This window comes from Dunckerocampus dactyliophorus, chromosome 3 (assembly GCF_027744805.1).
Source record: "Dunckerocampus dactyliophorus isolate RoL2022-P2 chromosome 3, RoL_Ddac_1.1, whole genome shotgun sequence".
Taxonomy (NCBI): Eukaryota; Metazoa; Chordata; class Actinopteri; order Syngnathiformes; family Syngnathidae; genus Dunckerocampus; species Dunckerocampus dactyliophorus.
In genome coordinates this window covers 26,633,704-26,705,792 of record NC_072821.1, presented here as the reverse complement: position 1 = coordinate 26,705,792, position 72,089 = coordinate 26,633,704, and positions in this window count along the sequence as shown.

Below are 72,089 nucleotides of genomic sequence, written 5' to 3'. Positions count from 1 at the left end.
CTTGAAAGACCTGCTGATGCCAAATGAATTACTTTTTTCATTTTGCCTGTAACTGCCCAACAATACATCTCAGCAGCACTAAACCACATTCCCCATGCAGGGGGTAAGAAACTACACCACATATGTGAGATTTGAGGTTATAGCACCTTCTGTTGGCTTGCAGTGACTAAATCTAACAGTTGTTGCTTAAAAACGCGTTTCAGACCGAATAGAGTGCATTTATGAACATAGGCCAATACTGCCCAACAATGAACCACATATGCACCAAACCACCTAAAAAGTGCTTGAAAGACCTGCTGAGGCCAAATGAATTACTTTTTTCATTTTGCCTGTAACTGCCCAACAATACATCTCAGCAGCACCAAACCACATTCTCCATGCAGGGGGTAAGAAACTACACCACATATGTGAGATTTGAGGTTATAGCACCTTCTGTTGGCTTGCAGTGACTAAATCTAACAGTTGTTGCTTAAAAACGCGTTTCAGACCGAATAGAGTGCATTTATGAACATAGGCCAATACTGCCCAACAATGAACCACATATGCACCAAACCACCTAAAAAGTGCTTGAAAGACCTGCTGAGGCCAAATGAATTACTTTTTTCATTTTGCCTGTAACTGCCCAACAATACATCTCAGCAGCACCAAACCACATTCTCCATGCAGGGGGTAAGAAACTACACCACATATGTGAGATTTGAGGTTATAGCACCTTCTGTTGGCTTGCAGTGACTAAATCTAACAGTTGTTGCTTAAAAACGCGTTTCAGACCGAATAGAGTGCATTTATGAACATAGGCCAATACTGCCCAACAATGAACCACATATGCACCAAACCACCTAAAAAGTGCTTGAAACACCTGCTGAGGCCAAATGAATTACTTTTTTCATTTTGCCTGTAACTGCCCAACAATACATCTCAGCAGTACCAAACCACATTCCCCATGCAGGGGGTAAGAATCTACACCACATATGTGAGATTTGAGGTTATAGCACCTTCTGTTGGCTTGCAGTGACTAAATCTAACAGTTGTTGCTTAAAAACATGTTTCAGACCGAATAGAGTGCATTTATGAACATAGGCCAATACTGCCCAACAATGAACCACATATGCACCAAACCACCTAAAAAGTGCTTGAAAGACCTGCTGAGGCCAAATGAATTACTTTTTTCATTTTGCCTGTAACTGCCCAACAATACATCTCAGCAGCACCAAACCACATTCCCCATGCAGGGGGTAAGAAACTACACCACATATGTGAGATTTGAGGTTATAGCACCTTCTGTTGGCTTGCAGTGACTAAATCTAACAGTTGTTGCTTAAAAACGTGTTTCAGACCGAATAGAGTGCATTTATGAACATAGGCCAATACTGCCCAACAATGAACCACATATGCACCAAACCACCTAAAAAGTGCTTGAAAGACCTGCTGATGCCAAATGAATTACTTTTTTCATTTTGCCTGTAACTGCCCAACAATACATCTCAGCAGCACCAAACCACATTCCCCATGCAGGGGGTAAGAAACTACACCACATTGTGAGATTTGAGGTTATAGCACCTTCTGTTGGCTTGCAGTGACTAAATCTAACAGTTGTTGCTTAAAAACGTGTTTCAGACCGAATAGAGTGCATTTATGAACATAGGCCAATACTGCCCAACAATGAACCACATATGCACCAAACCACCTAAAAAGTGCTTGAAAGACCTGCTGAGGCCAAATGAATTACTTTTTTCATTTTGCCTGTAACTGCCCAACAATACATCTCAGCAGCACCAAACCACATTCCCCATGCAGGGGGTAAGAAACTACACCACATATGTGAGATTTGAGGTTATAGCACCTTCTGTTGGCTTGCAGTGACTAAATCTAACAGTTGTTGCTTAAAAACGTGTTTCAGACCGAATAGAGTGCATTTATGAACATAGGCCAATACTGCCCAACAATGAACCACATATGCACCAAACCACCTAAAAAGTGCTTGAAAGACCTGCTGATGCCAAATGAATTACTTTTTTCATTTTGCCTGTAACTGCCCAACAATACATCTCAGCAGCACCAAACCACATTCTCCATGCAGGGGGTAAGAAACTACACCACATATGTGAGATTTGAGGTTATAGCACCTTCTGTTGGCTTGCAGTGACTAAAGCTAACAGTTGTTGCTTAAAAACGCGTTTCAGACCGAATAGAGTGCATTTATGAACATAGGCCAATACTGCCCAACAATGAACCACAAATGCACCAAACCACCTAAAAAGTGCTTGAAACACCTGCTGAGGCCAAATGAATTACTTTTTTCATTTTGCCTGTAACTGCCCAACAATACATCTTAGCAGCACCAAACCACATTCCCCATGCAGGGGGTAAGAAACTACACCACATATGTGAGATTTGAGGTTATAGCACCTTCTGTTGGCTTGCAGTGACTAAATCTAACAGTTGTTGCTTAAAAACGCGTTTCAGACCGAATAGAGTGCATTTATGAACATAGGCCAATACTGCCCAACAATGAACCACATATGCACCAAACCACCTAAAAAGTGCTTGAAAGACCTGCTGAGGCCAAATGAATTACTTTTTTCATTTTGCCTGTAACTGCCCAACAATACATCTCAGCAGCACCAAACCACATTCTCCATGCAGGGGGTAAGAAACTACACCACATATGTGAGATTTGAGGTTATAGCACCTTCTGTTGGCTTGCAGTGACTAAAGCTAACAGTTGTTGCTTAAAAACGCGTTTCAGACCGAATAGAGTGCATTTATGAACATAGGCCAATACTGCCCAACAATGAACCACATATGCACCAAACCACCTAAAAAGTGCTTGAAACACCTGCTGAGGCCAAATGAATTACTTTTTTCATTTTGCCTGTAACTGCCCAACAATACATCTTAGCAGCACCAAACCACATTCCCCATGCAGGGGGTAAGAAGCTACACCACATATGTGAGATTTGAGGTTATAGCACCTTCTGTTGGCTTGCAGTGACTAAATCTAACAGTTGTTGCTTAAAAACGCGTTTCAGACCGAATAGAGTGCATTTATGAACATAGGCCAATACTGCCCAACAATGAACCACATATGCACCAAACCACCTAAAAAGTGCTTGAAACACCTGCTGAGGCCAAATGAATTACTTTTTTCATTTTGCCTGTAACTGCCCAACAATACATCTTAGCAGCACCAAACCACATTCCCCATGCAGGGGGTAAGAAACTACACCACATATGTGAGATTTGAGGTTATAGCACCTTCTGTTGGCTTGCAGTGACTAAATCTAACAGTTGTTGCTTAAAAACGCGTTTCAGACCGAATAGAGTGCATTTATGAACATAGGCCAATACTGCCCAACAATGAACCACATATGCACCAAACCACCTAAAAAGTGCTTGAAACACCAGCTGAGGCCAAATGAATTACTTTTTTCATTTTGCCTGTAACTGCCCAACAATACATCTCAGCAGCACCAAACCACATTCTCCATGCAGGGGGTAAGAAACTACACCACATATGTGAGATTTGAGGTTATAGCACCTTCTGTTGGCTTGCAGTGACTAAATCTAACAGTTGTTGCTTAAAAACGCGTTTCAGACCGAATAGAGTGTATTTATGAACATAGGCCAATACTGCCCAACAATGAACCACATATGCACCAAACCACCTAAAAAGTGCTTGAAAGACCTGCTGAGGCCAAATGAATTACTTTTTTCATTTTGCCTATAACTGCCCAACAATACATCTCAGCAGTACCAAACCACATTCCCCATGCAGGGGGTAAGAAACTACACCACATATGTGAGATTTGAGGTTATAGCACCTTCTGTTGGCTTGCAGTGACTAAATCTAACAGTTGTTGCTTAAAAACGTGTTTCAGACCGAATAGAGTGCATTTATGAACATAGGCCAATACTGCCCAACAATGAACCACATATGCACCAAACCACCTAAAAAGTGCTTGAAAGACCTGCTGAGGCCAAATGAATTACTTTTTTCATTTTGCCTGTAACTGCCCAACAATACATCTCAGCAGCACCAAACCACATTCTCCATGCAGGGGGTAAGAAACTACACCACATATGTGAGATTTGAGGTTATAGCACCTTCTGTTGGCTTGCAGTGACTAAAGCTAACAGTTGTTGCTTAAAAACGCGTTTCAGACCGAATAGAGTGCATTTATGAACATAGGCCAATACTGCCCAACAATGAACCACAAATGCACCAAACCACCTAAAAAGTGCTTGAAACACCTGCTGAGGCCAAATGAATTACTTTTTTCATTTTGCCTGTAACTGCCCAACAATACATCTTAGCAGCACCAAACCACATTCCCCATGCAGGGGGTAAGAAACTACACCACATATGTGAAATTTGAGGTTATAGCACCTTCTGTTGGCTTGCAGTGACTAAATCTAACAGTTGTTGCTTAAAAACGCGTTTCAGACCGAATAGAGTGCATTTATGAACATAGGCCAATACTGCCCAACAATGAACCACATATGCACCAAACCACCTAAAAAGTGCTTGAAACACCTGCTGAGGCCAAATGAATTACTTTTTTCATTTTGCCTGTAACTGCCCAACAATACATCTCAGCAGCACCAAACCACATTCTCCATGCAGGGGGTAAGAAACTACACCACATATGTGAGATTTGAGGTTATAGCACCTTCTGTTGGCTTGCAGTGACTAAATCTAACAGTTGTTGCTTAAAAACGTGTTTCAGACCGAATAGAGTGCATTTATGAACATAGGCCAATACTGCCCAACAATGAACCACATATGCACCAAACCACCTAAAAAGTGCTTGAAAGACCTGCTGAGGCCAAATGAATTACTTTTTTCATTTTGCCTATAACTGCCCAACAATACATCTCAGCAGTACCAAACCACATTCCCCATGCAGGGGGTAAGAAACTACACCACATATGTGAGATTTGAGGTTATAGCACCTTCTGTTGGCTTGCAGTGACTAAATCTAACAGTTGTTGCTTAAAAACGTGTTTCAGACCGAATAGAGTGCATTTATGAACATAGGCCAATACTGCCCAACAATGAACCACATATGCACCAAACCACCTAAAAAGTGCTTGAAAGACCTGCTGAGGCCAAATGAATTACTTTTTTCATTTTGCCTATAACTGCCCAACAATACATCTCAGCAGTACCAAACCACATTCCCCATGCAGGGGGTAAGAAACTACACCACATATGTGAGATTTGAGGTTATAGCACCTTCTGTTGGCTTGCAGTGACTAAATCTAACAGTTGTTGCTTAAAAACGCGTTTCAGACCGAATAGAGTGCATTTATGAACATAGGCCAATACTGCCCAACAATGAACCACATATGCACCAAACCACCTAAAAAGTGCTTGAAACACCTGCTGAGGCCAAATGAATTACTTTTTTCATTTTGCCTGTAACTGCCCAACAATACATCTCAGCAGCACCAAACCACATTCTCCATGCAGGGGGTAAGAAACTACACCACATATGTGAGATTTGAGGTTATAGCACCTTCTGTTGGCTTGCAGTGACTAAATCTAACAGTTGTTGCTTAAAAACGTGTTTCAGACCGAATAGAGTGCATTTATGAACATAGGCCAATACTGCCCAACAATGAACCACATATGCACCAAACCACCTAAAAAGTGCTTGAAAGACCTGCTGAGGCCAAATGAATTACTTTTTTCATTTTGCCTATAACTGCCCAACAATACATCTCAGCAGTACCAAACCACATTCCCCATGCAGGGGGTAAGAAACTACACCACATATGTGAGATTTGAGGTTATAGCACCTTCTGTTGGCTTGCAGTGACTAAATCTAACAGTTGTTGCTTAAAAACGTGTTTCAGACCGAATAGAGTGCATTTATGAACATAGGCCAATACTGCCCAACAATGAACCACATATGCACCAAACCACCTAAAAAGTGCTTGAAAGACCTGCTGAGGCCAAATGAATTACTTTTTTCATTTTGCCTGTAACTGCCCAACAATACATCTCAGCAGCACCAAACCACATTCTCCATGCAGGGGGTAAGAAACTACACCACATATGTGAGATTTGAGGTTATAGCACCTTCTGTTGGCTTGCAGTGACTAAAGCTAACAGTTGTTGCTTAAAAACGCGTTTCAGACCGAATAGAGTGCATTTATGAACATAGGCCAATACTGCCCAACAATGAACCACAAATGCACCAAACCACCTAAAAAGTGCTTGAAACACCTGCTGAGGCCAAATGAATTACTTTTTTCATTTTGCCTGTAACTGCCCAACAATACATCTTAGCAGCACCAAACCACATTCCCCATGCAGGGGGTAAGAAACTACACCACATATGTGAAATTTGAGGTTATAGCACCTTCTGTTGGCTTGCAGTGACTAAATCTAACAGTTGTTGCTTAAAAACGTGTTTCAGACCGAATAGAGTGCATTTATGAACATAGGCCAATACTGCCCAACAATGAACCACATATGCACCAAACCACCTAAAAAGTGCTTGAAAGACCTGCTGAGGCCAAATGAATTACTTTTTTCATTTTGCCTGTAACTGCCCAACAATACATCTCAGCAGCACCAAACCACATTCCCCATGCAGGGGGTAAGAAACTACACCACATATGTGAGATTTGAGGTTATAGCACCTTCTGTTGGCTTGCAGTGACTAAATCTAACAGTTGTTGCTTAAAAACGTGTTTCAGACCGAATAGAGTGCATTTATGAACATAGGCCAATACTGCCCAACAATGAACCACATATGCACCAAACCACCTAAAAAGTGCTTGAAAGACCTGCTGATGCCAAATGAATTACTTTTTTCATTTTGCCTGTAACTGCCCAACAATACATCTCAGCAGCACTAAACCACATTCCCCATGCAGGGGGTAAGAAACTACACCACATATGTGAGATTTGAGGTTATAGCACCTTCTGTTGGCTTGCAGTGACTAAATCTAACAGTTGTTGCTTAAAAACGCGTTTCAGACCGAATAGAGTGCATTTATGAACATAGGCCAATACTGCCCAACAATGAACCACATATGCACCAAACCACCTAAAAAGTGCTTGAAAGACCTGCTGAGGCCAAATGAATTACTTTTTTCATTTTGCCTGTAACTGCCCAACAATACATCTCAGCAGCACCAAACCACATTCTCCATGCAGGGGGTAAGAAACTACACCACATATGTGAGATTTGAGGTTATAGCACCTTCTGTTGGCTTGCAGTGACTAAATCTAACAGTTGTTGCTTAAAAACGCGTTTCAGACCGAATAGAGTGCATTTATGAACATAGGCCAATACTGCCCAACAATGAACCACATATGCACCAAACCACCTAAAAAGTGCTTGAAAGACCTGCTGAGGCCAAATGAATTACTTTTTTCATTTTGCCTGTAACTGCCCAACAATACATCTCAGCAGCACCAAACCACATTCTCCATGCAGGGGGTAAGAAACTACACCACATATGTGAGATTTGAGGTTATAGCACCTTCTGTTGGCTTGCAGTGACTAAATCTAACAGTTGTTGCTTAAAAACGCGTTTCAGACCGAATAGAGTGCATTTATGAACATAGGCCAATACTGCCCAACAATGAACCACATATGCACCAAACCACCTAAAAAGTGCTTGAAACACCTGCTGAGGCCAAATGAATTACTTTTTTCATTTTGCCTGTAACTGCCCAACAATACATCTCAGCAGTACCAAACCACATTCCCCATGCAGGGGGTAAGAATCTACACCACATATGTGAGATTTGAGGTTATAGCACCTTCTGTTGGCTTGCAGTGACTAAATCTAACAGTTGTTGCTTAAAAACGTGTTTCAGACCGAATAGAGTGCATTTATGAACATAGGCCAATACTGCCCAACAATGAACCACATATGCACCAAACCACCTAAAAAGTGCTTGAAAGACCTGCTGAGGCCAAATGAATTACTTTTTTCATTTTGCCTGTAACTGCCCAACAATACATCTCAGCAGCACCAAACCACATTCCCCATGCAGGGGGTAAGAAACTACACCACATATGTGAGATTTGAGGTTATAGCACCTTCTGTTGGCTTGCAGTGACTAAATCTAACAGTTGTTGCTTAAAAACGTGTTTCAGACCGAATAGAGTGCATTTATGAACATAGGCCAATACTGCCCAACAATGAACCACATATGCACCAAACCACCTAAAAAGTGCTTGAAAGACCTGCTGATGCCAAATGAATTACTTTTTTCATTTTGCCTGTAACTGCCCAACAATACATCTCAGCAGCACCAAACCACATTCCCCATGCAGGGGGTAAGAAACTACACCACATTGTGAGATTTGAGGTTATAGCACCTTCTGTTGGCTTGCAGTGACTAAATCTAACAGTTGTTGCTTAAAAACGTGTTTCAGACCGAATAGAGTGCATTTATGAACATAGGCCAATACTGCCCAACAATGAACCACATATGCACCAAACCACCTAAAAAGTGCTTGAAAGACCTGCTGAGGCCAAATGAATTACTTTTTTCATTTTGCCTGTAACTGCCCAACAATACATCTCAGCAGCACCAAACCACATTCCCCATGCAGGGGGTAAGAAACTACACCACATATGTGAGATTTGAGGTTATAGCACCTTCTGTTGGCTTGCAGTGACTAAATCTAACAGTTGTTGCTTAAAAACGTGTTTCAGACCGAATAGAGTGCATTTATGAACATAGGCCAATACTGCCCAACAATGAACCACATATGCACCAAACCACCTAAAAAGTGCTTGAAAGACCTGCTGATGCCAAATGAATTACTTTTTTCATTTTGCCTGTAACTGCCCAACAATACATCTCAGCAGCACCAAACCACATTCTCCATGCAGGGGGTAAGAAACTACACCACATATGTGAGATTTGAGGTTATAGCACCTTCTGTTGGCTTGCAGTGACTAAAGCTAACAGTTGTTGCTTAAAAACGCGTTTCAGACCGAATAGAGTGCATTTATGAACATAGGCCAATACTGCCCAACAATGAACCACAAATGCACCAAACCACCTAAAAAGTGCTTGAAACACCTGCTGAGGCCAAATGAATTACTTTTTTCATTTTGCCTGTAACTGCCCAACAATACATCTTAGCAGCACCAAACCACATTCCCCATGCAGGGGGTAAGAAACTACACCACATATGTGAGATTTGAGGTTATAGCACCTTCTGTTGGCTTGCAGTGACTAAATCTAACAGTTGTTGCTTAAAAACGCGTTTCAGACCGAATAGAGTGCATTTATGAACATAGGCCAATACTGCCCAACAATGAACCACATATGCACCAAACCACCTAAAAAGTGCTTGAAAGACCTGCTGAGGCCAAATGAATTACTTTTTTCATTTTGCCTGTAACTGCCCAACAATACATCTCAGCAGCACCAAACCACATTCTCCATGCAGGGGGTAAGAAACTACACCACATATGTGAGATTTGAGGTTATAGCACCTTCTGTTGGCTTGCAGTGACTAAAGCTAACAGTTGTTGCTTAAAAACGCGTTTCAGACCGAATAGAGTGCATTTATGAACATAGGCCAATACTGCCCAACAATGAACCACATATGCACCAAACCACCTAAAAAGTGCTTGAAACACCTGCTGAGGCCAAATGAATTACTTTTTTCATTTTGCCTGTAACTGCCCAACAATACATCTTAGCAGCACCAAACCACATTCCCCATGCAGGGGGTAAGAAGCTACACCACATATGTGAGATTTGAGGTTATAGCACCTTCTGTTGGCTTGCAGTGACTAAATCTAACAGTTGTTGCTTAAAAACGCGTTTCAGACCGAATAGAGTGCATTTATGAACATAGGCCAATACTGCCCAACAATGAACCACATATGCACCAAACCACCTAAAAAGTGCTTGAAACACCTGCTGAGGCCAAATGAATTACTTTTTTCATTTTGCCTGTAACTGCCCAACAATACATCTTAGCAGCACCAAACCACATTCCCCATGCAGGGGGTAAGAAACTACACCACATATGTGAGATTTGAGGTTATAGCACCTTCTGTTGGCTTGCAGTGACTAAATCTAACAGTTGTTGCTTAAAAACGCGTTTCAGACCGAATAGAGTGCATTTATGAACATAGGCCAATACTGCCCAACAATGAACCACATATGCACCAAACCACCTAAAAAGTGCTTGAAACACCTGCTGAGGCCAAATGAATTACTTTTTTCATTTTGCCTGTAACTGCCCAACAATACATCTCAGCAGCACCAAACCACATTCTCCATGCAGGGGGTAAGAAACTACACCACATATGTGAGATTTGAGGTTATAGCACCTTCTGTTGGCTTGCAGTGACTAAATCTAACAGTTGTTGCTTAAAAACGCGTTTCAGACCGAATAGAGTGTATTTATGAACATAGGCCAATACTGCCCAACAATGAACCACATATGCACCAAACCACCTAAAAAGTGCTTGAAAGACCTGCTGAGGCCAAATGAATTACTTTTTTCATTTTGCCTATAACTGCCCAACAATACATCTCAGCAGTACCAAACCACATTCCCCATGCAGGGGGTAAGAAACTACACCACATATGTGAGATTTGAGGTTATAGCACCTTCTGTTGGCTTGCAGTGACTAAATCTAACAGTTGTTGCTTAAAAACGTGTTTCAGACCGAATAGAGTGCATTTATGAACATAGGCCAATACTGCCCAACAATGAACCACATATGCACCAAACCACCTAAAAAGTGCTTGAAAGACCTGCTGAGGCCAAATGAATTACTTTTTTCATTTTGCCTGTAACTGCCCAACAATACATCTCAGCAGCACCAAACCACATTCTCCATGCAGGGGGTAAGAAACTACACCACATATGTGAGATTTGAGGTTATAGCACCTTCTGTTGGCTTGCAGTGACTAAAGCTAACAGTTGTTGCTTAAAAACGCGTTTCAGACCGAATAGAGTGCATTTATGAACATAGGCCAATACTGCCCAACAATGAACCACAAATGCACCAAACCACCTAAAAAGTGCTTGAAACACCTGCTGAGGCCAAATGAATTACTTTTTTCATTTTGCCTGTAACTGCCCAACAATACATCTCAGCAGCACCAAACCACATTCCCCATGCAGGGGGTAAGAAACTACACCACATATGTGAAATTTGAGGTTATAGCACCTTCTGTTGGCTTGCAGTGACTAAATCTAACAGTTGTTGCTTAAAAACGCGTTTCAGACCGAATAGAGTGCATTTATGAACATAGGCCAATACTGCCCAACAATGAACCACATATGCACCAAACCACCTAAAAAGTGCTTGAAACACCTGCTGAGGCCAAATGAATTACTTTTTTCATTTTGCCTGTAACTGCCCAACAATACATCTCAGCAGCACCAAACCACATTCTCCATGCAGGGGGTAAGAAACTACACCACATATGTGAGATTTGAGGTTATAGCACCTTCTGTTGGCTTGCAGTGACTAAATCTAACAGTTGTTGCTTAAAAACGTGTTTCAGACCGAATAGAGTGCATTTATGAACATAGGCCAATACTGCCCAACAATGAACCACATATGCACCAAACCACCTAAAAAGTGCTTGAAAGACCTGCTGAGGCCAAATGAATTACTTTTTTCATTTTGCCTATAACTGCCCAACAATACATCTCAGCAGTACCAAACCACATTCCCCATGCAGGGGGTAAGAAACTACACCACATATGTGAGATTTGAGGTTATAGCACCTTCTGTTGGCTTGCAGTGACTAAATCTAACAGTTGTTGCTTAAAAACGTGTTTCAGACCGAATAGAGTGCATTTATGAACATAGGCCAATACTGCCCAACAATGAACCACATATGCACCAAACCACCTAAAAAGTGCTTGAAAGACCTGCTGAGGCCAAATGAATTACTTTTTTCATTTTGCCTGTAACTGCCCAACAATACATCTCAGCAGCACCAAACCACATTCTCCATGCAGGGGGTAAGAAACTACACCACATATGTGAGATTTGAGGTTATAGCACCTTCTGTTGGCTTGCAGTGACTAAAGCTAACAGTTGTTGCTTAAAAACGCGTTTCAGACCGAATAGAGTGCATTTATGAACATAGGCCAATACTGCCCAACAATGAACCACAAATGCACCAAACCACCTAAAAAGTGCTTGAAACACCTGCTGAGGCCAAATGAATTACTTTTTTCATTTTGCCTGTAACTGCCCAACAATACATCTTAGCAGCACCAAACCACATTCCCCATGCAGGGGGTAAGAAACTACACCACATATGTGAAATTTGAGGTTATAGCACCTTCTGTTGGCTTGCAGTGACTAAATCTAACAGTTGTTGCTTAAAAACGCGTTTCAGACCGAATAGAGTGCATTTATGAACATAGGCCAATACTGCCCAACAATGAACCACATATGCACCAAACCACCTAAAAAGTGCTTGAAACACCTGCTGAGGCCAAATGAATTACTTTTTTCATTTTGCCTGTAACTGCCCAACAATACATCTCAGCAGCACCAAACCACATTCTCCATGCAGGGGGTAAGAAACTACACCACATATGTGAGATTTGAGGTTATAGCACCTTCTGTTGGCTTGCAGTGACTAAATCTAACAGTTGTTGCTTAAAAACGTGTTTCAGACCGAATAGAGTGCATTTATGAACATAGGCCAATACTGCCCAACAATGAACCACATATGCACCAAACCACCTAAAAAGTGCTTGAAAGACCTGCTGAGGCCAAATGAATTACTTTTTTCATTTTGCCTGTAACTGCCCAACAATACATCTCAGCAGCACCAAACCACATTCCCCATGCAGGGGGTAAGAAACTACACCACATATGTGAGATTTGAGGTTATAGCACCTTCTGTTGGCTTGCAGTGACTAAATCTAACAGTTGTTGCTTAAAAACGTGTTTCAGACCGAATAGAGTGCATTTATGAACATAGGCCAATACTGCCCAACAATGAACCACATATGCACCAAACCACCTAAAAAGTGCTTGAAAGACCTGCTGATGCCAAATGAATTACTTTTTTCATTTTGCCTGTAACTGCCCAACAATACATCTCAGCAGCACCAAACCACATTCCCCATGCAGGGGGTAAGAAACTACACCACATATGTGAGATTTGAGGTTATAGCACCTTCTGTTGGCTTGCAGTGACTAAATCTAACAGTTGTTGCTTAAAAACGCGTTTCAGACCGAATAGAGTGCATTTATGAACATAGGCCAATACTGCCCAACAATGAACCACATATGCACCAAACCACCTAAAAAGTGCTTGAAAGACCTGCTGAGGCCAAATGAATTACTTTTTTCATTTTGCCTGTAACTGCCCAACAATACATCTCAGCAGCACCAAACCACATTCTCCATGCAGGGGGTAAGAAACTACACCACATATGTGAGATTTGAGGTTATAGCACCTTCTGTTGGCTTGCAGTGACTAAATCTAACAGTTGTTGCTTAAAAACGCGTTTCAGACCGAATAGAGTGCATTTATGAACATAGGCCAATACTGCCCAACAATGAACCACATATGCACCAAACCACCTAAAAAGTGCTTGAAAGACCTGCTGAGGCCAAATGAATTACTTTTTTCATTTTGCCTGTAACTGCCCAACAATACATCTCAGCAGCACCAAACCACATTCTCCATGCAGGGGGTAAGAAACTACACCACATATGTGAGATTTGAGGTTATAGCACCTTCTGTTGGCTTGCAGTGACTAAATCTAACAGTTGTTGCTTAAAAACGCGTTTCAGACCGAATAGAGTGCATTTATGAACATAGGCCAATACTGCCCAACAATGAACCACATATGCACCAAACCACCTAAAAAGTGCTTGAAACACCTGCTGAGGCCAAATGAATTACTTTTTTCATTTTGCCTGTAACTGCCCAACAATACATCTCAGCAGTACCAAACCACATTCCCCATGCAGGGGGTAAGAATCTACACCACATATGTGAGATTTGAGGTTATAGCACCTTCTGTTGGCTTGCAGTGACTAAATCTAACAGTTGTTGCTTAAAAACGTGTTTCAGACCGAATAGAGTGCATTTATGAACATAGGCCAATACTGCCCAACAATGAACCACATATGCACCAAACCACCTAAAAAGTGCTTGAAAGACCTGCTGAGGCCAAATGAATTACTTTTTTCATTTTGCCTGTAACTGCCCAACAATACATCTCAGCAGCACCAAACCACATTCCCCATGCAGGGGGTAAGAAACTACACCACATATGTGAGATTTGAGGTTATAGCACCTTCTGTTGGCTTGCAGTGACTAAATCTAACAGTTGTTGCTTAAAAACGTGTTTCAGACCGAATAGAGTGCATTTATGAACATAGGCCAATACTGCCCAACAATGAACCACATATGCACCAAACCACCTAAAAAGTGCTTGAAAGACCTGCTGATGCCAAATGAATTACTTTTTTCATTTTGCCTGTAACTGCCCAACAATACATCTCAGCAGCACCAAACCACATTCCCCATGCAGGGGGTAAGAAACTACACCACATTGTGAGATTTGAGGTTATAGCACCTTCTGTTGGCTTGCAGTGACTAAATCTAACAGTTGTTGCTTAAAAACGTGTTTCAGACCGAATAGAGTGCATTTATGAACATAGGCCAATACTGCCCAACAATGAACCACATATGCACCAAACCACCTAAAAAGTGCTTGAAAGACCTGCTGAGGCCAAATGAATTACTTTTTTCATTTTGCCTGTAACTGCCCAACAATACATCTCAGCAGCACCAAACCACATTCCCCATGCAGGGGGTAAGAAACTACACCACATATGTGAGATTTGAGGTTATAGCACCTTCTGTTGGCTTGCAGTGACTAAATCTAACAGTTGTTGCTTAAAAACGTGTTTCAGACCGAATAGAGTGCATTTATGAACATAGGCCAATACTGCCCAACAATGAACCACATATGCACCAAACCACCTAAAAAGTGCTTGAAAGACCTGCTGATGCCAAATGAATTACTTTTTTCATTTTGCCTGTAACTGCCCAACAATACATCTCAGCAGCACCAAACCACATTCCCCATGCAGGGGGTAAGAAACTACACCACATTGTGAGATTTGAGGTTATAGCACCTTCTGTTGGCTTGCAGTGACTAAATCTAACAGTTGTTGCTTAAAAACGTGTTTCAGACCGAATAGAGTGCATTTATGAACATAGGCCAATACTGCCCAACAATGAACCACATATGCACCAAACCACCTAAAAAGTGCTTGAAAGACCTGCTGAGGCCAAATGAATTACTTTTTTCATTTTGCCTGTAACTGCCCAACAATACATCTCAGCAGCACCAAACCACATTCCCCATGCAGGGGGTAAGAAACTACACCACATATGTGACATTTGAGGTTATAGCACCTTCTGTTGGCTTGCAGTGACTAAATCTAACAGTTGTTGCTTAAAAACGTGTTTCAGACCGAATAGAGTGCATTTATGAACATAGGCCAATACTGCCCAACAATGAACCACATATGCACCAAACCACCTAAAAAGTGCTTGAAAGACCTGCTGATGCCAAATGAATTACTTTTTTCATTTTGCCTGTAACTGCCCAACAATACATCTCAGCAGCACCAAACCACATTCTCCATGCAGGGGGTAAGAAACTACACCACATATGTGAGATTTGAGGTTATAGCACCTTCTGTTGGCTTGCAGTGACTAAAGCTAACAGTTGTTGCTTAAAAACGCGTTTCAGACCGAATAGAGTGCATTTATGAACATAGGCCAATACTGCCCAACAATGAACCACAAATGCACCAAACCACCTAAAAAGTGCTTGAAACACCTGCTGAGGCCAAATGAATTACTTTTTTCATTTTGCCTGTAACTGCCCAACAATACATCTTAGCAGCACCAAACCACATTCCCCATGCAGGGGGTAAGAAACTACACCACATATGTGAGATTTGAGGTTATAGCACCTTCTGTTGGCTTGCAGTGACTAAATCTAACAGTTGTTGCTTAAAAACGCGTTTCAGACCGAATAGAGTGCATTTATGAACATAGGCCAATACTGCCCAACAATGAACCACATATGCACCAAACCACCTAAAAAGTGCTTGAAAGACCTGCTGAGGCCAAATGAATTACTTTTTTCATTTTGCCTGTAACTGCCCAACAATACATCTCAGCAGCACCAAACCACATTCTCCATGCAGGGGGTAAGAAACTACACCACATATGTGAGATTTGAGGTTATAGCACCTTCTGTTGGCTTGCAGTGACTAAATCTAACAGTTGTTGCTTAAAAACGCGTTTCAGACCGAATAGAGTGCATTTATGAACATAGGCCAATACTGCCCAACAATGAACCACATATGCACCAAACCACCTAAAAAGTGCTTGAAACACCTGCTGAGGCCAAATGAATTACTTTTTTCATTTTGCCTGTAACTGCCCAACAATACATCTCAGCAGTACCAAACCACATTCCCCATGCAGGGGGTAAGAATCTACACCACATATGTGAGATTTGAGGTTATAGCACCTTCTGTTGGCTTGCAGTGACTAAATCTAACAGTTGTTGCTTAAAAACGTGTTTCAGACCGAATAGAGTGCATTTATGAACATAGGCCAATACTGCCCAACAATGAACCACATATGCACCAAACCACCTAAAAAGTGCTTGAAAGACCTGCTGAGGCCAAATGAATTACTTTTTTCATTTTGCCTGTAACTGCCCAACAATACATCTCAGCAGCACCAAACCACATTCCCCATGCAGGGGGTAAAAAACTACACCACATATGTGAGATTTGAGGTTATAGCACCTTCTGTTGGCTTGCAGTGACTAAATCTAACAGTTGTTGCTTAAAAACGTGTTTCAGACCGAATAGAGTGCATTTATGAACATAGGCCAATACTGCCCAACAATGAACCACATATGCACCAAACCACCTAAAAAGTGCTTGAAAGACCTGCTGATGCCAAATGAATTACTTTTTTCATTTTGCCTGTAACTGCCCAACAATACATCTCAGCAGCACCAAACCACATTCCCCATGCAGGGGGTAAGAAACTACACCACATTGTGAGATTTGAGGTTATAGCACCTTCTGTTGGCTTGCAGTGACTAAATCTAACAGTTGTTGCTTAAAAACGTGTTTCAGACCGAATAGAGTGCATTTATGAACATAGGCCAATACTGCCCAACAATGAACCACATATGCACCAAACCACCTAAAAAGTGCTTGAAAGACCTGCTGAGGCCAAATGAATTACTTTTTTCATTTTGCCTGTAACTGCCCAACAATACATCTCAGCAGCACCAAACCACATTCCCCATGCAGGGGGTAAGAAACTACACCACATATGTGACATTTGAGGTTATAGCACCTTCTGTTGGCTTGCAGTGACTAAATCTAACAGTTGTTGCTTAAAAACGTGTTTCAGACCGAATAGAGTGCATTTATGAACATAGGCCAATACTGCCCAACAATGAACCACATATGCACCAAACCACCTAAAAAGTGCTTGAAAGACCTGCTGATGCCAAATGAATTACTTTTTTCATTTTGCCTGTAACTGCCCAACAATACATCTCAGCAGCACCAAACCACATTCTCCATGCAGGGGGTAAGAAACTACACCACATATGTGAGATTTGAGGTTATAGCACCTTCTGTTGGCTTGCAGTGACTAAAGCTAACAGTTGTTGCTTAAAAACGCGTTTCAGACCGAATAGAGTGCATTTATGAACATAGGCCAATACTGCCCAACAATGAACCACAAATGCACCAAACCACCTAAAAAGTGCTTGAAACACCTGCTGAGGCCAAATGAATTACTTTTTTCATTTTGCCTGTAACTGCCCAACAATACATCTTAGCAGCACCAAACCACATTCCCCATGCAGGGGGTAAGAAACTACACCACATATGTGAGATTTGAGGTTATAGCACCTTCTGTTGGCTTGCAGTGACTAAATCTAACAGTTGTTGCTTAAAAACGCGTTTCAGACCGAATAGAGTGCATTTATGAACATAGGCCAATACTGCCCAACAATGAACCACATATGCACCAAACCACCTAAAAAGTGCTTGAAAGACCTGCTGAGGCCAAATGAATTACTTTTTTCATTTTGCCTGTAACTGCCCAACAATACATCTCAGCAGCACCAAACCACATTCTCCATGCAGGGGGTAAGAAACTACACCACATATGTGAGATTTGAGGTTATAGCACCTTCTGTTGGCTTGCAGTGACTAAAGCTAACAGTTGTTGCTTAAAAACGCGTTTCAGACCGAATAGAGTGCATTTATGAACATAGGCCAATACTGCCCAACAATGAACCACATATGCACCAAACCACCTAAAAAGTGCTTGAAACACCTGCTGAGGCCAAATGAATTACTTTTTTCATTTTGCCTGTAACTGCCCAACAATACATCTTAGCAGCACCAAACCACATTCCCCATGCAGGGGGTAAGAAGCTACACCACATATGTGAGATTTGAGGTTATAGCACCTTCTGTTGGCTTGCAGTGACTAAATCTAACAGTTGTTGCTTAAAAACGCGTTTCAGACCGAATAGAGTGCATTTATGAACATAGGCCAATACTGCCCAACAATGAACCACATATGCACCAAACCACCTAAAAAGTGCTTGAAACACCTGCTGAGGCCAAATGAATTACTTTTTTCATTTTGCCTGTAACTGCCCAACAATACATCTTAGCAGCACCAAACCACATTCCCCATGCAGGGGGTAAGAAACTACACCACATATGTGAGATTTGAGGTTATAGCACCTTCTGTTGGCTTGCAGTGACTAAATCTAACAGTTGTTGCTTAAAAACGCGTTTCAGACCGAATAGAGTGCATTTATGAACATAGGCCAATACTGCCCAACAATGAACCACATATGCACCAAACCACCTAAAAAGTGCTTGAAACACCTGCTGAGGCCAAATGAATTACTTTTTTCATTTTGCCTGTAACTGCCCAACAATACATCTCAGCAGCACCAAACCACATTCTCCATGCAGGGGGTAAGAAACTACACCACATATGTGAGATTTGAGGTTATAGCACCTTCTGTTGGCTTGCAGTGACTAAATCTAACAGTTGTTGCTTAAAAACGCGTTTCAGACCGAATAGAGTGTATTTATGAACATAGGCCAATACTGCCCAACAATGAACCACATATGCACCAAACCACCTAAAAAGTGCTTGAAAGACCTGCTGAGGCCAAATGAATTACTTTTTTCATTTTGCCTATAACTGCCCAACAATACATCTCAGCAGTACCAAACCACATTCCCCATGCAGGGGGTAAGAAACTACACCACATATGTGAGATTTGAGGTTATAGCACCTTCTGTTGGCTTGCAGTGACTAAATCTAACAGTTGTTGCTTAAAAACGTGTTTCAGACCGAATAGAGTGCATTTATGAACATAGGCCAATACTGCCCAACAATGAACCACATATGCACCAAACCACCTAAAAAGTGCTTGAAAGACCTGCTGAGGCCAAATGAATTACTTTTTTCATTTTGCCTGTAACTGCCCAACAATACATCTCAGCAGCACCAAACCACATTCTCCATGCAGGGGGTAAGAAACTACACCACATATGTGAGATTTGAGGTTATAGCACCTTCTGTTGGCTTGCAGTGACTAAAGCTAACAGTTGTTGCTTAAAAACGCGTTTCAGACCGAATAGAGTGCATTTATGAACATAGGCCAATACTGCCCAACAATGAACCACAAATGCACCAAACCACCTAAAAAGTGCTTGAAACACCTGCTGAGGCCAAATGAATTACTTTTTTCATTTTGCCTGTAACTGCCCAACAATACATCTTAGCAGCACCAAACCACATTCCCCATGCAGGGGGTAAGAAACTACACCACATATGTGAAATTTGAGGTTATAGCACCTTCTGTTGGCTTGCAGTGACTAAATCTAACAGTTGTTGCTTAAAAACGCGTTTCAGACCGAATAGAGTGCATTTATGAACATAGGCCAATACTGCCCAACAATGAACCACATATGCACCAAACCACCTAAAAAGTGCTTGAAACACCTGCTGAGGCCAAATGAATTACTTTTTTCATTTTGCCTGTAACTGCCCAACAATACATCTCAGCAGCACCAAACCACATTCTCCATGCAGGGGGTAAGAAACTACACCACATATGTGAGATTTGAGGTTATAGCACCTTCTGTTGGCTTGCAGTGACTAAATCTAACAGTTGTTGCTTAAAAACGTGTTTCAGACCGAATAGAGTGCATTTATGAACATAGGCCAATACTGCCCAACAATGAACCACATATGCACCAAACCACCTAAAAAGTGCTTGAAAGACCTGCTGAGGCCAAATGAATTACTTTTTTCATTTTGCCTGTAACTGCCCAACAATACATCTCAGCAGCACCAAACCACATTCTCCATGCAGGGGGTAAGAAACTACACCACATATGTGAGATTTGAGGTTATAGCACCTTCTGTTGGCTTGCAGTGACTAAAGCTAACAGTTGTTGCTTAAAAACGCGTTTCAGACCGAATAGAGTGCATTTATGAACATAGGCCAATACTGCCCAACAATGAACCACAAATGCACCAAACCACCTAAAAAGTGCTTGAAACACCTGCTGAGGCCAAATGAATTACTTTTTTCATTTTGCCTGTAACTGCCCAACAATACATCTTAGCAGCACCAAACCACATTCCCCATGCAGGGGGTAAGAAACTACACCACATATGTGAAATTTGAGGTTATAGCACCTTCTGTTGGCTTGCAGTGACTAAATCTAACAGTTGTTGCTTAAAAACGCGTTTCAGACCGAATAGAGTGCATTTATGAACATAGGCCAATACTGCCCAACAATGAACCACATATGCACCAAACCACCTAAAAAGTGCTTGAAACACCTGCTGAGGCCAAATGAATTACTTTTTTCATTTTGCCTGTAACTGCCCAACAATACATCTCAGCAGCACCAAACCACATTCTCCATGCAGGGGGTAAGAAACTACACCACATATGTGAGATTTGAGGTTATAGCACCTTCTGTTGGCTTGCAGTGACTAAATCTAACAGTTGTTGCTTAAAAACGTGTTTCAGACCGAATAGAGTGCATTTATGAACATAGGCCAATACTGCCCAACAATGAACCACATATGCACCAAACCACCTAAAAAGTGCTTGAAAGACCTGCTGAGGCCAAATGAATTACTTTTTTCATTTTGCCTGTAACTGCCCAACAATACATCTCAGCAGCACCAAACCACATTCCCCATGCAGGGGGTAAGAAACTACACCACATATGTGAGATTTGAGGTTATAGCACCTTCTGTTGGCTTGCAGTGACTAAATCTAACAGTTGTTGCTTAAAAACGCGTTTCAGACCGAATAGAGTGCATTTATGAACATAGGCCAATACTGCCCAACAATGAACCACATATGCACCAAACCACCTAAAAAGTGCTTGAAACACCTGCTGAGGCCAAATGAATTACTTTTTTCATTTTGCCTGTAACTGCCCAACAATACATCTCAGCAGCACCAAACCACATTCTCCATGCAGGGGGTAAGAAACTACACCACATATGTGAGATTTGAGGTTATAGCACCTTCTGTTGGCTTGCAGTGACTAAATCTAACAGTTGTTGCTTAAAAACGTGTTTCAGACCGAATAGAGTGCATTTATGAACATAGGCCAATACTGCCCAACAATGAACCACATATGCACCAAACCACCTAAAAAGTGCTTGAAAGACCTGCTGAGGCCAAATGAATTACTTTTTTCATTTTGCCTGTAACTGCCCAACAATACATCTCAGCAGCACCAAACCACATTCCCCATGCAGGGGGTAAGAAACTACACCACATATGTGAGATTTGAGGTTATAGCACCTTCTGTTGGCTTGCAGTGACTAAATCTAACAGTTGTTGCTTAAAAACGTGTTTCAGACCGAATAGAGTGCATTTATGAACATAGGCCAATACTGCCCAACAATGAACCACATATGCACCAAACCACCTAAAAAGTGCTTGAAAGACCTGCTGAGGCCAAATGAATTACTTTTTTCATTTTGCCTATAACTGCCCAACAATACATCTCAGCAGTACCAAACCACATTCCCCATGCAGGGGGTAAGAAACTACACCACATATGTGAGATTTGAGGTTATAGCACCTTCTGTTGGCTTGCAGTGACTAAATCTAACAGTTGTTGCTTAAAAACGTGTTTCAGACCGAATAGAGTGCATTTATGAACATAGGCCAATACTGCCCAACAATGAACCACATATGCACCAAACCACCTAAAAAGTGCTTGAAAGACCTGCTGAGGCCAAATGAATTACTTTTTTCATTTTGCCTGTAACTGCCCAACAATACATCTCAGCAGCACCAAACCACATTCTCCATGCAGGGGGTAAGAAACTACACCACATATGTGAGATTTGAGGTTATAGCACCTTCTGTTGGCTTGCAGTGACTAAAGCTAACAGTTGTTGCTTAAAAACGCGTTTCAGACCGAATAGAGTGCATTTATGAACATAGGCCAATACTGCCCAACAATGAACCACAAATGCACCAAACCACCTAAAAAGTGCTTGAAACACCTGCTGAGGCCAAATGAATTACTTTTTTCATTTTGCCTGTAACTGCCCAACAATACATCTTAGCAGCACCAAACCACATTCCCCATGCAGGGGGTAAGAAACTACACCACATATGTGAAATTTGAGGTTATAGCACATTCTGTTGGCTTGCAGTGACTAAATCTAACAGTTGTTGCTTAAAAACGCGTTTCAGACCGAATAGAGTGCATTTATGAACATAGGCCAATACTGCCCAACAATGAACCACATATGCACCAAACCACCTAAAAAGTGCTTGAAACACCTGCTGAGGCCAAATGAATTACTTTTTTCATTTTGCCTGTAACTGCCCAACAATACATCTCAGCAGCACCAAACCACATTCTCCATGCAGGGGGTAAGAAACTACACCACATATGTGAGATTTGAGGTTATAGCACCTTCTGTTGGCTTGCAGTGACTAAATCTAACAGTTGTTGCTTAAAAACGTGTTTCAGACCGAATAGAGTGCATTTATGAACATAGGCCAATACTGCCCAACAATGAACCACATATGCACCAAACCACCTAAAAAGTGCTTGAAAGACCTGCTGAGGCCAAATGAATTACTTTTTTCATTTTGCCTGTAACTGCCCAACAATACATCTCAGCAGCACCAAACCACATTCCCCATGCAGGGGGTAAGAAACTACACCACATATGTGAGATTTGAGGTTATAGCACCTTCTGTTGGCTTGCAGTGACTAAATCTAACAGTTGTTGCTTAAAAACGTGTTTCAGACCGAATAGAGTGCATTTATGAACATAGGCCAATACTGCCCAACAATGAACCACATATGCACCAAACCACCTAAAAAGTGCTTGAAAGACCTGCTGATGCCAAATGAATTACTTTTTTCATTTTGCCTGTAACTGCCCAACAATACATCTCAGCAGCACTAAACCACATTCCCCATGCAGGGGGTAAGAAACTACACCACATATGTGAGATTTGAGGTTATAGCACCTTCTGTTGGCTTGCAGTGACTAAATCTAACAGTTGTTGCTTAAAAACGCGTTTCAGACCGAATAGAGTGCATTTATGAACATAGGCCAATACTGCCCAACAATGAACCACATATGCACCAAACCACCTAAAAAGTGCTTGAAAGACCTGCTGAGGCCAAATGAATTACTTTTTTCATTTTGCCTGTAACTGCCCAACAATACATCTCAGCAGCACCAAACCACATTCTCCATGCAGGGGGTAAGAAACTACACCACATATGTGAGATTTGAGGTTATAGCACCTTCTGTTGGCTTGCAGTGACTAAATCTAACAGTTGTTGCTTAAAAACGCGTTTCAGACCGAATAGAGTGCATTTATGAACATAGGCCAATACTGCCCAACAATGAACCACATATGCACCAAACCACCTAAAAAGTGCTTGAAAGACCTGCTGAGGCCAAATGAATTACTTTTTTCATTTTGCCTGTAACTGCCCAACAATACATCTCAGCAGCACCAAACCACATTCTCCATGCAGGGGGTAAGAAACTACACCACATATGTGAGATTTGAGGTTATAGCACCTTCTGTTGGCTTGCAGTGACTAAATCTAACAGTTGTTGCTTAAAAACGCGTTTCAGACCGAATAGAGTGCATTTATGAACATAGGCCAATACTGCCCAACAATGAACCACATATGCACCAAACCACCTAAAAAGTGCTTGAAACACCTGCTGAGGCCAAATGAATTACTTTTTTCATTTTGCCTGTAACTGCCCAACAATACATCTCAGCAGTACCAAACCACATTCCCCATGCAGGGGGTAAGAATCTACACCACATATGTGAGATTTGAGGTTATAGCACCTTCTGTTGGCTTGCAGTGACTAAATCTAACAGTTGTTGCTTAAAAACGTGTTTCAGACCGAATAGAGTGCATTTATGAACATAGGCCAATACTGCCCAACAATGAACCACATATGCACCAAACCACCTAAAAAGTGCTTGAAAGACCTGCTGAGGCCAAATGAATTACTTTTTTCATTTTGCCTGTAACTGCCCAACAATACATCTCAGCAGCACCAAACCACATTCCCCATGCAGGGGGTAAGAAACTACACCACATATGTGAGATTTGAGGTTATAGCACCTTCTGTTGGCTTGCAGTGACTAAATCTAACAGTTGTTGCTTAAAAACGTGTTTCAGACCGAATAGAGTGCATTTATGAACATAGGCCAATACTGCCCAACAATGAACCACATATGCACCAAACCACCTAAAAAGTGCTTGAAAGACCTGCTGATGCCAAATGAATTACTTTTTTCATTTTGCCTGTAACTGCCCAACAATACATCTCAGCAGCACCAAACCACATTCCCCATGCAGGGGGTAAGAAACTACACCACATTGTGAGATTTGAGGTTATAGCACCTTCTGTTGGCTTGCAGTGACTAAATCTAACAGTTGTTGCTTAAAAACGTGTTTCAGACCGAATAGAGTGCATTTATGAACATAGGCCAATACTGCCCAACAATGAACCACATATGCACCAAACCACCTAAAAAGTGCTTGAAAGACCTGCTGAGGCCAAATGAATTACTTTTTTCATTTTGCCTGTAACTGCCCAACAATACATCTCAGCAGCACCAAACCACATTCCCCATGCAGGGGGTAAGAAACTACACCACATATGTGAGATTTGAGGTTATAGCACCTTCTGTTGGCTTGCAGTGACTAAATCTAACAGTTGTTGCTTAAAAACGTGTTTCAGACCGAATAGAGTGCATTTATGAACATAGGCCAATACTGCCCAACAATGAACCACATATGCACCAAACCACCTAAAAAGTGCTTGAAAGACCTGCTGATGCCAAATGAATTACTTTTTTCATTTTGCCTGTAACTGCCCAACAATACATCTCAGCAGCACCAAACCACATTCCCCATGCAGGGGGTAAGAAACTACACCACATTGTGAGATTTGAGGTTATAGCACCTTCTGTTGGCTTGCAGTGACTAAATCTAACAGTTGTTGCTTAAAAACGTGTTTCAGACCGAATAGAGTGCATTTATGAACATAGGCCAATACTGCCCAACAATGAACCACATATGCACCAAACCACCTAAAAAGTGCTTGAAAGACCTGCTGAGGCCAAATGAATTACTTTTTTCATTTTGCCTGTAACTGCCCAACAATACATCTCAGCAGCACCAAACCACATTCCCCATGCAGGGGGTAAGAAACTACACCACATATGTGACATTTGAGGTTATAGCACCTTCTGTTGGCTTGCAGTGACTAAATCTAACAGTTGTTGCTTAAAAACGTGTTTCAGACCGAATAGAGTGCATTTATGAACATAGGCCAATACTGCCCAACAATGAACCACATATGCACCAAACCACCTAAAAAGTGCTTGAAAGACCTGCTGATGCCAAATGAATTACTTTTTTCATTTTGCCTGTAACTGCCCAACAATACATCTCAGCAGCACCAAACCACATTCTCCATGCAGGGGGTAAGAAACTACACCACATATGTGAGATTTGAGGTTATAGCACCTTCTGTTGGCTTGCAGTGACTAAAGCTAACAGTTGTTGCTTAAAAACGCGTTTCAGACCGAATAGAGTGCATTTATGAACATAGGCCAATACTGCCCAACAATGAACCACAAATGCACCAAACCACCTAAAAAGTGCTTGAAACACCTGCTGAGGCCAAATGAATTACTTTTTTCATTTTGCCTGTAACTGCCCAACAATACATCTTAGCAGCACCAAACCACATTCCCCATGCAGGGGGTAAGAAACTACACCACATATGTGAGATTTGAGGTTATAGCACCTTCTGTTGGCTTGCAGTGACTAAATCTAACAGTTGTTGCTTAAAAACGCGTTTCAGACCGAATAGAGTGCATTTATGAACATAGGCCAATACTGCCCAACAATGAACCACATATGCACCAAACCACCTAAAAAGTGCTTGAAAGACCTGCTGAGGCCAAATGAATTACTTTTTTCATTTTGCCTGTAACTGCCCAACAATACATCTCAGCAGCACCAAACCACATTCTCCATGCAGGGGGTAAGAAACTACACCACATATGTGAGATTTGAGGTTATAGCACCTTCTGTTGGCTTGCAGTGACTAAAGCTAACAGTTGTTGCTTAAAAACGCGTTTCAGACCGAATAGAGTGCATTTATGAACATAGGCCAATACTGCCCAACAATGAACCACATATGCACCAAACCACCTAAAAAGTGCTTGAAACACCTGCTGAGGCCAAATGAATTACTTTTTTCATTTTGCCTGTAACTGCCCAACAATACATCTTAGCAGCACCAAACCACATTCCCCATGCAGGGGGTAAGAAGCTACACCACATATGTGAGATTTGAGGTTATAGCACCTTCTGTTGGCTTGCAGTGACTAAATCTAACAGTTGTTGCTTAAAAACGCGTTTCAGACCGAATAGAGTGCATTTATGAACATAGGCCAATACTGCCCAACAATGAACCACATATGCACCAAACCACCTAAAAAGTGCTTGAAACACCTGCTGAGGCCAAATGAATTACTTTTTTCATTTTGCCTGTAACTGCCCAACAATACATCTTAGCAGCACCAAACCACATTCCCCATGCAGGGGGTAAGAAACTACACCACATATGTGAGATTTGAGGTTATAGCACCTTCTGTTGGCTTGCAGTGACTAAATCTAACAGTTGTTGCTTAAAAACGCGTTTCAGACCGAATAGAGTGCATTTATGAACATAGGCCAATACTGCCCAACAATGAACCACATATGCACCAAACCACCTAAAAAGTGCTTGAAACACCTGCTGAGGCCAAATGAATTACTTTTTTCATTTTGCCTGTAACTGCCCAACAATACATCTCAGCAGCACCAAACCACATTCTCCATGCAGGGGGTAAGAAACTACACCACATATGTGAGATTTGAGGTTATAGCACCTTCTGTTGGCTTGCAGTGACTAAATCTAACAGTTGTTGCTTAAAAACGCGTTTCAGACCGAATAGAGTGTATTTATGAACATAGGCCAATACTGCCCAACAATGAACCACATATGCACCAAACCACCTAAAAAGTGCTTGAAAGACCTGCTGAGGCCAAATGAATTACTTTTTTCATTTTGCCTATAACTGCCCAACAATACATCTCAGCAGTACCAAACCACATTCCCCATGCAGGGGGTAAGAAACTACACCACATATGTGAGATTTGAGGTTATAGCACCTTCTGTTGGCTTGCAGTGACTAAATCTAACAGTTGTTGCTTAAAAACGTGTTTCAGACCGAATAGAGTGCATTTATGAACATAGGCCAATACTGCCCAACAATGAACCACATATGCACCAAACCACCTAAAAAGTGCTTGAAAGACCTGCTGAGGCCAAATGAATTACTTTTTTCATTTTGCCTGTAACTGCCCAACAATACATCTCAGCAGCACCAAACCACATTCTCCATGCAGGGGGTAAGAAACTACACCACATATGTGAGATTTGAGGTTATAGCACCTTCTGTTGGCTTGCAGTGACTAAATCTAACAGTTGTTGCTTAAAAACGCGTTTCAGACCGAATAGAGTGTATTTATGAACATAGGCCAATACTGCCCAACAATGAACCACATATGCACCAAACCACCTAAAAAGTGCTTGAAAGACCTGCTGAGGCCAAATGAATTACTTTTTTCATTTTGCCTGTAACTGCCCAACAATACATCTCAGCAGCACCAAACCACATTCTCCATGCAGGGGGTAAGAAACTACACCACATATGTGAGATTTGAGGTTATAGCACCTTCTGTTGGCTTGCAGTGACTAAATCTAACAGTTGTTGCTTAAAAACGCGTTTCAGACCGAATAGAGTGCATTTATGAACATAGGCCAATACTGCCCAACAATGAACCACATATGCACCAAACCACCTAAAAAGTGCTTGAAACACCTGCTGAGGCCAAATGAATTACTTTTTTCATTTTGCCTGTAACTGCCCAACAATACATCTTAGCAGCACCAAACCATATTCCCCATGCAGGGGGTAAGAAACTACACCACATATGTGAGATTTGAGGTTATAGCACCTTCTGTTGGCTTGCAGTGACTAAATCTAACAGTTGTTGCTTAAAAACGCGTTTCAGACCGAATAGAGTGCATTTATGAACATAGGCCAATACTGCCCAACAATGAACCACATATGCACCAAACCACCTAAAAAGTGCTTGAAACACCTGCTGAGGCCAAATGAATTACTTTTTTCATTTTGCCTGTAACTGCCCAACAATACATCTCAGCAGCACCAAACCACATTCTCCATGCAGGGGGTAAGAAACTACACCACATATGTGAGATTTGAGGTTATAGCACCTTCTGTTGGCTTGCAGTGACTAAATCTAACAGTTGTTGCTTAAAAACGCGTTTCAGACCGAATAGAGTGTATTTATGAACATAGGCCAATACTGCCCAACAATGAACCACATATGCACCAAACCACCTAAAAAGTGCTTGAAAGACCTGCTGAGGCCAAATGAATTACTTTTTTCATTTTGCCTATAACTGCCCAACAATACATCTCAGCAGTACCAAACCACATTCCCCATGCAGGGGGTAAGAAACTACACCACATATGTGAGATTTGAGGTTATAGCACCTTCTGTTGGCTTGCAGTGACTAAATCTAACAGTTGTTGCTTAAAAACGTGTTTCAGACCGAATAGAGTGCATTTATGAACATAGGCCAATACTGCCCAACAATGAACCACATATGCACCAAACCACCTAAAAAGTGCTTGAAAGACCTGCTGAGGCCAAATGAATTACTTTTTTCATTTTGCCTGTAACTGCCCAACAATACATCTCAGCAGCACCAAACCACATTCTCCATGCAGGGGGTAAGAAACTACACCACATATGTGAGATTTGAGGTTATAGCACCTTCTGTTGGCTTGCAGTGACTAAATCTAACAGTTGTTGCTTAAAAAACGCGTTTCAGACCGAATAGAGTGCATTTATGAACATAGGCCAATACTGCCCAACAATGAACCACATATGCACCAAACCACCTAAAAAGTGCTTGAAAGACCTGCTGAGGCCAAATGAATTACTTTTTTCATTTTGCCTGTAACTGCCCAACAATACATCTCAGCAGCACCAAACCACATTCTCCATGCAGGGGGTAAGAAACTACACCACATATGTGAGATTTGAGGTTATAGCACCTTCTGTTGGCTTGCAGTGACTAAATCTAACAGTTGTTGCTTAAAAACGCGTTTCAGACCGAATAGAGTGCATTTATGAACATAGGCCAATACTGCCCAACAATGAACCACATATGCACCAAACCACCTAAAAAGTGCTTGAAACACCTGCTGAGGCCAAATGAATTACTTTTTTCATTTTGCCTGTAACTGCCCAACAATACATCTTAGCAGCACCAAACCACATTCCCCATGCAGGGGGTAAGAAACTACACCACATATGTGAGATTTGAGGTTATAGCACCTTCTGTTGGCTTGCAGTGACTAAATCTAACAGTTGTTGCTTAAAAACGTGTTTCAGACCGAATAGAGTGCATTTATGAACATAGGCCAATACTGCCCAACAATGAACCACATATGCACCAAACCACCTAAAAAGTGCTTGAAAGACCTGCTGAGGCCAAATGAATTACTTTTTTCATTTTGCCTGTAACTGCCCAACAATACATCTCAGCAGCACCAAACCACATTCTCCATGCAGGGGGTAAGAAACTACACCACATATGTGAGATTTGAGGTTATAGCACCTTCTGTTGGCTTGCAGTGACTAAATCTAACAGTTGTTGCTTAAAAACGCGTTTCAGACCGAATAGAGTGCATTTATGAACATAGGCCAATACTGCCCAACAATGAACCACATATGCACCAAACCACCTAAAAAGTGCTTGAAACACCTGCTGAGGCCAAATGAATTACTTTTTTCATTTTGCCTGTAACTGCCCAACAATACATCTTAGCAGCACCAAACCACATTCCCCATGCAGGGGGTAAGAAACTACACCACATATGTGAGATTTGAGGTTATAGCACCTTCTGTTGGCTTGCAGTGACTAAATCTAACAGTTGTTGCTTAAAAACGCGTTTCAGACCGAATAGAGTGCATTTATGAACATAGGCCAATACTGCCCAACAATGAACCACATATGCACCAAACCACCTAAAAAGTGCTTGAAACACCTGCTGAGGCCAAATGAATTACTTTTATCATTTTGCCTGTAACTGCCCAACAATACATCTCAGCAGTACCAAACCACATTCCCCATGCAGGGGGTAAGAATCTACACCACATATGTGAGATTTGAGGTTATAGCACCTTCTGTTGGCTTGCAGTGACTAAATCTAACAGTTGTTGCTTAAAAACGTGTTTCAGACCGAATAGAGTGCATTTATGAACATAGGCCAATACTGCCCAACAATGAACCACATATGCACCAAACCACCTAAAAAGTGCTTGAAAGACCTGCTGAGGCCAAATGAATTACTTTTTTCATTTTGCCTGTAACTGCCCAACAATACATCTCAGCAGCACCAAACCACATTCCCCATGCAGGGGGTAAGAAACTACACCACATATGTGAGATTTGAGGTTATAGCACCTTCTGTTGGCTTGCAGTGACTAAATCTAACAGTTGTTGCTTAAAAACGTGTTTCAGACCGAATAGAGTGCATTTATGAACATAGGCCAATACTGCCCAACAATGAACCACATATGCACCAAACCACCTAAAAAGTGCTTGAAAGACCTGCTGATGCCAAATGAATTACTTTTTTCATTTTGCCTGTAACTGCCCAACAATACATCTCAGCAGCACCAAACCACATTCCCCATGCAGGGGGTAAGAAACTACACCACATATGTGAGATTTGAGGTTATAGCACCTTCTGTTGGCTTGCAGTGACTAAATCTAACAGTTGTTGCTTAAAAACGTGTTTCAGACCGAATAGAGTGCATTTATGAACATAGGCCAATACTGCCCAACAATGAACCACATATGCACCAAACCACCTAAAAAGTGCTTGAAAGACCTGCTGAGGCCAAATGAATTACTTTTTTCATTTTGCCTGTAACTGCCCAACAATACATCTCAGCAGCACCAAACCACATTCTCCATGCAGGGGGTAAGAAACTACACCACATATGTGAGATTTGAGGTTATAGCACCTTCTGTTGGCTTGCAGTGACTAAATCTAACAGTTGTTGCTTAAAAACGCGTTTCAGACCGAATAGAGTGCATTTATGAACATAGGCCAATACTGCCCAACAATGAACCACATATGCACCAAACCACCTAAAAAGTGCTTGAAACACCTGCTGAGGCCAAATGAATTACTTTTTTCATTTTGCCTGTAACTGCCCAACAATACATCTTAGCAGCACCAAACCACATTCCCCATGCAGGGGGTAAGAAACTACACCACATATGTGAGATTTGAGGTTATAGCACCTTCTGTTGGCTTGCAGTGACTAAATCTAACAGTTGTTGCTTAAAAACGCGTTTCAGACCGAATAGAGTGCCTTTATGAACATAGGCCAATACTGCCCAACAATGAACCACATATGCACCAAACCACCTAAAAAGTGCTTGAAAGACCTGCTGAGGCCAAATGAATTACTTTTTTCATTTTGCCTGTAACTGCCCAATACATCTCAGCAGCACCAAACCACATTCTCCATGCAGGGGGTAAGAAACTACACCACATATGTGAGATTTGAGGTTATAGCACCTTCTGTTGGCTTGCAGTGACTAAATCTAACAGTTGTTGCTTAAAAACGCGTTTCAGACCGAATAGAGTGCATTTATGAACATAGGCCAATACTGCCCAACAATGAACCACATATGCACCAAACCACCTAAAAAGTGCTTGAAACACCTGCTGAGGCCAAATGAATTACTTTTTTCATTTTGCCTGTAACTGCCCAACAATACATCTTAGCAGCACCAAACCACATTCCCCATGCAGGGGGTAAGAAACTACACCACATATGTGAGATTTGAGGTTATAGCACCTTCTGTTGGCTTGCAGTGACTAAATCTAACAGTTGTTGCTTAAAAACGCGTTTCAGACCGAATAGAGTGCATTTATGAACATAGGCCAATACTGCCCAACAATGAACCACATATGCACCAAACCACCTAAAAAGTGCTTGAAACACCTGCTGAGGCCAAATGAATTACTTTTTTCATTTTGCCTGTAACTGCCCAACAATACATCTCAGCAGCACCAAACCACATTCTCCATGCAGGGGGTAAGAAACTACACCACATATGTGAGATTTGAGGTTATAGCACCTTCTGTTGGCTTGCAGTGACTAAATCTAACAGTTGTTGCTTAAAAACGCGTTTCAGACCGAATAGAGTGTATTTATGAACATAGGCCAATACTGCCCAACAATGAACCACATATGCACCAAACCACCTAAAAAGTGCTTGAAAGACCTGCTGAGGCCAAATGAATTACTTTTTTCATTTTGCCTATAACTGCCCAACAATACATCTCAGCAGTACCAAACCACATTCCCCATGCAGGGGGTAAGAAACTACACCACATATGTGAGATTTGAGGTTATAGCACCTTCTGTTGGCTTGCAGTGACTAAATCTAACAGTTGTTGCTTAAAAACGTGTTTCAGACCGAATAGAGTGCATTTATGAACATAGGCCAATACTGCCCAACAATGAACCACATATGCACCAAACCACCTAAAAAGTGCTTGAAAGACCTGCTGAGGCCAAATGAATTACTTTTTTCATTTTGCCTGTAACTGCCCAACAATACATCTCAGCAGCACCAAACCACATTCTCCATGCAGGGGGTAAGAAACTACACCACATATGTGAGATTTGAGGTTATAGCACCTTCTGTTGGCTTGCAGTGACTAAATCTAACAGTTGTTGCTTAAAAACGCGTTTCAGACCGAATAGAGTGCATTTATGAACATAGGCCAATACTGCCCAACAATGAACCACATATGCACCAAACCACCTAAAAAGTGCTTGAAAGACCTGCTGAGGCCAAATGAATTACTTTTTTCATTTTGCCTGTAACTGCCCAATACATCTCAGCAGCACCAAACCACATTCTCCATGCAGGGGGTAAGAAACTACACCACATATGTGAGATTTGAGGTTATAGCACCTTCTGTTGGCTTGCAGTGACTAAATCTAACAGTTGTTGCTTAAAAACGCGTTTCAGACCGAATAGAGTGCATTTATGAACATAGGCCAATACTGCCCAACAATGAACCACATATGCACCAAACCACCTAAAAAGTGCTTGAAACACCTGCTGAGGCCAAATGAATTACTTTTTTCATTTTGCCTGTAACTGCCCAACAATACATCTTAGCAGCACCAAACCACATTCCCCATGCAGGGGGTAAGAAACTACACCACATATGTGAGATTTGAGGTTATAGCACCTTCTGTTGGCTTGCAGTGACTAAATCTAACAGTTGTTGCTTAAAAACGCGTTTCAGACCGAATAGAGTGCATTTATGAACATAGGCCAATACTGCCCAACAATGAACCACATATGCACCAAACCACCTAAAAAGTGCTTGAAACACCTGCTGAGGCCAAATGAATTACTTTTTTCATTTTGCCTGTAACTGCCCAACAATACATCTCAGCAGCACCAAACCACATTCTCCATGCAGGGGGTAAGAAACTACACCACATATGTGAGATTTGAGGTTATAGCACCTTCTGTTGGCTTGCAGTGACTAAATCTAACAGTTGTTGCTTAAAAACGCGTTTCAGACCGAATAGAGTGTATTTATGAACATAGGCCAATACTGCCCAACAATGAACCACATATGCACCAAACCACCTAAAAAGTGCTTGAAAGACCTGCTGAGGCCAAATGAATTACTTTTTTCATTTTGCCTATAACTGCCCAACAATACATCTCAGCAGTACCAAACCACATTCCCCATGCAGGGGGTAAGAAACTACACCACATATGTGAGATTTGAGGTTATAGCACCTTCTGTTGGCTTGCAGTGACGAAATCTAACAGTTGTTGCTTAAAAACGTGTTTCAGACCGAATAGAGTGCATTTATGAACATAGGCCAATACTGCCCAACAATGAACCACATATGCACCAAACCACCTAAAAAGTGCTTGAAAGACCTGCTGAGGCCAAATGAATTACTTTTTTCATTTTGCCTGTAACTGCCCAACAATACATCTCAGCAGCACCAAACCACATTCTCCATGCAGGGGGTAAGAAACTACACCACATATGTGAGATTTGAGGTTATAGCACCTTCTGTTGGCTTGCAGTGACTAAATCTAACAGTTGTTGCTTAAAAACGCGTTTCAGACCGAATAGAGTGCATTTATGAACATAGGCCAATACTGCCCAACAATGAACCACATATGCACCAAACCACCTAAAAAGTGCTTGAAAGACCTGCTGAGGCCAAATGAATTACTTTTTTCATTTTGCCTGTAACTGCCCAACAATACATCTCAGCAGCACCAAACCACATTCTCCATGCAGGGGGTAAGAAACTACACCTCATATGTGAGATTTGAGGTTATAGCACCTTCTGTTGGCTTGCAGTGACTAAATCTAACAGTTGTTGCTTAAAAACGCGTTTCAGACCGAATAGAGTGCATTTATGAACATAGGCCAATACTGCCCAACAATGAACCACATATGCACCAAACCACCTAAAAAGTGCTTGAAACACCTGCTGAGGCCAAATGAATTACTTTTTTCATTTTGCCTGTAACTGCCCAACAATACATCTTAGCAGCACCAAACCACATTCCCCATGCAGGGGGTAAGAAACTACACCACATATGTGAGATTTGAGGTTATAGCACCTTCTGTTGGCTTGCAGTGACTAAATCTAACAGTTGTTGCTTAAAAACGTGTTTCAGACCGAATAGAGTGCATTTATGAACATAGGCCAATACTGCCCAACAATGAACCACATATGCACCAAACCACCTAAAAAGTGCTTGAAAGACCTGCTGAGGCCAAATGAATTACTTTTTTCATTTTGCCTGTAACTGCCCAACAATACATCTCAGCAGCACCAAACCACATTCTCCATGCAGGGGGTAAGAAACTACACCACATATGTGAGATTTGAGGTTATAGCACCTTCTGTTGGCTTGCAGTGACTAAATCTAACAGTTGTTGCTTAAAAACGCGTTTCAGACCGAATAGAGTGCGTTTATGAACATAGGCCAATACTGCCCAACAATGAACCACATATGCACCAAACCACCTAAAAAGTGCTTGAAAGACCTGCTGAGGCCAAATGAATTACTTTTTTCATTTTGCCTGTAACTGCCCAACAATACATCTTAGCAGCACCAAACCACATTCCCCATGCAGGGGGTAAGAAACTACACCACATATGTGAGATTTGAGGTTATAGCACCTTCTGTTGGCTTGCAGTGACTAAATCTAACAGTTGTTGCTTAAAAACGTGTTTCAGACCGAATAGAGTGCATTTATGAACATAGGCCAATACTGCCCAACAATGAACCACATATGCACCAAACCACCTAAAAAGTGCTTGAAAGACCTGCTGAGGCCAAATGAATTACTTTTTTCATTTTGCCTGTAACTGCCCAACAATACATCTCAGCAGCACCAAACCACATTCTCCATGCAGGGGGTAAGAAACTACACCACATATGTGAGATTTGAGGTTATAGCACCTTCTGTTGGCTTGCAGTGACTAAATCTAACAGTTGTTGCTTAAAAACGCGTTTCAGACCGAATAGAGTGCATTTATGAACATAGGCCAATACTGCCCAACAATGAACCACATATGCACCAAACCACCTAAAAAGTGCTTGAAAGACCTGCTGAGGCCAAATGAATTACTTTTTTCATTTTGCCTGTAACTGCCCAACAATACATCTCAGCAGCACCAAACCACATTCTCCATGCAGGGGGTAAGAAACTACACCACATATGTGAGATTTGAGGTTATAGCACCTTCTGTTGGCTTGCAGTGACTAAATCTAACAGTTGTTGCTTAAAAACGCGTTTCAGACCGAATAGAGTGCATTTATGAACATAGGCCAATACTGCCCAACAATGAACCACATATGCACCAAACCACCTAAAAAGTGCTTGAAACACCTGCTGAGGCCAAATGAATTACTTTTTTCATTTTGCCTGTAACTGCCCAACAATACATCTTAGCAGCACCAAACCACATTCCCCATGCAGGGGGTAAGAAACTACACCACATATGTGAGATTTGAGGTTATAGCACCTTCTGTTGGCTTGCAGTGACTAAATCTAACAGTTGTTGCTTAAAAACGTGTTTCAGACCGAATAGAGTGCATTTATGAACATAGGCCAATACTGCCCAACAATGAACCACATATGCACCAAACCACCTAAAAAGTGCTTGAAAGACCTGCTGAGGCCAAATGAATTACTTTTTTCATTTTGCCTGTAACTGCCCAACAATACATCTCAGCAGCACCAAACCACATTCTCCATGCAGGGGGTAAGAAACTACACCACATATGTGAGATTTGAGGTTATAGCACCTTCTGTTGGCTTGCAGTGACTAAATCTAACAGTTGTTGCTTAAAAACACGTTTCAGACCGAATAGAGTGCATTTATGAACATAGGCCAATACTGCCCAACAATGAACCACATATGCACCAAACCACCTAAAAAGTGCTTGAAACACCTGCTGAGGCCAAATGAATTACTTTGTTCATTTAGCCTGTAACTGCCCAACAATACATCTCAGCAGCACCAAACCACATTCTCCATGCAGGGGGTAAGAAACTACACCACATATGTGAGATTTGAGGTTATAGCACCTTCTGTTGGCTTGCAGTGACTAAATCTAACAGTTGTTGCTTAAAAACGCGTTTCAGACCGAATAGAGTGCATTTATGAACATAGGCCAATACTGCCCAACAATGAACCACATATGCACCAAACCACCTAAAAAGTGCTTGAAACACCTGCTGAGGCCAAATGAATTACTTTTTTCATTTTGCCTGTAACTGCCCAACAATACATCTTAGCAGCACCAAACCACATTCCCCATGCAGGGGGTAAGAAACTACACTACATATGTGAGATTTGAGGTTATAGCACCTTCTGTTGGCTTGCAGTGACTAAATCTAACAGTTGTTGCTTAAAAACGCGTTTCAGACCGAATAGAGTGTATTTATGAACATAGGCCAATACTGCCCAACAATGAACCACATATGCACCAACCCACCTAAAAAGTGCTTTAAACACCTGCTGAGGCCGAATGAATTACTTTTTTCATTTTGCCTGTAACTGCCCAACAATACATCTCAGCAGCACCAAACCACATTGCCCATGCAGGGGGTAAGAAGCTACACCACATACATGAGATTTGAGGGTATAGCCCTTTCTGCTGGCTTGCAGTGACTAAATCTAACAGTGATTGCTTAAAAACTCCTTTCAGACACAATAGAGTGCATTTATGAACATAGGCCAGAACTGCCCAACAATGAACCACATATGCACCAACCCACCTAAGAAGTGCTTTAAACACCTGCTGAGGCCGAATGAATTACTTTTTTATTTTGCCTGTAACTACCCAACAATACATCTCAGCAGCACCAAACCACATTCCCCATGCAGGGGGTAAGAAACTACACCACATATGTGAGATTTGAGGTTATAGCACCTTCTGTTGGCTTGCAGTGACTAAATCTAACAGTTGTTGCTTAAAAACGTGTTTCAGACCGAATAGAGTGCATTTATGAACATAGGCCAATACTGCCCAACAATGAACCACATATGCACCAAACCACCTAAAAAGTGCTTGAAACACCTGCTGAGGCCAAATGAATTACTTTTTTCATTTTGCCTGTAACTGCCCAACAATACATCTCAGCAGCACCAAACCACATTCTCCATGCAGGGGGTAAGAAACTACACCACATATGTGAGATTTGAGGTTATAGCACCTTCTGTTGGCTTGCAGTGACTAAATCTAACAGTTGTTGCTTAAAAACGCGTTTCAGACCGAATAGAGTGTATTTATGAACATAGGCCAATACTGCCCAACAATGAACCACATATGCACCAAACCACCTAAAAAGTGCTTGAAAGACCTGCTGAGGCCAAATGAATTACTTTTTTCATTTTGCCTATAACTGCCCAACAATACATCTCAGCAGTACCAAACCACATTCCCCATGCAGGGGGTAAGAAACTACACCACATATGTGAGATTTGAGGTTATAGCACCTTCTGTTGGCTTGCAGTGACTAAATCTAACAGTTGTTGCTTAAAAACGTGTTTCAGACCGAATAGAGTGCATTTATGAACATAGGCCAATACTGCCCAACAATGAACCACATATGCACCAAACCACCTAAAAAGTGCTTGAAAGACCTGCTGAGGCCAAATGAATTACTTTTTTCATTTTGCCTGTAACTGCCCAACAATACATCTCAGCAGCACCAAACCACATTCTCCATGCAGGGGGTAAGAAACTACACCACATATGTGAGATTTGAGGTTATAGCACCTTCTGTTGGCTTGCAGTGACTAAATCTAACAGTTGTTGCTTAAAAACGCGTTTCAGACCGAATAGAGTGCATTTATGAACATAGGCCAATACTGCCCAACAATGAACCACATATGCACCAAACCACCTAAAAAGTGCTTGAAAGACCTGCTGAGGCCAAATGAATTACTTTTTTCATTTTGCCTGTAACTGCCCAATACATCTCAGCAGCACCAAACCACATTCTCCATGCAGGGGGTAAGAAACTACACCACATATGTGAGATTTGAGGTTATAGCACCTTCTGTTGGCTTGCAGTGACTAAATCTAACAGTTGTTGCTTAAAAACGCGTTTCAGACCGAATAGAGTGCATTTATGAACATAGGCCAATACTGCCCAACAATGAACCACATATGCACCAAACCACCTAAAAAGTGCTTGAAACACCTGCTGAGGCCAAATGAATTACTTTTTTCATTTTGCCTGTAACTGCCCAACAATACATCTTAGCAGCACCAAACCACATTCCCCATGCAGGGGGTAAGAAACTACACCACATATGTGAGATTTGAGGTTATAGCACCTTCTGTTGGCTTGCAGTGACTAAATCTAACAGTTGTTGCTTAAAAACGCGTTTCAGACCGAATAGAGTGCATTTATGAACATAGGCCAATACTGCCCAACAATGAACCACATATGCACCAAACCACCTAAAAAGTGCTTGAAACACCTGCTGAGGCCAAATGAATTACTTTTTTCATTTTGCCTGTAACTGCCCAACAATACATCTCAGCAGCACCAAACCACATTCTCCATGCAGGGGGTAAGAAACTACACCACATATGTGAGATTTGAGGTTATAGCACCTTCTGTTGGCTTGCAGTGACTAAATCTAACAGTTGTTGCTTAAAAACGCGTTTCAGACCGAATAGAGTGTATTTATGAACATAGGCCAATACTGCCCAACAATGAACCACATATGCACCAAACCACCTAAAAAGTGCTTGAAAGACCTGCTGAGGCCAAATGAATTACTTTTTTCATTTTGCCTATAACTGCCCAACAATACATCTCAGCAGTACCAAACCACATTCCCCATGCAGGGGGTAAGAAACTACACCACATATGTGAGATTTGAGGTTATAGCACCTTCTGTTGGCTTGCAGTGACTAAATCTAACAGTTGTTGCTTAAAAACGTGTTTCAGACCGAATAGAGTGCATTTATGAACATAGGCCAATACTGCCCAACAATGAACCACATATGCACCAAACCACCTAAAAAGTGCTTGAAAGACCTGCTGAGGCCAAATGAATTACTTTTTTCATTTTGCCTGTAACTGCCCAACAATACATCTCAGCAGCACCAAACCACATTCTCCATGCAGGGGGTAAGAAACTACACCACATATGTGAGATTTGAGGTTATAGCACCTTCTGTTGGCTTGCAGTGACTAAATCTAACAGTTGTTGCTTAAAAACGCGTTTCAGACCGAATAGAGTGCATTTATGAACATAGGCCAATACTGCCCAACAATGAACCACATATGCACCAAACCACCTAAAAAGTGCTTGAAAGACCTGCTGAGGCCAAATGAATTACTTTTTTCATTTTGCCTGTAACTGCCCAACAATACATCTCAGCAGCACCAAACCACATTCTCCATGCAGGGGGTAAGAAACTACACCTCATATGTGAGATTTGAGGTTATAGCACCTTCTGTTGGCTTGCAGTGACTAAATCTAACAGTTGTTGCTTAAAAACGCGTTTCAGACCGAATAGAGTGCATTTATGAACATAGGCCAATACTGCCCAACAATGAACCACATATGCACCAAACCACCTAAAAAGTGCTTGAAACACCTGCTGAGGCCAAATGAATTACTTTTTTCATTTTGCCTGTAACTGCCCAACAATACATCTTAGCAGCACCAAACCACATTCCCCATGCAGGGGGTAAGAAACTACACCACATATGTGAGATTTGAGGTTATAGCACCTTCTGTTGGCTTGCAGTGACTAAATCTAACAGTTGTTGCTTAAAAACGCGTTTCAGACCGAATAGAGTGCATTTATGAACATAGGCCAATACTGCCCAACAATGAACCACATATGCACCAAACCACCTAAAAAGTGCTTGAAACACCTGCTGAGGCCAAATGAATTACTTTTTTCATTTTGCCTGTAACTGCCCAACAATACATCTCAGCAGCACCAAACCACATTCTCCATGCAGGGGGTAAGAAACTACACCACATATGTGAGATTTGAGGTTATAGCACCTTCTGTTGGCTTGCAGTGACTAAATCTAACAGTTGTTGCTTAAAAACGCGTTTCAGACCGAATAGAGTGTATTTATGAACATAGGCCAATACTGCCCAACAATGAACCACATATGCACCAAACCACCTAAAAAGTGCTTGAAAGACCTGCTGAGGCCAAATGAATTACTTTTTTCATTTTGCCTATAACTGCCCAACAATACATCTCAGCAGTACCAAACCACATTCCCCATGCAGGGGGTAAGAAACTACACCACATATGTGAGATTTGAGGTTATAGCACCTTCTGTTGGCTTGCAGTGACTAAATCTAACAGTTGTTGCTTAAAAACGTGTTTCAGACCGAATAGAGTGCATTTATGAACATAGGCCAATACTGCCCAACAATGAACCACATATGCACCAAACCACCTAAAAAGTGCTTGAAAGACCTGCTGAGGCCAAATGAATTACTTTTTTCATTTTGCCTGTAACTGCCCAACAATACATCTCAGCAGCACCAAACCACATTCTCCATGCAGGGGGTAAGAAACTACACCACATATGTGAGATTTGAGGTTATAGCACCTTCTGTTGGCTTGCAGTGACTAAATCTAACAGTTGTTGCTTAAAAACGCGTTTCAGACCGAATAGAGTGCATTTATGAACATAGGCCAATACTGCCCAACAATGAACCACATATGCACCAAACCACCTAAAAAGTGCTTGAAAGACCTGCTGAGGCCAAATGAATTACTTTTTTCATTTTGCCTGTAACTGCCCAACAATACATCTCAGCAGCACCAAACCACATTCTCCATGCAGGGGGTAAGAAACTACACCTCATATGTGAGATTTGAGGTTATAGCACCTTCTGTTGGCTTGCAGTGACTAAATCTAACAGTTGTTGCTTAAAAACGCGTTTCAGACCGAATAGAGTGCATTTATGAACATAGGCCAATACTGCCCAACAATGAACCACATATGCACCAAACCACCTAAAAAGTGCTTGAAACACCTGCTGAGGCCAAATGAATTACTTTTTTCATTTTGCCTGTAACTGCCCAACAATACATCTTAGCAGCACCAAACCACATTCCCCATGCAGGGGGTAAGAAACTACACCACATATGTGAGATTTGAGGTTATAGCACCTTCTGTTGGCTTGCAGTGACTAAATCTAACAGTTGTTGCTTAAAAACGTGTTTCAGACCGAATAGAGTGCATTTATGAACATAGGCCAATACTGCCCAACAATGAACCACATATGCACCAAACCACCTAAAAAGTGCTTGAAAGACCTGCTGAGGCCAAATGAATTACTTTTTTCATTTTGCCTGTAACTGCCCAACAATACATCTCAGCAGCACCAAACCACATTCTCCATGCAGGGGGTAAGAAACTACACCACATATGTGAGATTTGAGGTTATAGCACCTTCTGTTGGCTTGCAGTGACTAAATCTAACAGTTGTTGCTTAAAAACGCGTTTCAGACCGAATAGAGTGCGTTTATGAACATAGGCCAATACTGCCCAACAATGAACCACATATGCACCAAACCACCTAAAAAGTGCTTGAAAGACCTGCTGAGGCCAAATGAATTACTTTTTTCATTTTGCCTGTAACTGCCCAACAATACATCTTAGCAGCACCAAACCACATTCCCCATGCAGGGGGTAAGAAACTACACCACATATGTGAGATTTGAGGTTATAGCACCTTCTGTTGGCTTGCAGTGACTAAATCTAACAGTTGTTGCTTAAAAACGTGTTTCAGACCGAATAGAGTGCATTTATGAACATAGGCCAATACTGCCCAACAATGAACCACATATGCACCAAACCACCTAAAAAGTGCTTGAAAGACCTGCTGAGGCCAAATGAATTACTTTTTTCATTTTGCCTGTAACTGCCCAACAATACATCTCAGCAGCACCAAACCACATTCTCCATGCAGGGGGTAAGAAACTACACCACATATGTGAGATTTGAGGTTATAGCACCTTCTGTTGGCTTGCAGTGACTAAATCTAACAGTTGTTGCTTAAAAACGCGTTTCAGACCGAATAGAGTGCATTTATGAACATAGGCCAATACTGCCCAACAATGAACCACATATGCACCAAACCACCTAAAAAGTGCTTGAAACACCTGCTGAGGCCAAATGAATTACTTTTTTCATTTTGCCTGTAACTGCCCAACAATACATCTTAGCAGCACCAAACCACATTCCCCATGCAGGGGGTAAGAAACTACACCACATATGTGAGATTTGAGGTTATAGCACCTTCTGTTGGCTTGCAGTGACTAAATCTAACAGTTGTTGCTTAAAAACGCGTTTCAGACCGAATAGAGTGCATTTATGAACATAGGCCAATACTGCCCAACAATGAACCACATATGCACCAAACCACCTAAAAAGTGCTTGAAACACCTGCTGAGGCCAAATGAATTACTTTTTTCATTTTGCCTGTAACTGCCCAACAATACATCTTAGCAGCACCAAACCACATTCCCCATGCAGGGGGTAAGAAACTACACCACATATGTGAGATTTGAGGTTATAGCACCTTCTGTTGGCTTGCAGTGACTAAATCTAACAGTTGTTGCTTAAAAACGTGTTTCAGACCGAATAGAGTGCATTTATGAACATAGGCCAATACTGCCCAACAATGAACCACATATGCACCAAACCACCTAAAAAGTGCTTGAAACACCTGCTGAGGCCAAATGAATTACTTTTTTCATTTTGCCTGTAACTGCCCAACAATACATCTCAGCAGCACCAAACCACATTCCCCATGCAGGGGGTAAGAAACTACACCACATATGTGAGATTTGAGGTTATAGCACCTTCTGTTGGCTTGCAGTGACTAAATCTAACAGTTGTTGCTTAAAAACGTGTTTCAGACCGAATAGAGTGCATTTATGAACATAGGCCAATACTGCCCAACAATGAACCACATATGCACCAAACCACCTAAAAAGTGCTTGAAAGACCTGCTGAGGCCAAATGAATTACTTTTTTCATTTTGCCTGTAACTGCCCAACAATACATCTCAGCAGCACCAAACCACATTCTCCATGCAGGGGGTAAGAAACTACACCACATATGTGAGATTTGAGGTTATAGCACCTTCTGTTGGCTTGCAGTGACTAAATCTAACAGTTGTTGCTTAAAAACGCGTTTCAGACCGAATAGAGTGCATTTATGAACATAGGCCAATACTGCCCAACAATGAACCACATATGCACCAAACCACCTAAAAAGTGCTTGAAAGACCTGCTGAGGCCAAATGAATTACTTTTTTCATTTTGCCTGTAACTGCCCAACAATACATCTCAGCAGCACCAAACCACATTCTCCATGCAGGGGGTAAGAAACTACACCACATATGTGAGATTTGAGGTTATAGCACCTTCTGTTGGCTTGCAGTGACTAAATCTAACAGTTGTTGCTTAAAAACGCGTTTCAGACCGAATAGAGTGCATTTATGAACATAGGCCAATACTGCCCAACAATGAACCACATATGCACCAAACCACCTAAAAAGTGCTTGAAACACCTGCTGAGGCCAAATGAATTACTTTTTTCATTTTGCCTGTAACTGCCCAACAATACATCTTAGCAGCACCAAACCACATTCCCCATGCAGGGGGTAAGAAACTACACCACATATGTGAGATTTGAGGTTATAGCACCTTCTGTTGGCTTGCAGTGACTAAATCTAACAGTTGTTGCTTAAAAACGTGTTTCAGACCGAATAGAGTGCATTTATGAACATAGGCCAATACTGCCCAACAATGAACCACATATGCACCAAACCACCTAAAAAGTGCTTGAAAGACCTGCTGAGGCCAAATGAATTACTTTTTTCATTTTGCCTGTAACTGCCCAACAATACATCTCAGCAGCACCAAACCACATTCTCCATGCAGGGGGTAAGAAACTACACCACATATGTGAGATTTGAGGTTATAGCACCTTCTGTTGGCTTGCAGTGACTAAATCTAACAGTTGTTGCTTAAAAACACGTTTCAGACCGAATAGAGTGCATTTATGAACATAGGCCAATACTGCCCAACAATGAACCACATATGCACCAAACCACCTAAAAAGTGCTTGAAACACCTGCTGAGGCCAAATGAATTACTTTGTTCATTTAGCCTGTAACTGCCCAACAATACATCTCAGCAGCACCAAACCACATTCTCCATGCAGGGGGTAAGAAACTACACCACATATGTGAGATTTGAGGTTATAGCACCTTCTGTTGGCTTGCAGTGACTAAATCTAACAGTTGTTGCTTAAAAACGCGTTTCAGACCGAATAGAGTGCATTTATGAACATAGGCCAATACTGCCCAACAATGAACCACATATGCACCAAACCACCTAAAAAGTGCTTGAAACACCTGCTGAGGCCAAATGAATTACTTTTTTCATTTTGCCTGTAACTGCCCAACAATACATCTTAGCAGCACCAAACCACATTCCCCATGCAGGGGGTAAGAAACTACACTACATATGTGAGATTTGAGGTTATAGCACCTTCTGTTGGCTTGCAGTGACTAAATCTAACAGTTGTTGCTTAAAAACGCGTTTCAGACCGAATAGAGTGTATTTATGAACATAGGCCAATACTGCCCAACAATGAACCACATATGCACCAACCCACCTAAAAAGTGCTTTAAACACCTGCTGAGGCCGAATGAATTACTTTTTTCATTTTGCCTGTAACTGCCCAACAATACATCTCAGCAGCACCAAACCACATTGCCCATGCAGGGGGTAAGAAGCTACACCACATACATGAGATTTGAGGGTATAGCCCTTTCTGCTGGCTTGCAGTGACTAAATCTAACAGTGATTGCTTAAAAACTCCTTTCAGACACAATAGAGTGCATTTATGAACATAGGCCAGAACTGCCCAACAATGAACCACATATGCACCAACCCACCTAAGAAGTGCTTTAAACACCTGCTGAGGCCGAATGAATTACTTTTTTATTTTGCCTGTAACTACCCAACAATACATCTCAGCAGCACCAAACCACATTCCCCATGCAGGGGGTAAGAAACTACACCACATATGTGAGATTTGAGGTTATAGCACCTTCTGTTGGCTTGCAGTGACTAAATCTAACAGTTGTTGCTTAAAAACGTGTTTCAGACCGAATAGAGTGCATTTATGAACATAGGCCAATACTGCCCAACAATGAACCACATATGCACCAAACCACCTACAAAGTGCTTGAAAGACCTGCTGAGGCCAAATGAATTACTTTTTTCATTTTGCCTGTAACTGCCCAACAATACATCTCAGCAGCACCAAACCACATTCTCCATGCAGGGGGTAAGAAACTACACCACATATGTGAGATTTGAGGTTATAGCACCTTCTGTTGGCTTGCAGTGACTAAATCTAACAGTTGTTGCTTAAAAACGCGTTTCAGACCGAATAGAGTGCATTTATGAACATAGGCCAATACTGCCCAACAATGAACCACATATGCACCAAACCACCTAAAAAGTGCTTGAAAGACCTGCTGAGGCCAAATGAATTACTTTTTTCATTTTGCCTGTAACTGCCCAACAATACATCTCAGCAGCACCAAACCACATTCTCCATGCAGGGGGTAAGAAACTACACCACATATGTGAGATTTGAGGTTATAGCACCTTCTGTTGGCTTGCAGTGACTAAATCTAACAGTTGTTGCTTAAAAACGCGTTTCAGACCGAATAGAGTGCATTTATGAACATAGGCCAATACTGCCCAACAATGAACCACATATGCACCAAACCACCTAAAAAGTGCTTGAAACACCTGCTGAGGCCAAATGAATTACTTTTTTCATTTTGCCTGTAACTGCCCAACAATACATCTTAGCAGCACCAAACCACATTCCCCATGCAGGGGGTAAGAAACTACACCACATATGTGAGATTTGAGGTTATAGCACCTTCTGTTGGCTTGCAGTGACTAAATCTAACAGTTGTTGCTTAAAAACGTGTTTCAGACCGAATAGAGTGCATTTATGAACATAGGCCAATACTGCCCAACAATGAACCACATATGCACCAAACCACCTAAAAAGTGCTTGAAAGACCTGCTGAGGCCAAATGAATTACTTTTTTCATTTTGCCTGTAACTGCCCAACAATACATCTCAGCAGCACCAAACCACATTCTCCATGCAGGGGGTAAGAAACTACACCACATATGTGAGATTTGAGGTTATAGCACCTTCTGTTGGCTTGCAGTGACTAAATCTAACAGTTGTTGCTTAAAAACGCGTTTCAGACCGAATAGAGTGCATTTATGAACATAGGCCAATACTGCCCAACAATGAACCACATATGCACCAAACCACCTAAAAAGTGCTTGAAACACCTGCTGAGGCCAAATGAATTACTTTTTTCATTTTGCCTGTAACTGCCCAACAATACATCTCAGCAGCACCAAACCACATTCTCCATGCAGGGGGTAAGAAACTACACCACATACGTGAGATTTGAGGTTATAGCATCTTCTGTTGGCTTGCAGTGACTAAATCTAACAGTTGTTGCTTAAAAACGCGTTTCAGACCGAATAGAGTGCATTTATGAACATAGGCCAATACTGCCCAACAATGAACCACATATGCACAAAACCACCTAAAAAGTGCTTGAAACACCTGCTGAGGCCAAATGAATTACTTTTTTCATTTTGCCTGTAACTGCCCAACAATACATCTTAGCAGCACCAAACCACATTCCCCATGCAGGGGGTAAGAAACTACACTACATATGTGAGATTTGAGGTTATAGCACCTTCTGTTGGCTTGCAGTGACTAAATCTAACAGTTGTTGCTTAAAAACGCGTTTCAGACCGAATAGAGTGCATTTATGAACATAGGCCAATACTGCCCAACAATGAACCACATATGCACCAAACCACCTAAAAAGTGCTTGAAACACCTGCTGAGGCCAAATGAATTACTTTTTTCATTTTGCCTGTAACTGCCCAACAATACATCTCAGCAGCACCAAACCACATTCTCCATGCAGGGGGTAAGAAACTACACCACATACGTGAGATTTGAGGTTATAGCATCTTCTGTTGGCTTGCAGTGACTAAATCTAACAGTTGTTGCTTAAAAACGCGTTTCAGACCGAATAGAGTGCATTTATGAACATAGGCCAATACTGCCCAACAATGAACCACATATGCACCAAACCACCTAAAAAGTGCTTGAAACACCTGCTGAGGCCAAATGAATTACTTTTTTCATTTTGCCTGTAACTGCCCAACAATACATCTTAGCAGCACCAAACCACATTCCCCATGCAGGGGGTAAGAAACTACACTACATATGTGAGATTTGAGGTTATAGCACCTTCTGTTGGCTTGCAGTGACTAAATCTAACAGTTGTTGCTTAAAAACGCGTTTCAGACCGAATAGAGTGTATTTATGAACATAGGCCAATACTGCCCAACAATGAACCACATATGCACCAACCCACCTAAAAAGTGCTTTAAACACCTGCTGAGGCCGAATGAATTACTTTTTTCATTTTGCCTGTAACTGCCCAACAATACATCTCAGCAGCACCAAACCACATTGCCCATGCAGGGGGTAAGAAGCTACACCACATACATGAGATTTGAGGGTATAGCCCTTTCTGCTGGCTTGCAGTGACTAAATCTAACAGTTGTTGCTTAAAAACGTGTTTCAGACCGAATAGAGTGCATTTATGAACATAGGCCAATACTGCCCAACAATGAACCACATATTCACCAACCCACCTAAGAAGTGCTTTAAACACCTGCTGAGGCCGAATGAATTACTTTTTTATTTTGCCTGTAACTACCCAACAATACATCTCAGCAGCACCAAACCACATTCCCCATGCAGGGGGTAAGAAACTACACCACATATGTGAGATTTGAGGTTATAGCACCTTCTGTTGGCTTGCAGTGACTAAATCTAACAGTTGTTGCTTAAAAACGTGTTTCAGACCGAATAGAGTGCATTTATGAACATAGGCCAATACTGCCCAACAATGAACCACATATGCACCAAACCACCTACAAAGTGCTTGAAAGACCTGCTGAGGCCAAATGAATTACTTTTTTCATTTTGCCTGTAACTGCCCAACAATACATCTCAGCAGCACCAAACCACATTCTCCATGCAGGGGGTAAGAAACTACACCACATATGTGAGATTTGAGGTTATAGCACCTTCTGTTGGCTTGCAGTGACTAAATCTAACAGTTGTTGCTTAAAAACGCGTTTCAGACCGAATAGAGTGCATTTATGAACATAGGCCAATACTGCCCAACAATGAACCACATATGCACCAAACCACCTAAAAAGTGCTTGAAAGACCTGCTGAGGCCAAATGAATTACTTTTTTCATTTTGCCTGTAACTGCCCAACAATACATCTCAGCAGCACCAAACCACATTCTCCATGCAGGGGGTAAGAAACTACACCACATATGTGAGATTTGAGGTTATAGCACCTTCTGTTGGCTTGCAGTGACTAAATCTAACAGTTGTTGCTTAAAAACGCGTTTCAGACCGAATAGAGTGCATTTATGAACATAGGCCAATACTGCCCAACAATGAACCACATATGCACCAAACCACCTAAAAAGTGCTTGAAACACCTGCTGAGGCCAAATGAATTACTTTTTTCATTTTGCCTGTAACTGCCCAACAATACATCTCAGCAGCACCAAACCACATTCTCCATGCAGGGGGTAAGAAACTACACCACATACGTGAGATTTGAGGTTATAGCATCTTCTGTTGGCTTGCAGTGACTAAATCTAACAGTTGTTGCTTAAAAACGCGTTTCAGACCGAATAGAGTGCATTTATGAACATAGGCCAATACTGCCCAACAATGAACCACATATGCACAAAACCACCTAAAAAGTGCTTGAAACACCTGCTGAGGCCAAATGAATTACTTTTTTCATTTTGCCTGTAACTGCCCAACAATACATCTTAGCAGCACCAAACCACATTCCCCATGCAGGGGGTAAGAAACTACACTACATATGTGAGATTTGAGGTTATAGCACCTTCTGTTGGCTTGCAGTGACTAAATCTAACAGTTGTTGCTTAAAAACGCGTTTCAGACCGAATAGAGTGCATTTATGAACATAGGCCAATACTGCCCAACAATGAACCACATATGCACCAAACCACCTAAAAAGTGCTTGAAACACCTGCTGAGGCCAAATGAATTACTTTTTTCATTTTGCCTGTAACTGCCCAACAATACATCTCAGCAGCACCAAACCACATTCTCCATGCAGGGGGTAAGAAACTACACCACATACGTGAGATTTGAGGTTATAGCATCTTCTGTTGGCTTGCAGTGACTAAATCTAACAGTTGTTGCTTAAAAACGCGTTTCAGACCGAATAGAGTGCATTTATGAACATAGGCCAATACTGCCCAACAATGAACCACATATGCACCAAACCACCTAAAAAGTGCTTGAAACACCTGCTGAGGCCAAATGAATTACTTTTTTCATTTTGCCTGTAACTGCCCAACAATACATCTTAGCAGCACCAAACCACATTCCCCATGCAGGGGGTAAGAAACTACACTACATATGTGAGATTTGAGGTTATAGCACCTTCTGTTGGCTTGCAGTGACTAAATCTAACAGTTGTTGCTTAAAAACGCGTTTCAGACCGAATAGAGTGTATTTATGAACATAGGCCAATACTGCCCAACAATGAACCACATATGCACCAACCCACCTAAAAAGTGCTTTAAACACCTGCTGAGGCCGAATGAATTACTTTTTTCATTTTGCCTGTAACTGCCCAACAATACATCTCAGCAGCACCAAACCACATTGCCCATGCAGGGGGTAAGAAGCTACACCACATACATGAGATTTGAGGGTATAGCCCTTTCTGCTGGCTTGCAGTGACTAAATCTAACAGTTGTTGCTTAAAAACGTGTTTCAGACCGAATAGAGTGCATTTATGAACATAGGCCAATACTGCCCAACAATGAACCACATATTCACCAACCCACCTAAGAAGTGCTTTAAACACCTGCTGAGGCCGAATGAATTACTTTTTTATTTTGCCTGTAACTACCCAACAATACATCTCAGCAGCACCAAACCACATTCCCCATGCAGGGGGTAAGAAACTACACCACATATGTGAGATTTGAGGTTATAGCACCTTCTGTTGGCTTGCAGTGACTAAATCTAACAGTTGTTGCTTAAAAACGTGTTTCAGACCGAATAGAGTGCATTTATGAACATAGGCCAATACTGCCCAACAATGAACCACATATGCACCAAACCACCTAAAAAGTGCTTGAAAGACCTGCTGAGGCCAAATGAATTACTTTTTTCATTTTGCCTGTAACTGCCCAACAATACATCTCAGCAGCACCAAACCACATTCTCCATGCAGGGGGTAAGAAACTACACCACATATGTGAGATTTGAGGTTATAGCACCTTCTGTTGGCTTGCAGTGACTAAATCTAACAGTTGTTGCTTAAAAACGCGTTTCAGACCGAATAGAGTGTATTTATGAACATAGGCCAATACTGCCCAACAATGAACCACATATGCACCAACCAACCTAAAAAGTGCTTTAAACACCTGCTGAGGCCGAATGAATTACTTTTTTCATTTTGCCTGTAACTGCCCAACAATACATCTCAGCAGCACCAAACCACATTGCCCATGCAGGGGGTAAGAAGCTACACCACATACATGAGATTTGAGGGTATAGCCCTTTCTGCTGGCTTGCAGTGACTAAATCTAACAGTGATTGCTTAAAAACTCCTTTCAGACACAATAGAGTGCATTTATGAACATAGGCCAGAACTGCCCAACAATGAACCACATATGCACCAACCCACCTAAGAAGTGCTTTAAACACCTGCTGAGGCCGAATGAATTACTTTTTTCATTTTGCTTGTAACTGCCCCAGCAGCACCAAACCACATTGCCCATGCAGGGGGTAAGAAGCTACACCACATACATGAGATTTGAGGGTATAGCCCTTTCTGCTGGCTTGCAGTGACTAAATCTAACAGTGATTGCTTAAAAATTCCTTTCAGCACAATAGAGTACATTTATGAACATAGGCCAGAACTGCCCAACAATGAACCACATATGCACCAACCCACCTAAAAAGTGCTTTAAACACCTGCTGAGGCCGAATGAATTACTTTTTTCATTTTGCCTGTAACTACCCAACAATACATCTCAGCAGCACCAAACCACATTCCCCATGCAGGGGGTAAGAAACTACACCACATATGTGAGATTTGAGGTTATAGCACCTTCTGTTGGCTTGCAGTGACTAAATCTAACAGTTGTTGCTTAAAAACGTGTTTCAGACCGAATAGAGTGCATTTATGAACATAGGCCAATACTGCCCAACAATGAACCACATATGCACCAAACCACCTAAAAAGTGCTTGAAAGACCTGCTGAGGCCAAATGAATTACTTTTTTCATTTTGCCTGTAACTGCCCAACAATACATCTCAGCAGCACCAAACCACATTCCCCATGCAGGTGGTAAGAAACTACACCACATATGTGAGATTTGAGGTTATAGCACCTTCTGTTGGCTTGCAGTGACTAAATCTAACAGTTGTTGCTTAAAAACGCGTTTCAGACCGAATAGAGTGCATTTATGAACATAGGCCAATACTGCCCAACAATGAACCACATATGCACCAAACCACCTAAAAAGTGCTTGAAAGACCTGCTGAGGCCAAATGAATTACTTTTTTCATTTTGCCTGTAACTGCCCAACAATACATCTCAGCAGCACCAAACCACATTCTCCATGCAGGGGGTAAGAAACTACACCACATACGTGAGATTTGAGGTTATAGCATCTTCTGTTGGCTTGCAGTGACTAAATCTAACAGTTGTTGCTTAAAAACGCGTTTCAGACCGAATAGAGTGCATTTATGAACATAGGCCAATACTGCCCAACAATGAACCACATATGCACCAAACCACCTAAAAAGTGCTTGAAACACCTGCTGAGGCCAAATGAATTACTTTTTTCATTTTGCCTGTAACTGCCCAACAATACATCTTAGCAGCACCAAACCACATTCCCCATGCAGGGGGTAAGAAACTACACCACATATGTGAGATTTGAGGTTATAGCACCTTCTGTTGGCTTGCAGTGACTAAATCTAACAGTTGTTGCTTAAAAACGCGTTTCAGACCGAATAGAGTGCATTTATGAACATAGGCCAATACTGCCCAACAATGAACCACATATGCACCAAACCACCTAAAAAGTGCTTGAAAGACCTGCTGAGGCCAAATGAATTACTTTTTTCATTTTGCCTGTAACTGCCCAACAATACATCTCAGCAGCACCAAACCACATTCCCCATGCAGGGGGTAAGAAACTACACCACATATGTGAGATTTGAGGTTATAGCACCTTCTGTTGGCTTGCAGTGACTAAATCTAACAGTTGTTGCTTAAAAACGTGTTTCAGACCGAATAGAGTGCATTTATGAACATAGGCCAATACTGCCCAACAATGAACCACATATGCACCAAACCACCTAAAAAGTGCTTGAAGACCTGCTGAGGCCAAATGAATTACTTTTTTCATTTTGCCTGTAACTGCCCAACAATACATCTCAGCAGCACCAAACCACATTCCCCATGCAGGGGGTAAGAAACTACACCACATATGTGAGATTTGAGGTTATAGCACCTTCTGTTGGCTTGCAGTGACTAAATCTAACAGTTGTTGCTTAAAAACGCGTTTCAGACCGAATAGAGTGCATTTATGAACATAGGCCAATACTGCCCAACAATGAACCACATATGCACCAAACCACCTAAAAAGTGCTTGAAACACCTGCTGAGGCCAAATGAATTACTTTTTTCATTTTGCCTGTAACTGCCCAACAATACATCTTAGCAGCACCAAACCACATTCCCCATGCAGGGGGTAAGAAACTACACCACATATGTGAGATTTGAGGTTATAGCACCTTCTGTTGGCTTGCAGTGACTAAATCTAACAGTTGTTGCTTAAAAACGCATTTCAGACCGAATAGAGTGCATTTATGAACATAGGCCAATACTGCCCAACAATGAACCACATATGCACCAACCCACCTAAAAAGTGCTTGAAAGACCTGCTGAGGCCAAATGAATTACTTTTTTCATTTTGCCTGTAACTGCCCAACAATACATCTCAGCAGCACCAAACCACATTCCCCATGCAGGGGGTAAGAAACTACACCACATATGTGAGATTTGAGGTTATAGCACCTTCTGTTGGCTTGCAGTGACTAAATCTAACAGTTGTTGCTTAAAAACGCGTTTCAGACCGAATAGAGTGCATTTATGAACATAGGCCAATACTGCCCAACAATGAACCACATATGCACCAAACCACCTAAAAAGTGCTTGAAACACCTGCTGAGGCCAAATGAATTACTTTTTTCATTTTGCCTGTAACTGCCCAACAATACATCTCAGCAGCACCAAACCACATTCTCCATGCAGGGGGTAAGAAACTACACCACATATGTGAGATTTGAGGTTATAGCCCTTTCTGCTGGCTTGCAGTGACTAAATCTAACAGTTGTTGCTTAAAAACGCGTTTCAGACCGAATAGAGTGCATTTATGAACATAGGCCAATACTGCCCAACAATGAACCACATATGCACCAACCCAACTAAAAAGTGCTTTAAACACCTGCTGAGGCCGAATGAATTACTTTTTTCATTTTGCCTGTAACTGCCCAACAATACATCTCAGCAGCACCAAACCACATTGCCCATGCAGGGGGTAAGAAGCTACACCACATACATGAGATTTGAGGGTATAGCCCTTTCTGCTGGCTTGCAGTGACTAAATCTAACAGTGATTGCTTAAAAATTCCTTTCAGACACAATAGAGTACATTTATGAACATAGGCCAGAACTGCCCAACAATGAACCACATATGCACCAACCCACCTAAAAAGTGCTTTAAACACCTGCTGAGGCCGAATGAATTACTTTTTTCATTTTGCCTGTAACTACCCAACAATACATCTCAGCAGCACCAAACCACATTCCCCATGCAGGGGGTAAGAAACTACACCACATATGTGAGATTTGAGGTTATAGCACCTTCTGTTGGCTTGCAGTGACTAAATCTAACAGTTGTTGCTTAAAAACGTGTTTCAGACCGAATAGAGTGCATTTATGAACATAGGCCAATACTGCCCAACAATGAACCACATATGCACCAAACCACCTAAAAAGTGCTTGAAAGACCTGCTGAGGCCAAATGAATTACTTTTTTCATTTTGCCTGTAACTGCCCAACAATACATCTCAGCAGCACCAAACCACATTCCCCATGCAGGTGGTAAGAAACTACACCACATATGTGAGATTTGAGGTTATAGCACCTTCTGTTGGCTTGCAGTGACTAAATCTAACAGTTTTTGCTTAAAAACGTGTTTCAGACCGAATAGAGTGCATTTATGAACATAGGCCAATACTGCCCAACAATGAACCACATATGCACCAAACCACCTAAAAAGTGCTTGAAAGACCTGCTGAGGCCAAATGAATTACTTTTTTCATTTTGCCTGTAACTGCCCAACAATACATCTCAGCAGCACCAAACCACATTCTCCATGCAGGGGGTAAGAAACTACACCACATACGTGAGATTTGAGGTTATAGCATCTTCTGTTGGCTTGCAGTGACTAAATCTAACAGTTGTTGCTTAAAAACGCGTTTCAGACCGAATAGAGTGCATTTATGAACATAGGCCAATACTGCCCAACAATGAACCACATATGCACCAAACCACCTAAAAAGTGCTTGAAACACCTGCTGAGGCCAAATGAATTACTTTTTTCATTTTGCCTGTAACTGCCCAACAATACATCTTAGCAGCACCAAACCACATTCCCCATGCAGGGGGTAAGAAACTACACCACATATGTGAGATTTGAGGTTATAGCACCTTCTGTTGGCTTGCAGTGACTAAATCTAACAGTTGTTGCTTAAAAACGCGTTTCAGACCGAATAGAGTGCATTTATGAACATAGGCCAATACTGTCCAACAATGAACCACATATGCACCAAACCACCTAAAAAGTGCTTGAAAGACCTGCTGAGGCCAAATGAATTACTTTTTTCATTTTGCCTGTAACTGCCCAACAATACATCTCAGCAGCACCAAACCACATTCCCCATGCAGGGGGTAAGAAACTACACCACATATGTGAGATTTGAGGTTATAGCACCTTCTGTTGGCTTGCAGTGACTAAATCTAACAGTTGTTGCTTAAAAACGTGTTTCAGACCGAATAGAGTGCATTTATGAACATAGGCCAATACTGCCCAACAATGAACCACATATGCACCAAACCACCTAAAAAGTGCTTGAAGACCTGCTGAGGCCAAATGAATTACTTTTTTCATTTTGCCTGTAACTGCCCAACAATACATCTCAGCAGCACCAAACCACATTCCCCATGCAGGGGGTAAGAAACTACACCACATATGTGAGATTTGAGGTTATAGCACCTTCTGTTGGCTTGCAGTGACTAAATCTAACAGTTGTTGCTTAAAAACGCGTTTCAGACCGAATAGAGTGCATTTATGAACATAGGCCAATACTGCCCAACAATGAACCACATATGCACCAACCCAACTAAAAAGTGCTTTAAACACCTGCTGAGGCCGAATGAATTACTTTTTTCATTTTGCCTGTAACTGCCCAACAATACATCTCAGCAGCACCAAACCACATTGCCCATGCAGGGGGTAAGAAGCTACACCACATACATGAGATTTGAGGGTATAGCCCTTTCTGCTGGCTTGCAGTGACTAAATCTAACAGTGATTGCTTAAAAATTCCTTTCAGACACAATAGAGTACATTTATGAACATAGGCCAGAACTGCCCAACAATGAACCACATATGCACCAACCCACCTAAAAAGTGCTTTAAACACCTGCTGAGGCCGAATGAATTACTTTTTTCATTTTGCCTGTAACTACCCAACAATACATCTCAGCAGCACCAAACCACATTCCCCATGCAGGGGGTAAGAAACTACACCACATATGTGAGATTTGAGGTTATAGCACCTTCTGTTGGCTTGCAGTGACTAAATCTAACAGTTGTTGCTTAAAAACGCGTTTCAGACCGAATAGAGTGTATTTATGAACATAGGCCAATACTGCCCAACAATGAACCACATATGCACCAAACCACCTAAAAAGTGCTTGAAAGACCTGCTGAGGCCAAATGAATTACTTTTTTCATTTTGCCTATAACTGCCCAACAATACATCTCAGCAGTACCAAACCACATTCCCCATGCAGGGGGTAAGAAACTACACCACATATGTGAGATTTGAGGTTATAGCACCTTCTGTTGGCTTGCAGTGACTAAATCTAACAGTTGTTGCTTAAAAACGTGTTTCAGACCGAATAGAGTGCATTTATGAACATAGGCCAATACTGCCCAACAATGAACCACATATGCACCAAACCACCTAAAAAGTGCTTGAAAGACCTGCTGAGGCCAAATGAATTACTTTTTTCATTTTGCCTGTAACTGCCCAACAATACATCTCAGCAGCACCAAACCACATTCTCCATGCAGGGGGTAAGAAACTACACCACATATGTGAGATTTGAGGTTATAGCACCTTCTGTTGGCTTGCAGTGACTAAAGCTAACAGTTGTTGCTTAAAAACGCGTTTCAGACCGAATAGAGTGCATTTATGAACATAGGCCAATACTGCCCAACAATGAACCACAAATGCACCAAACCACCTAAAAAGTGCTTGAAACACCTGCTGAGGCCAAATGAATTACTTTTTTCATTTTGCCTGTAACTGCCCAACAATACATCTTAGCAGCACCAAACCACATTCCCCATGCAGGGGGTAAGAAACTACACCACATATGTGAAATTTGAGGTTATAGCACCTTCTGTTGGCTTGCAGTGACTAAATCTAACAGTTGTTGCTTAAAAACGCGTTTCAGACCGAATAGAGTGCATTTATGAACATAGGCCAATACTGCCCAACAATGAACCACATATGCACCAAACCACCTAAAAAGTGCTTGAAACACCTGCTGAGGCCAAATGAATTACTTTTTTCATTTTGCCTGTAACTGCCCAACAATACATCTCAGCAGCACCAAACCACATTCTCCATGCAGGGGGTAAGAAACTACACCACATATGTGAGATTTGAGGTTATAGCACCTTCTGTTGGCTTGCAGTGACTAAATCTAACAGTTGTTGCTTAAAAACGTGTTTCAGACCGAATAGAGTGCATTTATGAACATAGGCCAATACTGCCCAACAATGAACCACATATGCACCAAACCACCTAAAAAGTGCTTGAAAGACCTGCTGAGGCCAAATGAATTACTTTTTTCATTTTGCCTATAACTGCCCAACAATACATCTCAGCAGTACCAAACCACATTCCCCATGCAGGGGGTAAGAAACTACACCACATATGTGAGATTTGAGGTTATAGCACCTTCTGTTGGCTTGCAGTGACTAAATCTAACAGTTGTTGCTTAAAAACGTGTTTCAGACCGAATAGAGTGCATTTATGAACATAGGCCAATACTGCCCAACAATGAACCACATATGCACCAAACCACCTAAAAAGTGCTTGAAAGACCTGCTGAGGCCAAATGAATTACTTTTTTCATTTTGCCTGTAACTGCCCAACAATACATCTCAGCAGCACCAAACCACATTCTCCATGCAGGGGGTAAGAAACTACACCACATATGTGAGATTTGAGGTTATAGCACCTTCTGTTGGCTTGCAGTGACTAAAGCTAACAGTTGTTGCTTAAAAACGCGTTTCAGACCGAATAGAGTGCATTTATGAACATAGGCCAATACTGCCCAACAATGAACCACAAATGCACCAAACCACCTAAAAAGTGCTTGAAACACCTGCTGAGGCCAAATGAATTACTTTTTTCATTTTGCCTGTAACTGCCCAACAATACATCTTAGCAGCACCAAACCACATTCCCCATGCAGGGGGTAAGAAACTACACCACATATGTGAAATTTGAGGTTATAGCACCTTCTGTTGGCTTGCAGTGACTAAATCTAACAGTTGTTGCTTAAAAACGCGTTTCAGACCGAATAGAGTGCATTTATGAACATAGGCCAATACTGCCCAACAATGAACCACATATGCACCAAACCACCTAAAAAGTGCTTGAAACACCTGCTGAGGCCAAATGAATTACTTTTTTCATTTTGCCTGTAACTGCCCAACAATACATCTCAGCAGCACCAAACCACATTCTCCATGCAGGGGGTAAGAAACTACACCACATATGTGAGATTTGAGGTTATAGCACCTTCTGTTGGCTTGCAGTGACTAAATCTAACAGTTGTTGCTTAAAAACGTGTTTCAGACCGAATAGAGTGCATTTATGAACATAGGCCAATACTGCCCAACAATGAACCACATATGCACCAAACCACCTAAAAAGTGCTTGAAAGACCTGCTGAGGCCAAATGAATTACTTTTTTCATTTTGCCTGTAACTGCCCAACAATACATCTCAGCAGCACCAAACCACATTCCCCATGCAGGGGGTAAGAAACTACACCACATATGTGAGATTTGAGGTTATAGCACCTTCTGTTGGCTTGCAGTGACTAAATCTAACAGTTGTTGCTTAAAAACGCGTTTCAGACCGAATAGAGTGCATTTATGAACATAGGCCAATACTGCCCAACAATGAACCACATATGCACCAAACCACCTAAAAAGTGCTTGAAACACCTGCTGAGGCCAAATGAATTACTTTTTTCATTTTGCCTGTAACTGCCCAACAATACATCTCAGCAGCACCAAACCACATTCTCCATGCAGGGGGTAAGAAACTACACCACATATGTGAGATTTGAGGTTATAGCACCTTCTGTTGGCTTGCAGTGACTAAATCTAACAGTTGTTGCTTAAAAACGTGTTTCAGACCGAATAGAGTGCATTTATGAACATAGGCCAATACTGCCCAACAATGAACCACATATGCACCAAACCACCTAAAAAGTGCTTGAAAGACCTGCTGAGGCCAAATGAATTACTTTTTTCATTTTGCCTGTAACTGCCCAACAATACATCTCAGCAGCACCAAACCACATTCCCCATGCAGGGGGTAAGAAACTACACCACATATGTGAGATTTGAGGTTATAGCACCTTCTGTTGGCTTGCAGTGACTAAATCTAACAGTTGTTGCTTAAAAACGTGTTTCAGACCGAATAGAGTGCATTTATGAACATAGGCCAATACTGCCCAACAATGAACCACATATGCACCAAACCACCTAAAAAGTGCTTGAAAGACCTGCTGAGGCCAAATGAATTACTTTTTTCATTTTGCCTATAACTGCCCAACAATACATCTCAGCAGTACCAAACCACATTCCCCATGCAGGGGGTAAGAAACTACACCACATATGTGAGATTTGAGGTTATAGCACCTTCTGTTGGCTTGCAGTGACTAAATCTAACAGTTGTTGCTTAAAAACGTGTTTCAGACCGAATAGAGTGCATTTATGAACATAGGCCAATACTGCCCAACAATGAACCACATATGCACCAAACCACCTAAAAAGTGCTTGAAAGACCTGCTGAGGCCAAATGAATTACTTTTTTCATTTTGCCTGTAACTGCCCAACAATACATCTCAGCAGCACCAAACCACATTCTCCATGCAGGGGGTAAGAAACTACACCACATATGTGAGATTTGAGGTTATAGCACCTTCTGTTGGCTTGCAGTGACTAAAGCTAACAGTTGTTGCTTAAAAACGCGTTTCAGACCGAATAGAGTGCATTTATGAACATAGGCCAATACTGCCCAACAATGAACCACAAATGCACCAAACCACCTAAAAAGTGCTTGAAACACCTGCTGAGGCCAAATGAATTACTTTTTTCATTTTGCCTGTAACTGCCCAACAATACATCTTAGCAGCACCAAACCACATTCCCCATGCAGGGGGTAAGAAACTACACCACATATGTGAAATTTGAGGTTATAGCACCTTCTGTTGGCTTGCAGTGACTAAATCTAACAGTTGTTGCTTAAAAACGCGTTTCAGACCGAATAGAGTGCATTTATGAACATAGGCCAATACTGCCCAACAATGAACCACATATGCACCAAACCACCTAAAAAGTGCTTGAAACACCTGCTGAGGCCAAATGAATTACTTTTTTCATTTTGCCTGTAACTGCCCAACAATACATCTCAGCAGCACCAAACCACATTCTCCATGCAGGGGGTAAGAAACTACACCACATATGTGAGATTTGAGGTTATAGCACCTTCTGTTGGCTTGCAGTGACTAAATCTAACAGTTGTTGCTTAAAAACGTGTTTCAGACCGAATAGAGTGCATTTATGAACATAGGCCAATACTGCCCAACAATGAACCACATATGCACCAAACCACCTAAAAAGTGCTTGAAAGACCTGCTGATGCCAAATGAATTACTTTTTTCATTTTGCCTGTAACTGCCCAACAATACATCTCAGCAGCACTAAACCACATTCCCCATGCAGGGGGTAAGAAACTACACCACATATGTGAGATTTGAGGTTATAGCACCTTCTGTTGGCTTGCAGTGACTAAATCTAACAGTTGTTGCTTAAAAACGCGTTTCAGACCGAATAGAGTGCATTTATGAACATAGGCCAATACTGCCCAACAATGAACCACATATGCACCAAACCACCTAAAAAGTGCTTGAAAGACCTGCTGAGGCCAAATGAATTACTTTTTTCATTTTGCCTGTAACTGCCCAACAATACATCTCAGCAGCACCAAACCACATTCTCCATGCAGGGGGTAAGAAACTACACCACATATGTGAGATTTGAGGTTATAGCACCTTCTGTTGGCTTGCAGTGACTAAATCTAACAGTTGTTGCTTAAAAACGCGTTTCAGACCGAATAGAGTGCATTTATGAACATAGGCCAATACTGCCCAACAATGAACCACATATGCACCAAACCACCTAAAAAGTGCTTGAAAGACCTGCTGAGGCCAAATGAATTACTTTTTTCATTTTGCCTGTAACTGCCCAACAATACATCTCAGCAGCACCAAACCACATTCTCCATGCAGGGGGTAAGAAACTACACCACATATGTGAGATTTGAGGTTATAGCACCTTCTGTTGGCTTGCAGTGACTAAATCTAACAGTTGTTGCTTAAAAACGCGTTTCAGACCGAATAGAGTGCATTTATGAACATAGGCCAATACTGCCCAACAATGAACCACATATGCACCAAACCACCTAAAAAGTGCTTGAAAGACCTGCTGAGGCCAAAAGAATTACTTTTTTCATTTTGCCTGTAACTGCCCAACAATACATCTCAGCAGCACCAAACCACATTCTCCATGCAGGGGGTAAGAAACTACACCACATATGTGAGATTTGAGGTTATAGCACCTTCTGTTGGCTTGCAGTGACTAAAGCTAACAGTTGTTGCTTAAAAACGCGTTTCAGACCGAATAGAGTGCATTTATGAACATAGGCCAATACTGCCCAACAATGAACCACATATGCACCAAACCACCTAAAAAGTGCTTGAAACACCTGCTGAGGCCAAATGAATTACTTTTTTCATTTTGCCTGTAACTGCCCAACAATACATCTTAGCAGCACCAAACCACATTCCCCATGCAGGGGGTAAGAAGCTACACCACATATGTGAGATTTGAGGTTATAGCACCTTCTGTTGGCTTGCAGTGACTAAATCTAACAGTTGTTGCTTAAAAACGCGTTTCAGACCGAATAGAGTGCATTTATGAACATAGGCCAATACTGCCCAACAATGAACCACATATGCACCAAACCACCTAAAAAGTGCTTGAAACACCTGCTGAGGCCAAATGAATTACTTTTTTCATTTTGCCTGTAACTGCCCAACAATACATCTTAGCAGCACCAAACCACATTCCCCATGCAGGGGGTAAGAAACTACACCACATATGTGAGATTTGAGGTTATAGCACCTTCTGTTGGCTTGCAGTGACTAAATCTAACAGTTGTTGCTTAAAAACGCGTTTCAGACCGAATAGAGTGCATTTATGAACATAGGCCAATACTGCCCAACAATGAACCACATATGCACCAAACCACCTAAAAAGTGCTTGAAACACCTGCTGAGGCCAAATGAATTACTTTTTTCATTTTGCCTGTAACTGCCCAACAATACATCTCAGCAGCACCAAACCACATTCTCCATGCAGGGGGTAAGAAACTACACCACATATGTGAGATTTGAGGTTATAGCACCTTCTGTTGGCTTGCAGTGACTAAATCTAACAGTTGTTGCTTAAAAACGCGTTTCAGACCGAATAGAGTGTATTTATGAACATAGGCCAATACTGCCCAACAATGAACCACATATGCACCAAACCACCTAAAAAGTGCTTGAAAGACCTGCTGAGGCCAAATGAATTACTTTTTTCATTTTGCCTATAACTGCCCAACAATACATCTCAGCAGTACCAAACCACATTCCCCATGCAGGGGGTAAGAAACTACACCACATATGTGAGATTTGAGGTTATAGCACCTTCTGTTGGCTTGCAGTGACTAAATCTAACAGTTGTTGCTTAAAAACGTGTTTCAGACCGAATAGAGTGCATTTATGAACATAGGCCAATACTGCCCAACAATGAACCACATATGCACCAAACCACCTAAAAAGTGCTTGAAAGACCTGCTGAGGCCAAATGAATTACTTTTTTAATTTTGCCTGTAACTGCCCAACAATACATCTCAGCAGCACCAAACCACATTCTCCATGCAGGGGGTAAGAAACTACACCACATATGTGATATTTGAGGTTATAGCACCTTCTGTTGGCTTGCAGTGACTAAATCTAACAGTTGTTGCTTAAAAACGCGTTTCAGACCGAATAGAGTGTATTTATGAACATAGGCCAATACTGCCCAACAATGAACCACATATGCACCAAACCACCTAAAAAGTGCTTGAAAGACCTGCTGAGGCCAAATGAATTACTTTTTTCATTTTGCCTGTAACTGCCCAACAATACATCTCAGCAGCACCAAACCACATTCTCCATGCAGGGGGTAAGAAACTACACCACATATGTGAGATTTGAGGTTATAGCACCTTCTGTTGGCTTGCAGTGACTAAATCTAACAGTTGTTGCTTAAAAACGCGTTTCAGACCGAATAGAGTGCATTTATGAACATAGGCCAATACTGCCCAACAATGAACCACATATGCACCAAACCACCTAAAAAGTGCTTGAAACACCTGCTGAGGCCAAATGAATTACTTTTTTCATTTTGCCTGTAACTGCCCAACAATACATCTCAGCAGCACCAAACCACATTCTCCATGCAGGGGGTAAGAAACTACACCACATATGTGAGATTTGAGGTTATAGCACCTTCTGTTGGCTTGCAGTGACTAAATCTAACAGTTGTTGCTTAAAAACGCGTTTCAGACCGAATAGAGTGTATTTATGAACATAGGCCAATACTGCCCAACAATGAACCACATATGCACCAAACCACCTAAAAAGTGCTTGAAAGACCTGCTGAGGCCAAATGAATTACTTTTTTCATTTTGCCTATAACTGCCCAACAATACATCTCAGCAGTACCAAACCACATTCCCCATGCAGGGGGTAAGAAACTACACCACATATGTGAGATTTGAGGTTATAGCACCTTCTGTTGGCTTGCAGTGACTAAATCTAACAGTTGTTGCTTAAAAACGTGTTTCAGACCGAATAGAGTGCATTTATGAACATAGGCCAATACTGCCCAACAATGAACCACATATGCACCAAACCACCTAAAAAGTGCTTGAAAGACCTGCTGAGGCCAAATGAATTACTTTTTTCATTTTGCCTGTAACTGCCCAACAATACATCTCAGCAGCACCAAACCACATTCTCCATGCAGGGGGTAAGAAACTACACCACATATGTGAGATTTGAGGTTATAGCACCTTCTGTTGGCTTGCAGTGACTAAATCTAACAGTTGTTGCTTAAAAAACGCGTTTCAGACCGAATAGAGTGCATTTATGAACATAGGCCAATACTGCCCAACAATGAACCACATATGCACCAAACCACCTAAAAAGTGCTTGAAAGACCTGCTGAGGCCAAATGAATTACTTTTTTCATTTTGCCTGTAACTGCCCAACAATACATCTCAGCAGCACCAAACCACATTCTCCATGCAGGGGGTAAGAAACTACACCACATATGTGAGATTTGAGGTTATAGCACCTTCTGTTGGCTTGCAGTGACTAAATCTAACAGTTGTTGCTTAAAAACGCGTTTCAGACCGAATAGAGTGCATTTATGAACATAGGCCAATACTGCCCAACAATGAACCACATATGCACCAAACCACCTAAAAAGTGCTTGAAACACCTGCTGAGGCCAAATGAATTACTTTTTTCATTTTGCCTGTAACTGCCCAACAATACATCTTAGCAGCACCAAACCACATTCCCCATGCAGGGGGTAAGAAACTACACCACATATGTGAGATTTGAGGTTATAGCACCTTCTGTTGGCTTGCAGTGACTAAATCTAACAGTTGTTGCTTAAAAACGTGTTTCAGACCGAATAGAGTGCATTTATGAACATAGGCCAATACTGCCCAACAATGAACCACATATGCACCAAACCACCTAAAAAGTGCTTGAAAGACCTGCTGAGGCCAAATGAATTACTTTTTTCATTTTGCCTGTAACTGCCCAACAATACATCTCAGCAGCACCAAACCACATTCTCCATGCAGGGGGTAAGAAACTACACCACATATGTGAGATTTGAGGTTATAGCACCTTCTGTTGGCTTGCAGTGACTAAATCTAACAGTTGTTGCTTAAAAACGCGTTTCAGACCGAATAGAGTGCATTTATGAACATAGGCCAATACTGCCCAACAATGAACCACATATGCACCAAACCACCTAAAAAGTGCTTGAAACACCTGCTGAGGCCAAATGAATTACTTTTTTCATTTTGCCTGTAACTGCCCAACAATACATCTTAGCAGCACCAAACCACATTCCCCATGCAGGGGGTAAGAAACTACACCACATATGTGAGATTTGAGGTTATAGCACCTTCTGTTGGCTTGCAGTGACTAAATCTAACAGTTGTTGCTTAAAAACGCGTTTCAGACCGAATAGAGTGCATTTATGAACATAGGCCAATACTGCCCAACAATGAACCACATATGCACCAAACCACCTAAAAAGTGCTTGAAAGACCTGCTGAGGCCAAATGAATTACTTTTTTCATTTTGCCTGTAACTGCCCAACAATACATCTCAGCAGCACCAAACCACATTCTCCATGCAGGGGGTAAGAAACTACACCACATATGTGAGATTTGAGGTTATAGCACCTTCTGTTGGCTTGCAGTGACTAAAGCTAACAGTTGTTGCTTAAAAACGCGTTTCAGACCGAATAGAGTGCATTTATGAACATAGGCCAATACTGCCCAACAATGAACCACATATGCACCAAACCACCTAAAAAGTGCTTGAAACACCTGCTGAGGCCAAATGAATTACTTTTTTCATTTTGCCTGTAACTGCCCAACAATACATCTTAGCAGCACCAAACCACATTCCCCATGCAGGGGGTAAGAAGCTACACCACATATGTGAGATTTGAGGTTATAGCACCTTCTGTTGGCTTGCAGTGACTAAATCTAACAGTTGTTGCTTAAAAACGCGTTTCAGACCGAATAGAGTGCATTTATGAACATAGGCCAATACTGCCCAACAATGAACCACATATGCACCAAACCACCTAAAAAGTGCTTGAAACACCTGCTGAGGCCAAATGAATTACTTTTTTCATTTTGCCTGTAACTGCCCAACAATACATCTTAGCAGCACCAAACCACATTCCCCATGCAGGGGGTAAGAAACTACACCACATATGTGAGATTTGAGGTTATAGCACCTTCTGTTGGCTTGCAGTGACTAAATCTAACAGTTGTTGCTTAAAAACGCGTTTCAGACCGAATAGAGTGCATTTATGAACATAGGCCAATACTGCCCAACAATGAACCACATATGCACCAAACCACCTAAAAAGTGCTTGAAACACCTGCTGAGGCCAAATGAATTACTTTTTTCATTTTGCCTGTAACTGCCCAACAATACATCTTAGCAGCACCAAACCACATTCCCCATGCAGGGGGTAAGAAACTACACCACATATGTGAGATTTGAGGTTATAGCACCTTCTGTTGGCTTGCAGTGACTAAATCTAACAGTTGTTGCTTAAAAACGCGTTTCAGACCGAATAGAGTGCATTTATGAACATAGGCCAATACTGCCCAACAATGAACCACATATGCACCAAACCACCTAAAAAGTGCTTGAAACACCTGCTGAGGCCAAATGAATTACTTTTTTCATTTTGCCTGTAACTGCCCAACAATACATCTCAGCAGCACCAAACCACATTCTCCATGCAGGGGGTAAGAAACTACACCACATATGTGAGATTTGAGGTTATAGCACCTTCTGTTGGCTTGCAGTGACTAAATCTAACAGTTGTTGCTTAAAAACGCGTTTCAGACCGAATAGAGTGTATTTATGAACATAGGCCAATACTGCCCAACAATGAACCACATATGCACCAAACCACCTAAAAAGTGCTTGAAAGACCTGCTGAGGCCAAATGAATTACTTTTTTCATTTTGCCTATAACTGCCCAACAATACATCTCAGCAGTACCAAACCACATTCCCCATGCAGGGGGTAAGAAACTACACCACATATGTGAGATTTGAGGTTATAGCACCTTCTGTTGGCTTGCAGTGACTAAATCTAACAGTTGTTGCTTAAAAACGCGTTTCAGACCGAATAGAGTGCATTTATGAACATAGGCCAATACTGCCCAACAATGAACCACATATGCACCAAACCACCTAAAAAGTGCTTGAAACACCTGCTGAGGCCAAATGAATTACTTTTTTCATTTTGCCTGTAACTGCCCAACAATACATCTCAGCAGCACCAAACCACATTCTCCATGCAGGGGGTAAGAAACTACACCACATATGTGAGATTTGAGGTTATAGCACCTTCTGTTGGCTTGCAGTGACTAAATCTAACAGTTGTTGCTTAAAAACGCGTTTCAGACCGAATAGAGTGTATTTATGAACATAGGCCAATACTGCCCAACAATGAACCACATATGCACCAAACCACCTAAAAAGTGCTTGAAAGACCTGCTGAGGCCAAATGAATTACTTTTTTCATTTTGCCTATAACTGCCCAACAATACATCTCAGCAGTACCAAACCACATTCCCCATGCAGGGGGTAAGAAACTACACCACATATGTGAGATTTGAGGTTATAGCACCTTCTGTTGGCTTGCAGTGACTAAATCTAACAGTTGTTGCTTAAAAACGTGTTTCAGACCGAATAGAGTGCATTTATGAACATAGGCCAATACTGCCCAACAATGAACCACATATGCACCAAACCACCTAAAAAGTGCTTGAAAGACCTGCTGAGGCCAAATGAATTACTTTTTTCATTTTGCCTGTAACTGCCCAACAATACATCTCAGCAGCACCAAACCACATTCTCCATGCAGGGGGTAAGAAACTACACCACATATGTGATATTTGAGGTTATAGCACCTTCTGTTGGCTTGCAGTGACTAAATCTAACAGTTGTTGCTTAAAAACGCGTTTCAGACCGAATAGAGTGTATTTATGAACATAGGCCAATACTGCCCAACAATGAACCACATATGCACCAAACCACCTAAAAAGTGCTTGAAAGACCTGCTGAGGCCAAATGAATTACTTTTTTCATTTTGCCTGTAACTGCCCAACAATACATCTCAGCAGCACCAAACCACATTCTCCATGCAGGGGGTAAGAAACTACACCACATATGTGAGATTTGAGGTTATAGCACCTTCTGTTGGCTTGCAGTGACTAAATCTAACAGTTGTTGCTTAAAAACGCGTTTCAGACCGAATAGAGTGCATTTATGAACATAGGCCAATACTGCCCAACAATGAACCACATATGCACCAAACCACCTAAAAAGTGCTTGAAACACCTGCTGAGGCCAAATGAATTACTTTTTTCATTTTGCCTGTAACTGCCCAACAATACATCTCAGCAGCACCAAACCACATTCTCCATGCAGGGGGTAAGAAACTACACCACATATGTGAGATTTGAGGTTATAGCACCTTCTGTTGGCTTGCAGTGACTAAATCTAACAGTTGTTGCTTAAAAACGCGTTTCAGACCGAATAGAGTGTATTTATGAACATAGGCCAATACTGCCCAACAATGAACCACATATGCACCAAACCACCTAAAAAGTGCTTGAAAGACCTGCTGAGGCCAAATGAATTACTTTTTTCATTTTGCCTATAACTGCCCAACAATACATCTCAGCAGTACCAAACCACATTCCCCATGCAGGGGGTAAGAAACTACACCACATATGTGAGATTTGAGGTTATAGCACCTTCTGTTGGCTTGCAGTGACTAAATCTAACAGTTGTTGCTTAAAAACGTGTTTCAGACCGAATAGAGTGCATTTATGAACATAGGCCAATACTGCCCAACAATGAACCACATATGCACCAAACCACCTAAAAAGTGCTTGAAAGACCTGCTGAGGCCAAATGAATTACTTTTTTCATTTTGCCTGTAACTGCCCAACAATACATCTCAGCAGCACCAAACCACATTCTCCATGCAGGGGGTAAGAAACTACACCACATATGTGAGATTTGAGGTTATAGCACCTTCTGTTGGCTTGCAGTGACTAAATCTAACAGTTGTTGCTTAAAAAACGCGTTTCAGACCGAATAGAGTGCATTTATGAACATAGGCCAATACTGCCCAACAATGAACCACATATGCACCAAACCACCTAAAAAGTGCTTGAAAGACCTGCTGAGGCCAAATGAATTACTTTTTTCATTTTGCCTGTAACTGCCCAACAATACATCTCAGCAGCACCAAACCACATTCTCCATGCAGGGGGTAAGAAACTACACCACATATGTGAGATTTGAGGTTATAGCACCTTCTGTTGGCTTGCAGTGACTAAATCTAACAGTTGTTGCTTAAAAACGCGTTTCAGACCGAATAGAGTGCATTTATGAACATAGGCCAATACTGCCCAACAATGAACCACATATGCACCAAACCACCTAAAAAGTGCTTGAAACACCTGCTGAGGCCAAATGAATTACTTTTTTCATTTTGCCTGTAACTGCCCAACAATACATCTTAGCAGCACCAAACCACATTCCCCATGCAGGGGGTAAGAAACTACACCACATATGTGAGATTTGAGGTTATAGCACCTTCTGTTGGCTTGCAGTGACTAAATCTAACAGTTGTTGCTTAAAAACGTGTTTCAGACCGAATAGAGTGCATTTATGAACATAGGCCAATACTGCCCAACAATGAACCACATATGCACCAAACCACCTAAAAAGTGCTTGAAAGACCTGCTGAGGCCAAATGAATTACTTTTTTCATTTTGCCTGTAACTGCCCAACAATACATCTCAGCAGCACCAAACCACATTCTCCATGCAGGGGGTAAGAAACTACACCACATATGTGAGATTTGAGGTTATAGCACCTTCTGTTGGCTTGCAGTGACTAAATCTAACAGTTGTTGCTTAAAAACGCGTTTCAGACCGAATAGAGTGCATTTATGAACATAGGCCAATACTGCCCAACAATGAACCACATATGCACCAAACCACCTAAAAAGTGCTTGAAACACCTGCTGAGGCCAAATGAATTACTTTTTTCATTTTGCCTGTAACTGCCCAACAATACATCTTAGCAGCACCAAACCACATTCCCCATGCAGGGGGTAAGAAACTACACCACATATGTGAGATTTGAGGTTATAGCACCTTCTGTTGGCTTGCAGTGACTAAATCTAACAGTTGTTGCTTAAAAACGCGTTTCAGACCGAATAGAGTGCATTTATGAACATAGGCCAATACTGCCCAACAATGAACCACATATGCACCAAACCACCTAAAAAGTGCTTGAAACACCTGCTGAGGCCAAATGAATTACTTTTATCATTTTGCCTGTAACTGCCCAACAATACATCTCAGCAGTACCAAACCACATTCCCCATGCAGGGGGTAAGAATCTACACCACATATGTGAGATTTGAGGTTATAGCACCTTCTGTTGGCTTGCAGTGACTAAATCTAACAGTTGTTGCTTAAAAACGTGTTTCAGACCGAATAGAGTGCATTTATGAACATAGGCCAATACTGCCCAACAATGAACCACATATGCACCAAACCACCTAAAAAGTGCTTGAAAGACCTGCTGAGGCCAAATGAATTACTTTTTTCATTTTGCCTGTAACTGCCCAACAATACATCTCAGCAGCACCAAACCACATTCCCCATGCAGGGGGTAAGAAACTACACCACATATGTGAGATTTGAGGTTATAGCACCTTCTGTTGGCTTGCAGTGACTAAATCTAACAGTTGTTGCTTAAAAACGTGTTTCAGACCGAATAGAGTGCATTTATGAACATAGGCCAATAC